Below are 72,089 nucleotides of genomic sequence, written 5' to 3'. Positions count from 1 at the left end.
CAATCTGGCGACCTCAAGGTCATTCGCATGATGCAGTAAGAACCCCACCGTCTCACGTTAGCTACTCAGCTACTGCTTCTTCGTCCTTTTCCTCTTACATCTTTTCCTTTTTTCTATTTCTATTTCTTTTTTCTTTTTATGTCTTTCTTTTTTATTTGGAAAGGTTTTGTTCTGTTTTTAATTCTTTTCTTTTCTTATTTTTTAATTTTTATTTTAAACAATTTTTTTCAATATACATGAACACTTTTCGAAACAGACGAACTCTTTTTAAAATCGATGAACTCGATTTCAAAATTGAAGATTTTTTTCTAAATTGATGAATTTTGTTCAAAATCGATAAACTCTTTTCAAAATCAATGATTTCTTTTTTCAAAACTGATGATTTTTTTTTCAAAATAGATGAACTATTTTTCAAAATCGAGGAACTTCTTTCAAAATCGAGGAACTTCTTTCAAAATCGATGAACTCTTTCCAAAATTGATGAACTCTTTTTCTAAGTTGATGAACGTTTTTTTAAAATTGATGAACTTTGTTTTTCAAAATTAGTGATTTTTTTAAATTCATGAATTTTTTTCTAAATCTTTGAACTTTTCTCAAAATCGATGTTTTTTATAATCCATGAATTTTTGGAAAAAAATTATGAACTTTATATTATTTTTAATAATAAATTAAAAATAGGAAATAATTATGTGTTGTAAAATAAGGAAAAAACATGATACTCATTTTCTCTACTCTTATAAAAACCGAGTTGGTGATGATGGTGTGCCTGCCATCTTGCAACATAGACCGTCCAATCTATATCTGACGGATAGAAAACAAACTATGGTAATTTTGCAAAAAGATAACCGCACCTCTCTCCACATTTGCAGATAAGGCCTTCCCTCGTCCATTCTTATCTCCCACAACCTCATTGTTGAGCAATTAAAAAAGGAAGCCTCTGAAACAATCTGGCATGATGGCCGCTGCCGGCGTCGTCCATCCCCATGCCTCCGTTCAGTCCGACCACCAATCACCACCACTTCTCACTCCTCCCCACCTTTATCTCTTATCTTTCTCGAAATATCATTAGGTTTTACACACGGGATTACTCCCGCATGGGTCAATCACAACAGGTGTTTTGTAAAAAATGCATCTTGATGTTCCGTGCAATACACAGGCATCTTGCTAGTTTTCATTAAAAAAGGAGAACCAACAAGGAAAGAAAAAGAGAAGGATTTGCGTAAGGCGGACGCTGTGATTCCCGTGAAGTCACTCTCAAACCACACATCTCCTCATTTGTTCAAGCCGGAGGATTCTTCTGTCTGTATTCTTACTCCTTTTGTTGATAGATTGATGATTTTGGCAATTGATATGACAAATTTCCCTTTTGGCCTAACGAATATGTATGTTGTTATTAATTCTTTCCTTGGCTGCTAAGACACCACACCAAATATAGAACCTCCATCGGAACTGATTGACGCGCAGTGACTATTTCCTTCGCGTAGCTGCCAAGAGACTTTGGAATTCAGTTCGATCTGGAAAAATCTCTCACGAGTAGGACAGTACGTACGTACGTGTTGTGCTGTCCAAGATTCATTCAACTCCGGATGGCACCAGCCGCACCACGCATGCACCGAACTCTAGCCATCTCTCTCTCTCTCTCTCTCTCTCTCTCTCTCTCTCTCTCTCTCTCTCTCTCAAGTCTGTGTTAAAGAAGAAGGAAGAAATTGCTTGCCGGATGAGGACGTAGGTAGCGGTTGCTGTTGATGGTTACTTGTCGTCGAGTAGTCGGCATAACATGTCTGTTGGGACCGGAAGTTTTTGCGTGGCCCAAAACATTTCCTTCCCCCCTTTTTCGTTTCGAAAAGGAGATTAAACCTGACGTTGGTGCCAATGGAAGCGAGGCGAATCACGGACGTACGTGCCGTCGGGGTCGGGTCGACAATCCACAGTTCACGGCGGAGAAAAACGGGGACGTCTGACGACCTCATCTTTGGCTTGAAAGATGCACGGTGCACGTGTGGTCGAAAAGCACTCTAGAATCTACTGTAGATTGGACTATATTTTGACTGCAGCGGACACACGTACGTCGACCAGTCAAGGGCACAACGCTGTACAACAGCAAGGTCGTTGAAAATCGAGATGTGGTGACGCAGAAGCTTTGAATCTGATACGGCGCAAAGAATTGATGAGAAGCCCTCCCTTTTCCAAATGTAACAAGAACATGGACGACTCACCAGATGTAACAGGAAGCTAGAGGCTAGAATCTCGCGTGGAACCACCAAGGAATACGCAGACCACACCAAGAAGCACAACTGTTGAGCCATCGTTACCTCAACGTCGATGGAGATTACAATTATTAAGGGTGCCGCACGTACTATACATACGTGGCCGGCCTTGCACACGACGCGATCTTTCTCGTCGACGGCGCAACGTGTGAGTGAGTGAGAAAGAGTGTGAACGGATCGCGCATCGAGCCCTTAACTCGACGACGTCGACCGTGCGACATGTTGCCCCACACCCGATTGGTCGCGAAGCCTAGCTAGCATCCCGTAGCGAGGTGACGAGGATGTGCCAACAATCAAATTTGGGCGACGTCGCGATCGGACTGGTCAGGAAAAGTTGTGCCGGGGAGGGACCGTTTGTAACTCAATTTTTTAGCTTCACGTGCGATATATTTTGGCGTAAAATGGTGCTGTAAAGTAGTATTTTTTTTGGATATTTTTCAATGCATTTTTTAGGTGCATCGGGTCTGCTTTCACCGTTGCTCGGATTTCTCATGTGTGCTTTCCTGATCGTCCCATATGAGTCCATGCGCAAACCAACGAAACTGACCGGTTCACTTCACATTACTCCCGCAAGCGCAAGGACAACTCAAGCTACAGAGACAGGTGCGGCTCCGCAGGAAGGCGCAAGGCAGGTAGGTGGCAAGTGTATACTTTCGGGAGTCCATATATAGCCGGCGCCTCGCCATTAGCCAGCTCCAAGCATTCACAAAAGGAAACTATCTAGCTAGCATTTGGTAGTACACAAGCTACATACATATCCCCAAGCTAGCTAAACCGATCGAGAGGATGTCGTTGGTGAGGTTCTTCGACACGCTGGCCCTGGACTCGTGGAACCCCTTCGGCACCATCTTCGGCACCACGGCGTCCAGCGGCACCGACGTCTGGCTGGCCAGCGACACCACGGCCTTCGCCGACACCTACATCGAGAGCCGGGAGACGGCGGAGGCCTACGTGTTCAGCGCCAGGCTCCCCGCGGGCGTCACCAAGGAGGAGGTCAAGGTGGAGGTGGAGGAGGACAGCAAGGTGCTGGTCATCGCCGGCGAGCGGTGCCTGCGGAGGGAGGCCAAGAGCGAGGCGCGCCACCACGTCGAGCGCAGCGTCGCCACCTTCTTCGGCAGGTTCCACCTCCCCGAGGACGCCGCCTTGGGCCAGGTCAGGGCCGCCATGGACGACGGCGGCGCGCAGCTCACCGTCACCGTGCCCAGGGTCGGGGCCGCCGTGGCCGCCGTGACCATGCCCGAGCCGGCCGTGGCCATCGAGGTCGGCGAGGCCAGCCCGTGCTGATTGCGACGTACGCCGGTGCAGACGTGCGTGCGGTAAGTTGCCGCTCGTATCATCTGCTCGATCGGATCCTTGGGTGTGATTCCACAAATTGTGGTGTTCGATCTACGTAACTACAGTACGTACTTGAGTCGGTCTATGGCTTGCTGTGGTGGCTTGTGAGTGAGGTGCTTGCATGTTTGCCTGTACTGTTACTTGTTAGTTCTGGTGTTCACGCTCAAATTAATGAAGTGTTCACAAAGTACTCGCTAATTAACTGTACTCGTTGAAATATGAGACCACCTATACACCAAGCCTGCCTAAAAAAACCTATGCATCAAGCGCATAATTTATTTTATTTCTGTCGATTCGCCCAATCCGTCCGATTTCGATCTATTTGTAATCTATTTATAATCTGTCATGACAGTTAAAAAAGCATTAGAAGTGACACAAATATAACAGTGTTCATGGTTATGGACCACCTAGAAACGACTAACCACTAGAGCGAATCAAAGGCATGCCATCATCATCATCACCCCTCCTTCACCGGAGCCGACCAAACATTATCATAGTAGACAATCGAGAAATTGTCATGTTAAGACTTCACAGGACCAGCGCACTAAAACAGCAACCAACACCGACAAAGAGAAGAACGGATTGAAATGATCAAACTTGTAGACAGACAAACAAAAACAATGGACAGCCGAATCAAGATGGATCCACCGGAGACGAACAAAGACTGGATTCAAACAGATCCATCAAAGACCAGCACCAAACAAATCCCGAGATCTATTAGAGACACGCCTCGGTGGTGCTAGACGCCCCGCCGGGACGGGGCTAGGACGTAAGGACATTAGTGCATCTACAGGGAGGTGTTGCCGCCTCGCCTTCCTAACCAGCACACAAATCCTAACCGAACTCAAAACTCTTAACTAAAAAAAGGAGCATGGTCCCTCCCACCGACAAGGGCTGGAGTCCATCACGCCTTCATGGCCCTAAGGCCACCGAAGATGTGGTGGACCGGCGGTAATGTCGAGAGGAGTCAGGGGAAACCCTAATCGCCTTGTTCGTCCGAGAGCCATGAGACGAAGGGGCAGACAATGCCGTTTGATCATGTTGGTCATCTTCCTCCCCCGATGCATTTTCTTCTCCAACATGATGGCGTATATCCTCCCTCCTCCCTTCCCATATCTTCAGCCCAACTCCCTTTTTTCGCCCCCGCCCCCTCGTCAAGCGAATGTTGCAACTCGCTGCTTTGCCCGAGCCGTTGTTGCCAGCCATCCCTCTAGGCCCCACCTTCTCTAGCGCCGTCGACCATCCCTTGCACTCCACACCAAAACCTGTCGAATCTGGTACCCATTGCTGTTGACATCACCACGACTAGCTGCCTCTCGACGTCCTTGCCTCGGGTTCGGAACTTCGCTCTTCTAATGCAAAATCGATTAATATAACAAATTTTATAATTTCTGGCAACTGAAATTTAGAAAAAAGCGGATGCATTATTGCACACGGAAAAATTGGGATGGAACCGGGACGTGGAGTTTCTACACCCAGGAGCAAATGCTCCTGGTGTGAACAGTAACATCAAATAAATTCAAAAATAATTCAAAAAATTCTCAATTTTTTTGTGGCATACTTCCACAAATGTTTGATGTGCATGCAAAATTTCGTCGCAAAATCACATTGGTGGAAGGTATGATAAAAAAACAAAATCAATGTTTTGAAAATGTTACTTACAAAAGCATTTTGGAGCTCCGATTTTAATTTTTTGGCACGCTTTCCACCAATGTAATTTCGCGATGAAATTTTGCGTGCATAACAAACATTTGTGAAAGTATGTCAGAAAAAGAATTTCAGTTTTTTTAATATTTTTCTTTTTTTTTCAATTTTACTGTTCATATCAGGAGCATTTGCTTCTAGATGTAGAAATGTACTCCCTCCGTCCCATAATGTAAGACATTTTTTAACACTAGTGTAGTGTCAAAAAAGTCTTACATTATGGGACGGAGGGAGTAGTACTTTTGATGAAACCGAAGATATTTTGGGTCTTCCTCGCGCGGTAAAACGAGAGATAGATCGGGTCTGAAAAGTTTTCGATGCATCACGCACCTCCTGGACACTAGCTAGTTAGTTGGTCTGAAAAGTTTCGATGCACCACGCATCTCCTGGGGACTAGCAGCCAGTTGGTCGGCCGGTTCTGTCCTGGATATTTTTGGGGCGCAACGGCGGGTAACCTGTGAAGTTGGGAGTGTGCGATATTTCGCCGCCGGCGACAAGGCAAGAGATAATAATGCACGAGCCGAATCGCACCAGCCGCCACGTACGTACGGCAGGTCGGCAGGTCGACGCCCAATGTATTTGTGTGGCAGCCAGGCATCCCCAAGAAACAGGACGCAAGATGCGCTCCACCTCCACGTTGATTAATTTTTGGACAGTCTCTCCATGTGGCACTGCTTAGTGTGGTCTGAGACAGGATCTCCTCTCAGACGGGACGGCCCCATGTGAAAGCCACGATGCATTTTAGATTTTTTAAGAAGGTAAAATTTTACTGATTTTTGCTCTCAATTTTTTTTTACCGATTTACAGTAAAACATCAAGACGATGTAAACACAATGAGTCAAATGGCCCTCGAAGGAAAAAGAGCCAAATGAAAAGACCGTCTAAAATCAACATGGGTGAGCTCAGACGCAAGAATGCTTAACCTACAAGGAAGTTTGTTTCTTTCGGAAAACAAGGATGTTTGTTTCTTCCAACATTTCTAACCGATCCCTTATAATTAGTCCCTCAAACAGTCGAAAATAAATACGAGCACTCGGGTGCCATACCTCTTATATTTAAAAATAATTTAGTAGTTTTAAAAATGTCAAAAGGAAACTCCGGAACATTTTATGGAATCAAACATGACCAAGTATTGCACTCACATAAAAAGATTAAAAAGGGAATGACTTTTATTATATTAATATTCAAAGATTTGCCAAGCATCGTTGTCATAAATTTGTTTTCTTCCGCCCTGAAGTCAATGGGAATCATTCCTTAAACGGTTCCTTATACCTTAACTTCTTATACATGCTCCCTAGAAACTGGTTGCTAGTTGAACTCCTGAAACTTAACTCCCTACAAAATTTACTTCAGTAATTCTTATAAGCTTCTGCGTATGTACTACGTTTCAACTACATATTTGCACACATACCAATTTAATAATCATAGTTCACATAATTCATGAATATAACAATTTTAAAGCTTACAATTTGAATTATTCAAATTTAAACACACGAAAGTGTGCAAATGAAGAGAAGAGAACGACAGAAGCCCGACGATCAATTGGTGATATGGAGTAGCCACTAATGCTCAGCAAAATCATCTTGGAGGTGGGTATGAAATTCGCAGTTCTCAATGCTTCAATGTTGTGAGAAATCCCTGTATCCTGTTTGCATCGTGTTTCGGCTCAACAAGATCCCAATGATGACGTACCAAAAGTTCTTTGGTATTCCTCTCTCATCTTCAATAATGTAATATGTTATTATTTGCCATAAATATTTACGTTTTAAACATTATGATTATTTAAAAAAACTACCGCAACCGGTTTATTTCGTGAAAACTTGCTAGATAAGCCCTACCTAGGCAAAAAAAGAACCTAAAACCTAAAAAGTGCATACACACTATTTTGATGAACCGAGCGGCCGGCTCCTGGCCACTCGCTTCCGTGCGTACATAGTCCAGGTGTCACCTGGTCTGAATCATATAGAATTGTTTTGGACTGTTGCGCTCTCACATAGTGGACCAAGGAATATAATTAGAAGGAAAGGTAGCCCGTGAAGTCCATTCTCTCTCTTCGCATGTACCTGATTTAGCTACCTTTTACAACAATTCAAAAAGTCATAACTTTTTAACCGCGCGTCGGAATTCAGATTCGTTTTCACCGTTGGAACCCTCGTGACGAGATCTTTGAAACTAGATCCCGCATGGGTATGTTTCGATGAATTTTTTTATGCCAACTTTGATGCTATATGGTGCAACTTTAATATTGCGTTGTGCAATTTTTGTACTACATGGTGCAACTTTTTTCAAAACAAAATTTTGGAGCTGCATGATTCAACTTCCTATGTGGTTGCAACCTAGCAACCATGACAACCTGATTTGCAACTAGTCTACTACTCTGGTCAACTATCTAGTAGTAGATGTGCAACCACGACAACTTTGCTGTTTAGTTGCACACACATTGATGTTTAGTTGGCAGGACACTAGTTGCTTAGTTGGCTTGTAATTTAGTCTAGTTGCACACACATTGATGTTTAGTTGACAGGACACTAGTTGCACACATATGCCCAGTTGACGCGGCAATATAGTCTAGTTGCACACACATTGGTGTTTAGTTGACAGGACTATTTGGCACACACATATGCTTAGTTGGCGTGGAAAATCTAGTCTAGTTGCACACACATTGATGTTTAGTTGGCAGGACACTAGTTGCACACATATGCTCAGTTGGTGCGGCAATGTAGTCTAGTTGCACACACATTGATGTTTAGTTGGCAGGATTATTGGCACACACATATGCTCAGTTGGCGCGGTAATCTAGTGTAGTTGCACACACATTGATGTGTAGTTGGCAGGAAGACTAGTTCGTCGAAACATCCCCATGCGGGATCTACTTTTGAAGAGCACGCCGCGAGGGTTTCAATGGTGAAAACGGATCTGAATTTTGACATGTGGTTTAGAAGATATGCCTTTTATAATTTTGAAAACCAAAAAATAATGCAAAAGGGCGGACATGAGGAACGTTAATATAGCGGCATGCAGGCATTCATCACGTGAGAAGAGACTATATAGGATAAGGACTAAACGTGTTGCCTTTTTCTGAACTATGCGACAGGCACTTACTTTTTTTAGTCGGCCGCTCGCGAGCGCTAACGAGCCACCGGCCATCAGCTAGACGCCCCAAAAAAGAAACTCGATTGACTCAGTACAATACCAACGTCAACATAGGCAGGCCTAGTTGTGCACTTCCTGTGCTATCGGGCGACATAGGAAGGACCACTTTCATCTTAGAAAAAAGGAAGGAACTTTTATCACTCAAAACGAAAAAAATAGGAAGGAGCTCTTGCCTAAAAAACCTAGGAAGGAGTTCTTTTGCTCAAAAGAAAAAAAAACTGCGAAGGAGCTCTACTACGTCGCACCCCTTCTTAACTCAAGCCCTAAATCAACCCACGTGTGCGGCCATATACACCAACCCCAAACCCTGTTTGGCGCGCCGCCGAGATCGATGACGACGAACATAGTCACCGCGCCAAGCATGAGGCTCCTGGTGGAGACGACTGCGCGCCGCGTGCTGTTCGCGAAGGCCAAGAGGCCGAGGGATGTCCCCTCTTTTCGAAAAAAGGACATAGTGTACTTCCTCTTCTCCATCCTCGCCCAGCCATTGGCGCGACAATCGAGCTTCTCGAGAGGGAACAGATGGATGTGGGAAGCATGGGCAACCTCCACGCTGGTGTCATGAAGCTCGACCAAGCTTACCTCGAGTCTGGCGTGGGCAAGGGCGTGGTTGTCGGGAATCTCACCGCCGCGCTGCCGGTGCGCTCCAAGAACACCCTCCCCATCCACCCAAGTTCGTCCGTGCGTGGCGGCGTTACATACACGGTGTTGGACGACCTCACGGTGACTCGCACGCCCGCCATTGTCGGCATCAAGCTGCTTAACACCTTGGCGATCAAGTACCTCGGCGCCCTCCAGGAGAGGCACGTGCAACTCATGCGCAAGGAGGTGAGTTCTGATCGACTAGTTTCTTTCTTACTTTAATCAGGGGCTGACCCATGTTGGGCCAAGTGAGGTCCTAGCCCCCCACTCAATTTCTGTCTTTTCAACTCGAAAGCCCAGTCTTCGCTAGTTGGGCCCCCAGTTGACAAAACAAGTGTGCCCCCACTCTCATTTGGGCCCACATTGAAATTTTTGGTTGGGTCCGCCCTGCCTTTAATTTCACCGGATGCATCCTGTACAAGCTCACTTGTTTCAACTAATCCATGAACGCGAACTACTACTGCAGAAAATAGGAAGTATCAACCAATAATTTAGGTCATGTTCGTTTCATAGCTAACTTTACAACAAATTTAAGAAGAATTTGGTTTGTCGTATGAATGATTCTAACCGAAGTCGGCAACAAGCTAGTGTTGCAAAACATTTATAATTGTTAATCCTATTTTGTAGGCCTCAGAGATTTTGAAAGCTTCTTTGTGTCCAAGACTGTTCTCACCGACATTTATCATGGAGAGAAGCCCTAGACAGTTCTAAAATTCTAAAAAACCTATGTTTTCCTTGGAAAGGAAAACATGCTCCTTCTAGTTTTCAGGAGTTGGTTTTTTATGGTTTGAGTTGTATTTTTCTGCATATCCCAACTAGCGGAATATAATTACGTGCCATGAAAATCTCATGGGCCAAGAAAGTTGGAACCAATGCCTTTACAACTCGTTTGGCACGTGTGATTTCATTTCGTTTGATAGAAATGAAATGAAATCAATGATCAAATTTCATTTGCTGGAATCAAGATTCCAAATCGAAATAGCAACTGAAATGACATTTGTGTCATGTTTGGCTGCCATTTTGACAAGAATTCAAAAACCACACCAAGCTTGGCTTAAAAACTGAGATACCAAGCTTGGTTGCCACATCATATCTTTCTAAATTTAAAATTCACACCAACATGAAATAAATTACAGAATACAACCATTCATGCATGAAGCAGCTTGATACGTCCATTTTGCATCATGCTTTCATATCGATATTTATTGCATTATGGTCTGTTATTACACATTAAGTCACAATATTTATGCATATTCTCTCTTATTTTACAAGGTTCACACGAAGAGGGAGAATGCCGGCAGCTAGAATTCTGGGCTGGAAAAGGAGTAAATATTAGAGACCTATTCTGCACAACTCCAAAAGTCCTGAAACTCCAGGGAAGTTATTTTTGGAATAATAAAAAATACTGAGCGAAGAAAGTACCAGAGGGGGGCCACCCACCATCCACGAGGGTGGGGGCACACCCTACCCCCTGGGCGCGCCCCCCTGCCTCGTGGGTCCCCTATCAGGCCTCCGGTGCCCATCTTTGTCTATATAGTGTCTTTCACCCTGGAAAAAATCATAAGCAAGCTTTCGGGAAGAAACACCGCCGCCATGAGGCGGAACCTTGGCGGAACCAATCTAGGGCTCCGGCGGAGCTGTTCTGCCTGGGAAACATCCCTCCGGGAGGGGGAAATCATCGCCATTGTCATCACCATCGATCCTCTCATCCGGAGGGGGTCAATATCCATCAACATCTTCACCAGCACCATCTCCTCTCAAACCCTAGTTCATCTCTTGTATCCGATCTTTGTCTCAAAGCCTCCGATTGGTACCTGTAGGTTGCTAGTAGTGTTGATTACTCCTTGTAGTTGATGCTAGTTGGTTTATTCGGTGGAAGATTATATGTTCAGATCCTTAATGATATTAATACCCCTCTTATTATGAGCATGAATATGATTTGTGAGTAGTTACATTTGTTCCTGAGGACATGGGAGAAGTCTTTCTATAAGTAGTCATCTGAATTTGGTATTCGTTCGATATTTTGATGATATGTATGTTGTCTTTCCTCTAGTGGTGTTATGTGAACGTCGACTACATGACACTTCACCATTATTTGGGCCTAGTGGAAGGCATTGGGAAGTAATAAGTAGATGATGGGTTGCTTGAGTGACAGAAGTTTAAACCCTAGTTTATGCGTTGCTTCGTAAGGGGCTGATTTGGATCCATATGTTTCATGCTATGGTTAGGTTTACCTTAATACTTGTTTTGTAGTTGCGGATGCTTTCAATAGGGGTTAATCATAAGTGGGATGCTTGTCCAAGGAAGGGCAGTACCTAAGCACCGGTCCACCCACATATCAAATTATCAAAGTAACGAACGCGAATCATATGAGCGTAATGGAAACTAGCTTGACAATAATTCCCATGTATCCTCGGGAGTGTTTTCCTTCATATAAGAATTTGTCCAGGCTTGTCCTTTGCTACAAAAAGGATTGGACCACCTTGCTGCACCTTATTTACTTTCATTACTTGTTACCCGTTACCAATTACCTTATCACAAAACTATCTGTTACCGATAATTTCAGTGCTTGCAGAGAATACCTTACTGAAAACCGCTTGTCATTTCCTTCTGCTCCTCGTTGGGTTCGACACTCTTACTTATCGAAAGGACTACGATAGATCCCCTATACTTATGGGTCATCAAGACTCTTTTCTGGCGCCGTTGCCGGGGAGTGAAGTGTCTTTGGTAAGGAAAAATTTATATAGTGTGCTGAAATTTACTGTCAGTTGTTACTATGGAAAGTAATCCTTTGAGGGGCTTGTTCGGGGTATCTTCACCCCGACCAATAGAGTAAAGAGTTGCTCCTCAACCTACTGAACCTACTGAAAATGTTTACTTTGAAATTCCTTCGGGTATGATAGAGAAACTACTAGCTAATCCCTTTACAGGAGATGGAACATTGCATCCCGATTTGCACCTAATTTATGTGGATGAAGTTTGTGGATTATTTAAGCTTGCAGGTATGCCCGAGGATGTTATCAAGAAGAAGGTCTTCCCTTTATCTTTGAAGGGAGAGGCATTGACATGGTATAGGCTATGCGATGATATGGGATCATGGAACTACAAACGATTGAAATTGGAATTTCATCAGAAGTTTTATCCTATGCATCTTGTTCATCGTGATCGTAATTATATATATAATTTTTGGCCTCGCAAAGGAGAAAGCATCGCTCAAGCTTGGGGGATGCTTAAGTCAATGTTATATTCATGCCCCAATCATGAGCTCGCAAGAGAAATAATTATTCAAAATTTTTATGCTCGGCTTTCTGACAACAATCGCTCCATGCTCGATAATTCTTGTACTGGTTCTTTTATGATGAAGACAATTGAATTCAGATGGGATTTATTGGAAAGAATTAAACACAACTCTGAAGATTGGGATCTCGAGAAAGTTAAGGAGTCAGGTATAACACCTAAGTTTGATTGTGTTAAATCTTTTATGGATACCGATGTTTTCCGTGAATTTAGCACTAAATACGGACTTGACTCTGAGATAGTAGCTTCTTTCTGTGAATCATTTGCTACTCATGTTGGTCTCTCTAAGAAGAAGTGGTTTAAATATCATCCTACCATTGAAGTAAAAGTAGTTGAATCTATCAAAGTTGAAGAAAAAACTATCACTTATAATGATCCTATTGTTCCGACTACTTATATCGAGAAACCACCTTTCCTTGTTAGAATAAAGGATCATGCTAAAGCTTCCACCGTGGTTAACAAAAGTAATATCAAGACACCCAAACCCCCTGAGCAAATTAATGTTGAACCTAGTATTGCTATGGTTAAGGATCTCCTGGCTGATAATATTGATGGGCATGTTATTTACTTCTGTGATGAAGCTGCTAGAATTGCTAGACCCGATACAAAGGGTAAACATAGACCTGTTGTTGGCATGCCTGTTATTTCTGTTAAAATAGGAGATCATTGCTATCATGGCTTATGTGATATGGGTGCTAGTGCAAGTGCAATACCTCATTCCTTATACAAAGAATTTATGCATGATATTGCACCTGCTGAGATAGAAGAAACTGATGTTACTATTAAACTTGCCAATAGAGATACTATTTCACCAATTGGAATTGTTAGAGATGTTGAAGTCGTGTGTGGGAAAGTTAAATATCCTACTGATTTTCTTGTTCTTGGCTCCCCACAAGATGACTTTTGTCCCATTATATTTGGTAGACCCTTCTTGAATACTGTTAATGCTAGGATAGATTGCGAAAAGGATGTTGTTACTATTGGGTTGGGGGATATGTCTCATGAGTTTAATTTTGCTAAATTTCGTAGACAACCCATGACAAAGAATTGCCTAGTAAAGATGAAATTATTGGTCTTGCTTCTATTGCCGTGCCTCCTAATGATCCTTTAGAACAATATTTGCTAGACCATGAAAATGATATGTTTATGAATGAAAGAAGGGAAATAGATGAAGTATTCTTTAAACAAGGTCCTATTTTGAAACACGACTTGTCTGTTGAAATCCTAGGGGATCCTCCTCCACCCAACGGTGACCCCGTGTTTGAGCTTAAACCACTACCTGATACTCTTAAGTATGCTTATCTTGATGAACAGAAGATATATCCTGTTATTATTAGTGCTAACCTTTCAGAGCATGAAGAAAAGAAATTATTGAAAACTCTGAAGAAGCACCGTGCTGCTATTGGATATACTCTTGATGATCTTAAGGGCATTAGTCCCACTCTGTGCCAGCACAAAATAAAATTGGAGAAAGACGCTAAACCGGTTGTTGATCACCAACGACGGTTAAATCCTAAGATGAAAGAAGTGGTAAGAAAAGAAATATTAAAGCTTCTTGAGACAGGTATAATTTATCCAGTTGCTGATAGTCAGTGGGTAAGTCCTGTCCATTGTGTCCCTAAGAAGGGGAGGTATTACTGTAGTTCCTAATGATAAATATGAATTGATTCCACAAAGGATTGTTACAGGTTATAGAATGGTAATTGATTTCCGCAAGTTAAATAAAGATACTAAAAAGGATAATTACCCTCTACCTTTTAAGGTTATCCAAACATACACATTTTTGCTTTCTAGATGGTTACTCGGGTTTTTCCCAAATACCTGTGTCAAAAGAGGATCAAGAAAAGACCACTTTTACTTGCCCTTTCGGTACTTTTGCTTATAGACGTATGCCTTTTGGTTTATGTAATGCACCTGCTACCTTTCAAAGATGCATGATGGCTATATTCTCTGACTTTTGTGAAAAGATTGTTGAGGTTTTCATGGATGATTTCTCCATTTATGGATCTTCTTTTGATGATTGCTTAAGCAACCTTGATCGAGTTTTGCAGAGATGCAAAGAAACTAATCTTGTCTTGAATTGGGAGAAGTGCCACTTTATGGTTAATGAAGGTATTGTCTTGGGGCTGAAAGAGGTATTGAAGTTGATAAAGCTAAAGTTGATGCTATTGAAAAGATGCAGTGTCCTAAGGACATTAAAGGTATAAGAAGTTTCCTTGATCATGCCACTTTTTATAGGAGGTTCATTAAAGACTTCTCAATAAATTCTAGGCCTCTGAATAACCTCTTACAGAAAGATATTCCTTTTGTCTTTGATGATGATTGTGTAGAAGCATTTGAAATACTTAAGAAAGCTTTGATTTCTGCACCTATTGTTCAACCACCTGATTGGAATTTACCCTTTGAAATTATGTGTGATGCTAGTGATTATGCTGTAGGTGCTGTTCTAGGACAAAGTGTTGATAAGAAATTAAATGTTATTCAATATGCTAGTAAAACTCTAGACAGTGCCCAGAGAAATTATGCCACTACTGAAAAAGAATTTTTAGCAGTTGTATTTGCTTGTGATAAGTTCAGACCTTATATTGCTTATTCCAAAGTAACTGTTCACACTGATCATGCTGCTATTAAATATCTTATGGAAAAGAAAGATGCTAAACCTAGACTTATTAGATGGGTTCTCTTGCTACAAGAATTTGATTTGCATATCATTGATAGAAAGGGAGCTGAGAACCCCGTTGCAGAAAACTTGTCTAGGTTAGAGAATGTTCTTGATGGCGCACTCCCTATTGATGATAGCTTTCCTGATGAACAATCAGATGTCATAAATGCTTCTCGTACTGCTCCATGGTATGCTGATTATGCTAATGACATTGTTGCTAAATTTATACCACCTAGTTTTACATACCAGCAAAAGAAAAAGTTTTTCTATGATTTAAGACATTACTTCTGGGATGATCCACACCTTTATAAAGAAGGAGTGTATGGTGTTATTAGACGTTGTGTACCTGAGCATGAACAGGAACAGATCCTACGCAAGTGTCACTCCGAGGCTTATGGAGGACACCACGCTGGAGATAGAACTGCACATAAGGTATTGCAATCCGGTTTCTATTGGCCTACTCTCTTCAAAGATGCCCGTAAGTTTGTCTTGTCTTGTGATGAATGTCAAAGAATGGGTAATATTAGCAGACGTCAGGAAATGCCTATGAATTATTCACTTGTTATTGAACCATTTGATGTTTGGGCTTTGACTATATGGGACCGTTTCCTTCCTCTAATGGGTATACACATATTTTAGTTGCTGTTGATTATGTTACTAAGTGGGTAGAAGTTATTCTAACGAGTAGTGCTGATCATAACACTTCTATTAAGATGCTTAAAGAAGTTATTTTTCCGAGGTTTGGAGTCCCTAGATACTTAATGACTGATGGTGGTTCACATTTTTGTTGGAGATATGCCCTAGAGGCAATCATGTATGATGATATTTCCTATGTGTTTATGAATAAAGATAGTCCTTGGACATTATCAATGATGTGTATCAGCAAGTACGTGACTTGTTTGTCGGATTATGCATTGTATGATGACTGTTCTAAAAGGTCCCTAGTCAAAAGGGTTGTGTGGACGCGCAGCCGACTAGACTAGCATATGACACGGTCGATGGCTCGGTCTCACTAGCCATGGAGCATTGGATGCTAACCGGATAATATGGACTTGGAAAGGTCTGGTCGGATTCGATGTAGTCGAATCCGAGTCGAGATAAGGTCTGAGTCGGACAGACCCAACTATGAGACGCAGCGATATGTCATCTGTGAGTCTCTAGTGCAACATACGTTCTATGTCCTAAGACCTGAGCTGACGCATGTCCTCGGGATGGTGACAGACTTGCTTTGGGCCGACCAAGCGCTACTCCGTGACTGGGTAGTTACAAAGGTAGGTTTCGGGTTTGTCCAGTTCCATGCTGCGAGACATGGTCGAGCAAGATGGGATTTGCCCCTCCGATCAGGAGAGATATACTCTGGGCCCCTCGTGTGATCCGACCAGGATAAGCATGGCCATGCGACAAGGATTATGAGATAATCCGGATAGTGGTCGGCATCACTGGAACGAGAAAGAGGTCGGGCTACCACAAGGATGACAGACTCGCCTTGAGCCCAACAACGTATATCGTGTGGCAAAGGGAACAGAAGTATGTTGTACAGGTTCGCCTAACCAGCTTCATAGTCTGCTTGGTGGTCGGCACGCCTTGCTAGACGCCGCTACCAACCGTGCAGGTCGGAGTTGATCCGAACTGTGACCAAGCCGACTTGAACCTAAGGGGCCGCGCGCTTAAGGGAAGGAACCTACGAGGTCGGATCCGAGGACACTGGTCGGATGTGATCCGAGCCGTATTCGGATTGTGGCCGAGTAGACTTATGGGCTTTAGGGTCCGTGCGAGGCCCAAGTATTGAGCCCGCGACGGACGCCTATATAAAGTGGGGTGCGGCACACTCATGAAGAGGATGGCTTTGGCGCTTTCACTAGGGTTTGCATGTGTTGCGAATAGACACCTCCACTCGCCGCCGGTTGTGTGATCGGACCTAGCAGTCCGCCGCACGACGTTCCTCCTGCACGCGCGGATACCATTAGAGGCGGTGCACTTGCGCCGCTCCGGCGAACTTGTACGTGGGATCTGACGACTGGCTGTTCAAGGGAGATCGGACGAGGAAGAGACGATCAACGCGGACGCGCTGCCCCAACTCTTCTTCCGCTGCACGGCACTGCGCGTCTAGTGGTAACGAACTGTGATCCATCTCCCGTAGCATGTTCCTGGTTGTTCTACGCGTAGGAAAATTTTAATTTGCAGTTGATGCACCCTACCGTAGAACCCAACAGTGGTATCAGAGCCTCTGCTATAGGATTTGGATTCAGATCGTATGCATATTTGATATGTGGAGGTGGCAGATGAGATCTGTTGTCATTGATGAGATCGGCTGTGTGCACGGTTGATGAGATCAACTGCACATGGGGATCGTTGAGGCGATGTTTTCTGTCAATCGGGATCGATGAGGTCGTGACACGATCTACCCCTACCGGTCGGTCATCCGCCATCGGGGCTAACAGTGAAACGTAAATCCGAATCGAATTCGCGATGATCGATGAGATCGATCAGATGGGACCGCCGTGTGCGTAGCGCCTTGTATTTCGTACACGATCACTCAAATCGGTAGAATGCGATTCTATGCATAACTTTGTTTTGCAGGTTTGATGTGAATAGTATGGCTCATGTGTTTGTGATGCATGTGTGTAATTTATACATGGCCTGCACGTCATGTTTGTCAGCCGGCAGGAGCCAAAGTGCTGTCATTATATTGTATAACGACATGCGTGCCGACTTGTGACTCTATGTAAATTCATTACTAGTTGTAGTAGTTGGATAATAGAGATCAGGTTGGTGGCTTGGCGTCCGAGCGTGACAAACAAGATGGAGTTCCTAGATGGTCATCGGAGTCGGAGCCGACCTGGAAGAACGTCCATGAAGGATCCATACTATTTCACAATATATGTTTATTTGTGATTGTTATGCCTCTTGTTTTCTATGCATGTTAGAATGGTAGAAAGATCCCTCATGAATATCAAGCGAATTTCCATCCCCGATGTTGCACCTTCTCACGTCAAGTACGTCTAGTAGTGGGCTCATAAAATTGAGGTGCTGCTAGATGTCCTTGAACTGAAGGGTTCGTGTCGGACACGGATATGCACTGCATCAGGTTAACTTGACAAGGCTATCAAAACGGTTTTGGGCCTTGTGGCAAAGAAGGTTGGGAGCCGGGGTATGAGATACCTTCCCGACCGACAGGAATCGTATAGAGATACGATTAGCAAGGAGTTGCTTACCGGATAGGCATGTTGTCTAGCAGTGATGCTAAAGCTCACTAGTCCCTTGTGCTAGTCGGATCCTGAATCACTGAGAGTTTGCGGAGGGATGCTAACTTCAGTGGGAGTATTTATGTTTAGGCTAGAATTACTCTACATAAACACATTGCTTAGTGATTGCATATTTTCTGTTGCAGATCAATGGCACCACCTGCTCAACCCAACTTTGCATTGAAATCAATTCTGGAAAAGGATAAACTGAATGGAACAAACTTTACCACCTGGTATAGAAATCTGAGAATAGTTCTCAAGCATGATAAAAAGGAACATGTTCTAGAGGATCCACTTCCAGAGGAACCTGCCGATAATGCTAGTGCCACAGCTTAGAATGCCTACCAGAAACTCGTTGATGAATCAACGGAGATCAGCTGTCTGATGCTGGCTTGTATGGAGCCCGATTTGCAACAGCATTCCGAAAATGTTGAGGCTTACAATATGATCGAGAGTCTCAAGAGCATGTTTCAGACACAGGCTAGGACCGAAAGGTTCAACGTCTGGCGATCCTTGATGGATTGCAAGCTGAAGGAAGGTGATCCACTGAGCCCACATGTGATCAAGATGATCGGATATGTGCAAGCTTTGGATCGTTTGGGCTTCCCGCTCTTGGATGGGCTGGCTACAGATGCAGTTCTGGGTTCTCTTCCGCCTAGCTATGGGACGTTCATCTCGAACTATCATATGCACGGCATGGATAAGAAGCTCACTGAATTGCATGGGATGCTCAAGGTGGCAGAGCAGGATATTAAGAAAGGCACGCATCAAGTGTTGATGGTGCAGAAATCGGCTAAGTTCAAGAAGAGTTGGTCCAAGAAAAAGGCTAAGGCAAAGGGCACGGAGACGGTAACCTCCGCCGCTGCGCAGAAGTCTTGACCGGACTCAAAGACCGTTCGCTTTCACTGCAAGGAGACTGGTCACTGGAACAGGAACTGTAGCAAGTGGCTTGCAGAGCATGGCAAGAAGGTCGGGAATGCTGCTTCATGCAAAGGTACACTTGTTGCATATGTTATAGACATTTACCTTGCTGACATACTGAAAGATCGTAGATGTCGCCTAGAGGGGGGGGGGTGAATAGGCGATTTAAAATAATTACGGTTTAGGCTTGAACAAATGCGGAATAAACCTAGCGGTTAATTTGACAAGCACAAAACCTACAACAACTAGGCTTACCTATGTGCACCAACAATTTATGCTAAGCAAGATAAACAACTAAGTGATAGCAAGATATATGACAAGAAACAATATGGCTATCACAAAGTAAAGTGCATAAGTAAAGGGTTCGGGTAAGAGATAACCGAGGCACGCGGAGACGACGATGTATCCCGAAGTTCACACCCTTGCGGATGCTAATCTCCGTTTGGAGCGGTGTGGAGGCACAATGCTCCCCAAGAAGCCACTAGGGCCACCGTAATCTCCTCACGCCCTCGCACAATGCAAGATGCCGTGATTCCACTAAGGGACCCTTGAGGGCGGTCACCGAACCCGTACAAATGGCAACCCTTGGGGGCGGTCACCCAACCCGTACACTTTGGCAACCCTTGGGGGCGGTCACCGGTACCCGTCAAATTGCTCGGGGCGATCTCCACAACCTAATTGGAGACCCCGACGCTTGCCCAGAGCTTTACACCACAATGATTGAGCTCCGAACACCACCAACCGTCTAGGGCGCCCAAGCACCCAAGAGTAATAAGCTTCTCAACTTGTAACTTCCACGTATCACCGTGGAGAACTCAAACCGATGCACCAAATGCAATGGCAAGGGCACACGGAGTGCCCAAGTCCTTCTCTCTCAAATCCCACCGAAACAACTAATGCTAGGGAGGAAAATGAGAGGAAGAACAAGAAGGAGAACACCAAGAACTCCAAGATCTAGATCCAATGGGTTCCCCTCACATAGAGGAGAAAGTGATTGGTGGAAATGTGGATCTAGATCTCCTCTCTCTTTTCCCTCAAAAACTAGCAAGAATCCATGGAGGGATTGAGAGTTAGCAAGCTCGAAGAAGGTCAACAATGGGGGAAGAACACGAGCTTAAGAGATAAAGTTCATTGGGGAAGAAGACCTCCTTATATAGTGGGGGGGGGGGGGGGAACAATCCAACCGTTACCCCCACTTCAGCCCCGCAGAGAGCGGTACTACCGCTTGGCCAGCGGTACTACCGCTTGCCCCTATAAGCGGTACTACCGCTCCCCCTCGCGGTACTGCCGCTGGGCCCAGAGCGGTACTACCGCGGTGGCAGGGCGGTGCTACCGCAAACGAGCGGTACTACGGCCCCCACTGCCGCAGCAAGTACCGTAAAATCCGACACGAAAACAGACCCCTCGAATCGAGGCGGTACTAGCACGAGACCGCAGCGGTACTACGGCTGGGGGCTACCGGCGGTACTACCGCTCTGGAGCGGTACTACCGCTTGTAGCACTCAAGCGGTACTACCGCTCCGTCCCGCGGTACTACCGCTAGGAAACCAAAACTGCCATAACTTCTGCATATGAGCTCCGAATTGAGCAAACTCAAGCTTGTTGGATAGAGGAAGACGAGTAGCATCAAAACAGCGACCAAGTATGGAATCAAACATGACCAAGTATTGCACTCATATAAAAATATTAAAAGGGAATGACTTTTATTATATCAATATTCAAAGATTTGCCAAGCATCGTTGTCATAAATTTGTTTTCTTCTGCCCTGAAGTCAATGGGAATCATTCCTTAAACGGTTCCTTATACCTTAACTTCTTATACATGCTCCCTAGAAACTGGTTGCTAGTTGAACTCCTGAAACTTAACTCCCTACAAAATTTACTTCAGTAATTCTTATAAGCTTCTGCGTATGTACTACGTTTCAACTACATATTTGCACACATACCAATTTAATAATCATAGTTCACATAATTCATGAATATAACAATTTTAAAGCTTACAATTTGAATTATTCAAATTTAAACACATGAAAGTGTGCAAATGAAGAGAAGAGAACGACAGAAGCCCGACGATCAATTGGTGATATGGAGTAGCCACTAATGCTCAACAAAATCATCTAGGGGCTGGGTATGAAATTCGCAGTTCTCAATGCTTCAATGTTGTGAGAAATCCCTTTATCCTGTTTGCATCATGTTTCGGCTCAACAAGATCCCAATGATGACGTACCAAAAGTTCTTTGGTATTCCTCTCTCATCTTCAATAATGTAATATGTTATTATTTGCCATAAATATTTACGTTTTAAACATTATGATTATTTAAAAAAACTACCACAACCGGTTTATTTCGTGAAAACTTGCTAGATAAGCCCTACCTAGGCAAAAAAAGGAACCTAAAACCTAAAAAGTGCATACACACTATGTTGATGAACCGAGCGGCCGGCTCCTAGCCACTCGCTTCCGTGCGTACATAGTCCAGGTGTCACCTGGTCTGAATCATATAGAATTGTTTTGGACTATTGCGCTCTCACATAGTGGACTAAGGAATATAATTAGAAGGAAAGGTAGCCCGTGATGTCCATTCTCTCTCTTCGCATGTGACTGATTTAGCTACCTTTTACAACAATTCAAAAAGTCATAACTTTTTAACCGCGCGTCGAAATTCAGATTCGTTTTCACCGTTGGAACCCTCATGACGAGATCTTTGAAACTAGATCCCGCATGGGTATGTTTTGATGAATTTTTTTTATGCCAACTTTGATGCTATATGGTGCAACTTTAGTATTGCGTTGTGCAATTTTTGTACTACATGGTGCAACTTTTTTCAAAACAAAATTTTGGAGCTGCATGATTCAACTTCCTATGTGGTTGCAACCTAGCAACCATGACAACCTGATTTGCAACTAGTCTACTGCTCTGGTCAACTACCTAGTAGTAGATGTGCAACCACGACAACTTTGCTGTTTAGTTGCACACACATTGATGTTTAGTTGGCAGGACACTAGTTGCTTAGTTGGCTTGTAATTTAGTCTAGTTGCACACACATTGATGTTTAGTTGACAGGACACTAGTTGCACACATATGCTCAGTTGACGCGGCAATATAGTCTAGTTGCACACACATTGGTGTTTAGTTGACAGGACTATTTGGCACACACATATGCTCAGTTGGCGTGGAAAATCTAGTCTAGTTGCACACACATTGATGTTTAGTTGGCAGGACACTAGTTGCACACATATGCTCAGTTGGTGCGGCAATGTAGTCTAGTTGCACACACATTGATGTTTAGTTGGCAGGACTATTGGCACACACATATGCTCAGTTGGCGCGGCAATCTAGTCTAGTTGCACACACATTGATGTTTAGTTGGCAGTAAGACTAGTTCGTCGAAACATCCCCATGCGGGATCTACTTTTGAAGAGCACGCCGCGAGGGTTTCAATGGTGAAAACGGATCTGAATTTTGACATGTGGTTTAGAAGATATGCCTTTTATAATTTTGAAAACCAAAAAATAATGCACAAGGGCGGACATGAGGAACGTTAATATAGCGGCATGCAGGCATTCATCACGTGAGAAGAGACTATATAGGATAAGGACTAAACGTGTTGCCTTTTTCTGAACCAGGCGACAGGCACTTATTTTTTTTAGTCGGCTGCTCGGGAGCGCTAGCGAGCCACCGGCCGCCAGCTAGATGCGCCCAAAAAAGAAACTCGATTGACTCAGTACAATACCAACGTCAACATAGGCAGGCCTAGTTGTGCACTCCCTGTGCTATCGGGCGACATAGGAAGGAGCACTTTCATCTTAGAAAAAAGGAAGGAACTCTTATCACTCAAAACGAAAAAAATAGGAAGGAGCTCTTGCCTAAAAAACCTAGGAAGCAGTTCTTTTGCTCAAAAGAAAAAAAAACTGCGAAGGAGCTCTACTACGTCGCACCCCTTCTTAACTCAACCCCTAAATCAACCCACCTGTGCGGCCACATACACCAACCCCAAACCCTGTTTGGCGCGCGCCGCCGAGATCGATGACGACGAACATAGTCACTGCGCCAAGCATGAGGCTCCTGGTGGAGACGACTGCGCGCCGCGTGCTGTTCGCGAAGGCCAAGAGGCCGAGGGATGTCCCCTCTTTCCGGAAAAAGGACATAGTGGACTTCCTCTTCTCCATCCTCGCCCAGCCATTGGCGCGACAATCGAGCTTCTCGAGAGGGAACAGATGGATGTGGGAAGCATGGGCAACCTCCACACTGGTGTCATGAAGCTCGACCAACCTTACCTCGAGTCTGGCGTGGGCAAGGGCATGGTTGTCGGGAATCTCACCGCCGCGCTGCCGGTGCCCTCCAAGAACACCCTCCCCATCCACCCAAGTTCGTCCGTGCGTGGCGGCGTTACACGGTGTTGGACGACCTCACGGTGACTCCCACGCCCGCCATTGTCGGCAGCAAGCTGCTTAACACCTTGCCGATCAAGTACCTCGGCGCCCTCCAGGAGAGGCACGTGCAACTCATGCGCAAGGAGGTGAGTTCTGATCGACTAGTTTCTTTCTTACTTTAATCAGGGGCTGACCCATGTTGGGCCAAGTGAGGTCCTAGCCCCCCACTCAATTTCTGTCCTTTCAACTCGAAAGCCCAGTCTTCGCTAGTTGGGCCCCCAGTTGACAAAACAAGTGTGCCCCCACTCTCATTTGGGCCCACATTGAAATTTTTGGTTGGGTCCGCCCTGCCTTTAATTTCACCGGATGCATCCTGTACAAGCTCACTTGTTTCAACTAATCCATGAACGCGAACTACTACTGCAGAAAATAGGAAGTATCAACCAATAATTTAGGTCATGTTCGTTTCATAGCTAACTTTACAACAAATTTAAGAAGAATTTGGTTTGTCGTATGAATGATTCTAACCGAAGTCGGCAACAAGCTAGTGTTGCAAAACATTTATAATTGTTAATCCTATTTTGTAGGCCTTAGAGATTTTGAAAGCTTCTTTGTGTCCAAGACTGTTCTCACCGACATTTATCATGGAGAGAAGCCCTAGAAAGTTCTAAAATTCTAAAAAACCTATGTTTTCCTTGGAAAGGAAAACATGCTCCTTCTAGTTTTCAGGAGTGGGTTTTTTATGGTTTGAGTTGTATTTTTCTGCATATCCCAACTAGCGGAATATAATTACGTGCCATGAAAATCTCATGGGCCAAGAAAGTTGGAACCAATGCCTTTACAACTCGTTTGGCACGTGTGATTTCATTTCGTTTGATAGAAATGAAATGAAATCAATGATCAAATTTCATTTGCTGGAATCAAGATTCCAAATCAAAATAGCAACTGAAATGACATTTGTGTCATGTTTGGCTGCCATTTTGACAAGAATTCAAAAACCACACCAAGCTTGGCTTAAAAACTGAGATACCAAGCTTGGTTGCCACATCATATCTTTCTAAATTTAAAATTCACACCAACATGAAATAAATTGCAGAATACAACCATTCATGCATGAAGCAGCTTGATACGTCCATTTTGCATCATGCTTTCATATCGATATTTATTGCATTATGGTCTGTTATTACACATTATGTCACAATATTTACGCATATTCTCTCTTATTTTACAAGGTTCACACGAAGAGGGAGAATGCCGGCAGCTGGAATTCTGGGCTGGAAAAGGAGTAAATATTAGATACCTATTCTGCACAACTCCAAAAGTCCTGAAACTCCAGGGAAGTTATTTTTGGAATAATAAAAAATACTGAGCGAAGAAAGGACCAGAGGGGGGCACACCCTACCCCCCTGGGCGCGCCCCGCTGCCTCGTCCTAAGACCTGAGCTGACGCAGCGATATGTCATCTGTGAGTCTCTAGTGCAGCATACGTTCTATGTCCTAAGACCTGAGCTGACGCATGTACTCGGGATGGTGACGGACTTGCTTTGGGCCGACCAAGCGCTACTCCGTGACTAGGTAGTTACAAAGGTAGGTTTCGGGTTTGTCCAGTTCCATGCTGCGAGACATGGCCGAGCAAGATGGGATTTGCCCCTCCGATCAGGAGAGATATACTCTGGGCCCCTCGTGTGATCCGACCAGGATAAGCATGGCCATGCGACAAGGATTATGAGATAATCCGGATAGTGGTCGGCATCACTGGAACGAGAAAGAGGTCGGGCTACCACAAGGATGACAGACTCGCCTTGAGCCCGACAACATATATCGTGTGGCAAAGGGAACAGAAGTATGTTGTACAGGTTCGCCTAACCAGCTTCATAGTCTGCTTGGTGGTCGGCACACCTTGCTAGAGGCCGCGACCAACCGTGCAGGTCGGAGGTGATCCAAACTGTGACCAAGCCGACTTGAACCTAAGGGGCCGCGCGCTTAAGGGAAGGGACCTACGAGGTCGAATCCGATGACACTGGTAGGATGTGATCCGAGCTGTATTCGGATTGTGGCCTAGAAGACCTATGGGCTTTAGGGTCCGTGCGAGGCCCAAGTGTTGAGCCCGTGATGGACGCCTATATAAAGTGGGGTCTGGTACACTCATGAAGAGGATGGGTTTGGCGCTTTCACTAGGGTTTGCATGTGTTGCGAATAGACACCTCCACTCGCAGCCGGTTGTGTGATCGGACCTAGCAGTCCGCCGCATGACGTTCCTCCTGCACGCGCGGATACCGTTAGAGGCGGTGCACTTGCGCCGCTCCGGTGAACTTGTACGTGGGATCTGACGACTGGCTGTTCGAGGGAGATCGGACAAGGAAGAGACGATCAACGCGGACGCGCTGCCCCAACTCTTCTTCCGCTGCACGGCACTACACGTCTAGTGGTAACGAACTGTGATCCATCTCCCGTAGCATGTTCCTGGTTGTTCTACGCGTAGGAAAATTTTAATTTGCAGTCGACGCACCCTACCGTAGAACCCAACAATTTTATTCATGGTGCTTTTCATAAAATGCTTGCTAAGTATGATGTTAATCATAGAATTGCATCCCCATACCACCCACAGTCTAGTGGTCAAGTAGAGCTGAGTAAAAGAGAGCTTAAATTAATCTTGCAGAAGACTGTTAATAGATCTAGAAAGAATTGGTCCAAGAAACTTGATGATGTATTATGGGCCTATAGAACTGCATATAAAAATCCTATGGGTATGTCTCCATATAAAATGGTTTATGGAAAATCATGTCACTTACCTCTCGAACTAGAATATAAGGCATATTGGGCCATTAAAGAGCTCAATTATGATTTGAAACTTGCCGGTGAGAAGAGACTATTTGACATTAGCTCACTTGATGAACGGAGAACTCAAGCCTATGAGAATGCCAAACTGTTTAAAGAAAAAGTTAAAAGATGGCATGACAAAAGGATACAAAAGCATGAGTTTAATGTAGGTGATTATGTTTTGCTATTCAACTCTCGTTTAAGATTTTTTGCAGGAAAACTTCTCTCTAAAAGGGAAGGCCCTTACGTTATCGAGGAGGTCTACTATTCCGGTGCCATAAAAATCAACAATTTCGAAGGCACAAATCCGAAGGTGGTGAACGGTCAAAGAATCAAACATTATATCTCAGGTAATCCCATAAATGTTGAAACTAATGTTATTGAAACCGTAACCCCGGAGGAGTACATAAGGGACACTTTCCAGAACGTTTCAGACTCCGAAAAGGAATAGGTATGTGGTACGGTAAGTAAAACTGACTCCAAAACAGTTCTAATGGTAATTTTTCTCCGTTTTGGAATATTTAAGAAAATAGTAAAATAAGAAGTAGTCCGGGAAGGACACTGAAAGTGCGTTATATCGACTAGAGGGGGGGTGAATAGGCGATTTTTATGAATTCTTCACCGAGGAATTTCAGGGTGAGGAAATTCCTAAGCGAAGAACTACTTGCAGCGGAATAAGTACTCAGATGTAAACATAACGGAACACAAGCATGGTCATCATGATGAAATGAAGACAAGCACGGAGTACAGAAAGCGTAAACACAGGATAACACAGGATGAAGACAAACAGACTGAAGAAATGGAACTGAGGAAATTGAGAAAGTCTTCAGTCAAAGTCTTCAAACAGATATGAACAAGCACACAACACAGTAATGAGGAAATGAAAGAGTTGAGGAAATAGAACCAGTAGGCTTGGTGAAGACAATGATTTGGTAGACCAGTTCCAACTGCTGTCTCAGTTGTACGTCTGGTTGGAGCGGCTAGGTATTTAAACCTGAGGACACACAGTCCCGGACACACAGTCCTCACCGTGTTCTCCTTGAACTAAGGTCACACAGACCTCGTCCAATCACTCGTGGTAAGTCTTCAGGTGACTTCCAAACCTTCACAAACTCGGTCACTCGGCGATCCACAATTTCCTCTTGGATGCTCTAGACCATGACGCCTAACCGTCTGGAAGAAGCACAGTCTTCAAAGGTAAAAAGCGTCGGATCCACGCATGATCAATCTCTTCAGTGGTGCTCAATCACTTTGGGTTTGAAGGTGTTTGGGTTTGGGTTTTCCTCACTTGATGATTTTTGCTTAAAGTCCTCGGAGGATGGGATGCTCTCAAATGACAAGTGTCAGTTTCTCGCGGAGCAGCCAACCAACTAGTGGTTGTAGGGGGCGGCTATTTATAGCCTAGGGAGCAGCCCGACATGATAAGACATAAATGACCTTCAATGATATGACCATTAGGTGGGTATATATTTTGGGACAGCTGGCGCATAGCACAACAACGGTCGGAAATTTGACTATCAAATTCCTCAGGGCTATCATGTTCCTCACTGTGTAGGCAATCCGCACTGGCGAACTCCTAACTCCTCAGTCAGAACAAATTCCTCAGAGACCAAAAGAACTTCGTCTCTATCATTGAAGAAATTGACTGAACTGTATGAGATTTCCAATGGCTTCACTCGAAGGGATTGGTAGGTGTAGGATTTTGAGTTGAGCATCACATGAAATTTTTTCCTTAGTATTTCCTCGACCCCCTTTAACAGTACGGTGTTTCCTATGACTCAAGAAAGAGAAAATGAAACTACGAAAACAAAAGTCTTCACGCTTCATGTTCCTCGAATGAATACCAAGTCTTCAAGGTCACACCAATTTCTTCACTTTCAAAGTCTTCAGAAAGTCTTCAGAAAGTCTTCAGAAATCCAAAATCTTCAGTCGAAGACATTCATTTTTAGGGGTTGACTTTCTCTGTAAATATCAAACTCCTCATAGACTTATAGACCTATGTACACTCACAAACGCATTAGTCCCTTAACCTATAAGTCTTCAATACACCAAAATAACTAAGGGGCACTAGATGCACTTCCAATCTCCCCCTTTTTGGTGATTGATGACAATATAAGTTAAGTTTTCAACGGGGATAAACATATGAAGTGTAAATACTGATATTGAGGAATTTGATTGCAAGATATAGAAGAACCCCCCCTGAAGATGTGCATAGTGAGGAATTTGCTTTGGAAGCAATGCACACTTGAAGAGTAGAATCATGGAGATCTCCCCCTATATCTTGTAATTCAAACACGCATTTAACATATGATATGAAGAATTTGAAATGCATGATGAAATATGGTGACTGATGTAATTCAGCATGCGTGCATTAACATATATGAGAAAATAGCATGCAGAAGAACATAGCGAAAGTATCAGACCACCATAGGGTTTAAGTTTACAACTCGATCCAACAAAGTCATCAAAAGAACGAGAGTTGTAACTTAGCAAAAAAATGCCCATATATGTAGACCCGCTTGAAGACTAACTCAAATTTCTCCCCTTTTGTCATCGAATGACCAAAAGGATCGAAAAATGAGGACTAACGCCCCTAAAGAATATCATGTTGATGGAGGAGCGCCAGCGTTGTTGGGGTCGGTTGTTGTTGTAGGGCCAGCTGCAGTGTCGTCCAAGTCTTCATGCTCATCCGTCTCGCGTGATGAAGAATATGAGCTGGCTACCATTGAAGGAACTTTGACTTTCTTGAATTTCTTCGCTGGTGGTTGAGACCAGTCAAAGTCCTGTTGGAGGCCCATTTGCTTCAGATCTTCTTTGCCATAAAGGTGAGACAGAACAGCCCAGGTGCGACCGAAGATTTCATGGAGGTAGTAGTGGTTTTTCTTCACTTCATTGTGTGTCGCAGTCATGTTGTGAAGAATAGAGCCAAACTGACGCTAACCCATTTATGGTTGCGATCGACCTTCCGGTGAAGACTGAGGAGAAGCTCACGATCAGTCATAACCCTTGGAGCTGTCGCTTGAGGATTTAGCTTTGAAGCATTAGCGGCAGAGTCATGAGTGGCAGAGTCATCATTGGTGAGTAAGATGCAGCTTTACGGAACTGACCATCCAATGGACGAATGCCTTCATCAATAACAGCAGTGGCCTTGCCCTTTTCATCAGATGAGGAAAAAGTCCGTTTGAAGACTTCAATGGGGGGCAAGTAGCTGAGATGATTTTGAAAGTCAGCCTTGTAGTTGATTGAAGACCTTGATCTGAGGAATCTCATAATCCAGGGAGCGTAAGGCTTCAACTCAAATGGAGATAAGGCGACATTTGCCAGAGTCCTCATGAAGAAATCATGGTAGTTGACAGGAACGCCATGAATGATGTTGAAAATTAGATTCTTCATGATGCCAATGACTTCTTCATCATTTGAGTCGTGGCCTTTGATTGGACTCATTGTCTTCGTAAGAATGCGATAGACAGTTCTAGGCACATAAAGCAATTCCTTCACGAGGAATTTGGTCCTTGGTGCTTGACCGGGCTTCAGCGGCTTCATCAATACTTGCATGTAGTGATCTGTAAGCTCAGGTTCATGGTATATGCATCGAGCACCTTCAAGGGGAGGACTGACAGGCACGTCATGAAGCAATTCAGAGGACGGTGCTTTGAAGTGAGTATTTTCGGTCATCCAGTCCGAAACCCAAGAGTTCACATCTTCAGCATTTCCTGTGATGTGCAGCGTTGCATAAAACTGAAGAATTAGCTCTTCATTCCAATCAACTATGTCAGTGCAAAAGTTGAGCAGCCCTGCATCATGAAGAACACTAAGGACTGGTGTGAAGCAAGGTAGTGATTCCATGCATGTCCACGTGAGGAATATGTTTGTGGTCGAAGACTTTATCTTTGTTGAAGAGCAGTGAAGAATAGAAATTGGCTTGGCTGGCTGATAACCCACAAGTATAGGGGATCGCAATAGTTTTCGAGGGTAGAGTATTCAACCCAAATTTATTGATTCGACACAAGGGGAGCCAAAGAATATTCTCAAGTATTAGCAGTTGAGTTGTCAATTCAACCACACCTGGATAACTTAGTATCTACAGCAAAGTATTTAGTAGCAAAGTAATATGATAGTAGTGGTAACGGTAACAAAGGTAACAGTAGCAAAAGTAATATTTTTGGTGTTTTGTAGTGATTGTAAGAGTAGCAGCAGAAAAGTAAATAAGCGAAGAACAATATGTGAAAAGCTCGTAGGCATTGGACCGGTGATGGAAAATTATGCCGGATGCGGTTCATCATGTAATAGTCATAACATAGGGTGATACAGAACTAGCTCCAATTCATCAATGTAATGTAGGCATGTATTCCGAATATAGTCATACGTGCTTATGGAAAAGAACTTGCATGACATCTTTTGTCCTACCCTCCCGTAGCAGCGGGGTCCTAACGGAAACTAAGGGATATTAAGGCCTCCTTTTAATAGAGTACCGGACCAAAGCATTAACACATAGTGAATACATGAACTCCTCAAACTATGGTCATCACCGGGAGAGGTCCCGAATATTGTCACTTCGGGGTTGCCGGATCATAACACATAGTAGGTGACTATAGACTTGCAAGATAGGATCAAGAACTCACATATATTCATGAAAACATAATAGGTTCAAATCTGAAATCATGGCACTCGGGCCCTAGTGACAAGCATTAAGCAAAGCAAAGTCATAGCAACATCAATCTCAGAACATAGTGGATACTAGGGATCAAACCCTAACAAAACTAACTCGATTACATGATAGATCTCATCCAACCCATCACCGTCTAGCAAGCCTACGATGGAATTACTCATGCACGGCGTTGAGCATCATGAAATTGGTGATGGAGGATGGTTGATGATGACGATGGCGACGGATTCCCCTCTCCGGAGCCCCGAACGGACTCCAGATCAGCCCTCCCGAGAGGTTTTAGGGCTTGGCGGCGGCTCCGTATCATGAAACACGATGAATCCTTCTCCCTGATTTTTTTTCTCCCCGAAAGTGAATATATGGAGTTGGAGTTGAGGTCGGTGGAGCGTCAGGGGGCCCACGAGGCAGGGGCGCGCCCTAGGGGGGCAGGCGCACCCCCCACCCTCGTGGGCAGGGTGTGAGCCCCCTGACGTGGATTTTTCTTCCAGTATTTTTCTTATTTTCCAAATAGATGTTTCGTGGAGTTTCAGGTCATTCCGAGAACTTTTGTTTCTGCACATAAATAACACCATGGAAAGTCTGCTGAAAACAGCGTCAGTCCTGGTTAGTTCCATTCAAATCATGCAAGTTAGAGTCCAAAACAAGGGCAAAAGTGTTTGGAAAAGTAGATACGACGGAGACGTATCACTGGCTGTCCAGAAACGCTTCCTTCTAAGACGAGCAGAGTCATATGGGTTATAGTCGGTGAAGAACACATGCTCGCCGAAGAAGTCATCAGCCTTGAATTTTTGCTTCTTTGAGAAGGGATCCTTTGGCTTGGGCTGACGAGTATCAGTCAATTGCATCACCACCTCAGGAATCGCAATCTCAGGTTCCGCAGGCTGAGGAATTTCAGGTTCTTCAGTGACAGCCTGGGTTTTCACGTCTTCATTAACATTTTCATCAGCACTAGTGGGTGGAATCTCTTCATTGACAGACGGGGTGGCGCGAGGTTCTTCAGATCCCATTAAAACTTCAGTATTCACTAGGGACTGAGGAATTTGTTGCAGAGGTGTGAACAGAGGAGAATTGGGGTGCTGACTTTCCCAAAAGTCATCATTCATCAATGGAGTAGTGCTTCCAATGTCCACATCTTCTTCTTCTTCACTCAATTCTTCAACGCCTACCTCTTCAGCTGTGAACTGAGGCACTGGCGATGAGATAACTGGGGTTGAAGGGATTGTATCCACTTCAATTTCTTCATCCAACTGCTCTGAGGAAGCAGCAGAAGGAATATCTTCATCAGATCCGCTTGGGATATCATATTCTTCACCAAAGGGAATGAGTTCCTTTGATGGCATGGATGAGACGGGAACATCATCAATTGGATTTGCAAATGAGCTTGTCAATGCCTTCATCTTCTTCAGAGCTGAAGAATCTGATGAAGTTGATGCTTTCCTTTTCTTCACAGCTGCCCGCTCTGCGGCCTTGGTCTTCTTCCCATCTGATGCAGAAGGAAGAACTGGAGTTGAGGTAGGTGCAGGAGGAGCAGAGGAAATTGGTTTAATTACTTCAGGCACAACTGATGCAGTTGCCCTGATCTCTTCAGTTTCTTCAGGCACAGCCGTTGTAGCTTCAGCTGTCCTGACAGTTTCTTTAGGCGCAACACTAGTGGTTGCCCTGGCAGTTTCACCAGCGGCTGGAATGCAGTCATCAGCCCTGGTACTCTCATTTTCTTCAGCAGCTTGATTTTCATCAGCAGTGCTGGCATGTTCTTCAGTGGGCTGAGCAGATGCTTCAGCCTGAGGAATTTCTTGTTGCGTTGGGGCTGCAACATTGGAAGTGAATTGATCAACAAGTTTCACAAAGCGGACCTTGGCTCCGAGCCAATCAGCGCGGTATGCGTCAAAATCATCACTGAGTTGCTTGATCTCAGATTGAATAGTGACAAGTTCATTGGTTGTCATGGTGACAACATTCTTCTTCAGGTAGCGCTCGTTCTTGTACTGCGCTTTCTTCAACTGCCTGGCCTTTTCAAATTTCCATTTTTCTTCTTGAATGAAGGCTGTCAACATATGACTTTGGCCAGGTGTCAGCTTGAAGTCAGGTATTGGAGTGTTGGGGTCCTTGTGCAAGAGATCAATGTAATCAAGGATCAACTTTGGATCCAAAAGCATAGGCACATTTGTGCCTTTGACTTAGCGGCCTTGAGCTGCCTGTCTCTGATGATTTCGGCAAGTTCTTCATCATCAGCTTCGTCTTCATAAGACGGTACTTGAAAGGCGACCTGCTTCTTGTGAGGACTTGGTCGAGAGCCTCATCCAGCAGTGGCCTTTGTCTTCAGCAGAGTGGGGCCAGTTGAGGAATTTGGTGGTGCTGAAGAACTACCAGAGGCTCCTGAGGCAATAGAGATGCCAATTGTTCTTTGGCACGAGGCGAGGTGCACAGGTGCTGAGGATTTTGTCGGAGGAACTGAGGACTTTGACGGAGCTGCAGCAGCTTGAGGAATTGGCCGTGAGGGCATAGAGGTAGAAGCACTTGGCTTATGAGCAGGTTTCTTTGCCATGGCCTTCTTTGGTTTGCTTGCAGAGGCCTCAGCAGTAACAACAGCAGCAGAGTCTTCATTAAATTTCCTCACTGCTTCCTTAGCTATCTTGGCTAGCTTGACCTGGCGCTTAGCCCATTCATCAGGATAGTCCTCACCACGCTTGAGGCTGGTGGAATCAGCTTCTTGGCCAGGTGCCAATGGAGGTCTTGGGCATGGAAGGTTAAGAGCGAATTTCTTCATATACTTAGGAGTGACATATATGTATTCCCTCCATTCCCGTGCCCATCTCCTCTCTATCTTTTGAATGCGCACCTTGCGCTGATTTTTATCCTCCTCAGGGGGTGTGCAGTATCCAGCATAGATGTCATCAGGGATCTCAAATGCTGTGTTGACCTCATGCCTTTTTCCTCCCTTCCGTGGCTTCTTACCATCAGCCATTTTCTTCAGCTGAGGAATATGAACAACATAATTTTTTGAAGAGGTATGCAACTTTTCTTCAAGGAATGCTGCAAATGAGTTAAGTTGATGAGAACCTAGTGATTCAGCACCGGACATGAGTACTTGTGAACAGAGTATAGTTGCGAGGAATTTGGAGAGGTCATATGCGTTCTCAGAAGGTTTTGCAGAACGAACAAGTTTGAGGAATTTGACCAGACGAGTCTTGAAGAATTTCACTAAGCGTTCTTTGTCTTAGGTTCCGGAGTTGTACAGATCAAAAATCCACACAATTGAGGAATCTTGAAGAAAAATGTTGCTTAGAGAAACGGATCAAGAACAGATGACATGTGAGGTGTTTAGTGTGTGAAGATTTGAAAAATAAACACCTTTTGAAGATTTTGTAGAAAACATCTGAATCAATGAGGGCAGTAAAAGTAACTTTTAATTACCCTTGAGGAAGAACACGACGAACTGGGAAGTGTAGATGTGAAGCTCCTCGGTTCAGATCTTCCACGCCCTAACTTGGCAGAGGAAGACAGCTACGGCGGCGGCGGAGTGAAGAAATTCGCAGCCGGCGCGAGTACGACGGCGACGAGGTCGAGGCAGTGAAGCTCTTCCTCACCGGCGACGATGGAAGTAGCGGCGGCGCTAGGGTTTGAGAAGCTCGAGCGAGGGAGTGAGATCGAGCGGAGTAAAACGAAGTGAGGAAGGGGAGGGGGGTATTTATAGCCGAAGTGAAAAACTGTTCGCCCGAAGAAATTGGACGAACGTGCCCCTGACCCTTCTCATTCGCGCGACATGTGTCACCCACGTACTGAGAGGTGGCGATCGTGTGAGATCGCGGGTGAATAGATAAGTATTTCGTGGAATGCGGACGGTTTGAGCGGCAAACGCTGAAAATTCAGATAAGATAAGTTTTAAAGTTCCGTTCGCAAATTCTTCAACTGACAAGGACACAGTGAAGATTTTGAACGAGTTTCAAATAGAACGCACATGAAGAATTTGTGAATAGATTGGGTTGAGTTTAGCATAGAGGGGGAAGGGTCCGATCACATTCACTTAGCAGAAAAGGCAACTTGAAGAATTAGCAATAAGTGAATGCTGTAGAGGACATAAACTCATATATATATATAGCCAATGAAGACAAACGACGGAAACGGTGAAGACATAGCAAAGATGAAGGAAATGAACAACTGAGGAATTTCAAAAAATAAAAAAACTCAAATTGAAGATTTTCAACTTTTGTTGGTGGCGAGACCCACCGTATAAGAATGATGATTTCAGACACCGCGTACAATTGTCGTAGGGCTCTGAGAATCAAATTCTTCGTTAATTTCTTCACACTTAGAGGGTTAGTCTTCATTGATTGAAGAAAAACGTTACTTCGTGTGTTGCACATGTAAGTCATCAATTTTGCATTAGTGTTAGGATGTGTGTCCTTTTCAAAGGACATTCGAGCTAGGATATTTAGCTCACACCGCAACTTGCTAAATCTTTTCTCATCCAAGGGCTTTGTGAAGATATCGGCCAGCTGGTCTTCAGTCTTCACATGCTCAATAGAAATGTCGCCCTTGAACACATGATCACGAAGAAAATGATGACGAATCTGAATGTGCTTTGTCTTCGAGTGCTGAACTGGGTTATGAGCAATCTTGATGGCACTCTCATTGTCACAGTAGAGAGACACATTCTTCAGGTTGATGCCGTAGTCCTTGAGGGTTTGCTTCATCCATAGCAATTGTGCACAACACGAACCAGCAGCAATGTACTCAGCTTCAGCAGTAGACAGTGATACGCTGTTCTGTTTCTTCGAGGACCAACAGACCAAGGATCATTCGAGGAAATGGCATGTGCCTGATGTTGACTTGCGGTCCACACGATCACCAGCATAGTCAGAGTCTGAATATCCAATGAGATCAAAAGCCGAGCCCTTGGGGTACCACAATCCAAGTGTTGGTGTGTGAGCTAGATATCGAAGAATATGCTTCACAGCCTTATGGTCTGATTCCTTTGGTGTAGCTTGAAATCGGGCACACATGCAAACACTAAGCATAATATCTGGCCTAGATGTACATAAGTACAATAAAGAACCAATCATGGAGCGGTATACCTTTTGATCGAAGTCAATACCATTTTCATCAGTGCATAGATGGCCATTTGTGGGCATAGGGATTTTGACGCCTTTGCAATCTTGCATGCCGAATTTTCTCAATACATCCTTGAGGTATTTCTCCTGAGATATGAATATGCCATTGCGCTGTTGACGAATTTGAGGACCTAAGAAGAATTTCAATTCTCCCATCATAGACATTTGATATTCTTCACTCATCATATAGGCAAATTCATCACTATAACATTGGTCTGTACAGCCAAAGATAATATCATCAACATATATTTGGCACACAAACAATTCACCATCATAAGATTTAGTGAAAAGAGTAGGGTCGAGTGAACCGGGTTTGAAGCCTTTCTTCATGAGAAATTCCTTCAAAGTATCATACCACGCCCGAGGGGCCTGCTTGAGGCCATAGAGGGCCTTGTTGAGTTTGAAGACTTTGTCAGGATGCTTTGGATCTTCAAAACCTGGGGGTTGAGCAACATATACTTCTTCCTCAAGCTTACCATTGAGGAATGCACTTTTCACATCCATTTGATATAAGATGATGTCATGATGGTTAGCATAAGCAAGTAATATGCGAATAGCCTCAAGTCTAGCAACAGGTGCAAAAGTTTCATCGAAATCAATTCCTTCAACCTGTGTGTAGCCTTGAGCTACAAGCCGTGCCTTATTCCTCACCACAAGGCCATTTTCATCTTGCTTGTTGCGGTAGATCCACTTTGTGCCAATGATATTGTGGTTGCGAGGATCTGGACATTTGACCAGTTCCCAGACGTTGTTGAGCTCGAATTGATGCAATTCGTCTTGCATAGCCTGAATCCACTCATGCTCCAGAAATGCTTCATCTACCTTAGTGCGCTCTGTGATAGAGACAAAAGCAAAGTGCCCACAAAAGTTAGATAAATGAGAAGCTCTTGAGCGTGTGAGAGGACCTGGAATGTTGATGTCGCTGATGATTTTCTCAATCTGCACTTCATTTGCGACGCGAGGATGAGCTGGTTGCCGTTGAGGAACTTGATCAACATTTTCTTCAGCCTCATTTTCCTCAGGTGCATTAGCATGACGTTCTTCACGTTCTGGAATAACTTCTTCAGCACATTCTTCGGTAGGAATGACATCCTCAGTAGCCCTGAGCTTGATGGATTCCTCAGGTGCTCTCTTTGCGAGCCATTATTAGAGACATATTCTCTCTTATTTTATTTTATCGACACCTCTATCTCTAAACATGCGGACATATTTTTCGATATCGGCTTCCGCTTGAGGACAAGCGAGGTCTAAGCTTGGGGGAGTTGATACGTCCATTTTGCATCATGCTTTCATATCGATATTTATTGCATTATGGTATGTTATTACACATTATGTCACAATATTTATGCCTATTCTCTCTTATTTTACAAGGTTCACATGAAGACAGAGAATGCCGGCAGCTGGAATTCTGGGCTGGAAAAGGAGTAAATATTAGAGACCTATTCTGCACAACTCCAAAAGTCCTGAAACTCCACGGAAGTTATTTTTGGAATTAATAAAAAATACTGAGCGAAGAAAGTACCACAGGGGGGCCACCCACCATCCACGAGGGTGGGGGGCACGCCCCCTGCCTCGTGGGTCCCCTGTCAGGCCTCCGGTGCCCATCTTTGGCTATATGGTGTCTTTCACCCTGGAAAAAAAATCATAAGCAAGCTTTCGGGAAGAAACACCGCTGCCACGAGGCGGAACCTTGGCAGAACCAATCTAGGGCTCCGGCAGAGCTGTTCTACCGGGGAAACATCCCTCCGGGAGGGGGAAATCATCACCATCGATCCTCTCATCGGGAGGGGGTCAATACCCATCAACATCTTCACCAGCACCATCTCCTCTCAAACCCTAGTTCATCTCTTGTATCCGATCTTTGTCTCAAAGCCTCAAATTGGTACCTGTAGGTTGCTAGTAGTGTTGATTACTCCTTGTAGTTGATGCTAGTTGGTTTATTCGGTGGAAGATTATATGTTCAGATCCTTAATGCATATTAATACCCCTCTGATTATGAACATGAATATGATTTTTGAGTAGTTACGTTTGTTCCTGAGGACATGGAAGGAGTCTTGCTAGAAGTAGTCATGTGAATTTGTTATTCGTTCGATATTTTGATGAGATGTATGTTGTCTTTCCTCTAGTGGTGTTATGTGAACGTCGACTACATGACACTTCACCATTACTTGGGCCTAGAGGAAGGCATTGGGAAGTAATAAGTAGATGATGGGTTGCTAGAGTGATAGAAGCTTAAACCCTAGTTTATGCGTTGCTTCGTAAGGGGCTGATTTGGATCCATATGTTTCATGCTATGGTTAGGTTTACCTTAATACTTCTTTTGTAGTTGCGGATGCTTGCAATAGGGGTTAATCATAAGTGGGATGATTGTCCAAGGAAGGGCAGTACCCAAGCACCGGTCCACCCACATATCAAATTATCAAAGTAACAAACGCGAATCATATGAGCGTGATGAAAACTAGCTTGACAATAATTCCCATGTGTCCTCGGGAGCATTTTCCTTCATATAAGAATTTGTCTAGGCTTGTCCTTTGCTACAAAAAGGATTGGGCCACCTTGCTATACCTTATTTATTTTCATTACTTGTTACCCGTTACCTGTTACCTTATCACAAAACTATCTGTTATCGATAATTTCAGTGATTGCAGAGAATACCTTACTGAAAACCGCTTGTCATTTCCTTCTGCTCCTCGTTGGGTTCGACACTCTTACTTATCGAAAGGACTATGATAGATCCCCTATACTTGTGGGTCATCACAGCTCCATGAGGACAAATCAACATAATCAAATTATAACTGTCACGTTCAGATAAACAAAGCGCAAACGCACATCAGACACAAGCAAAACAAAAGTTTGAAGCTTCAAAGCTTGTATTTAGCAAAGTATAGAAGACAACAAACCACTTGTCATCACAAAGGCATTAGGAGCATAAAAATGAAATATTTGTATCCAAGTAACATCATATGGCTTGACTTGAATCATGACCTTTTTTCAATTCCATCTGGTAAGATATGATGAGAGTTGAACTTGTGGCATCTTCGTTGTCCTACAAATATGATGAGAAGCATGTAAGCAAGTGACTAAGGAAGTGAATAAACGTGGGACATGTAGTATCTAATCTCGAGCACAAATGCACCTATGAGAACAGTGAATTCCAAAAAAAAACAAATTCTGACAAATCTGTTTTTGTTTTTGTATATGAACATCAACAAAAGTTCTAACACCCTCCAAATTTTCACTTTGAAAAGACATTTGTGGATGCTTGTACCAAAAAAATTGGGAGTAAAAGAAGACGCATTTGTAGCACTCAATTTTGTTTTTCCTGCACACACATCTACGGATGCCTTTTCGGTGTGGAATTTTGAAGTTCATCCACACACAAAAAAGGGTTCTTTAAACTATTATTTTGGAATTTACTGTTCATGCGAGTGCATTTATGCTCGAGATTAGAATACTACTTTCGAGAAACGTGGGTTTCCATCTGTGCACATCTAAGAGAAGTGACATTGACATGCATCATTCACATGCCAGGCCAGTATTGAAAGAGATGCAATTATTCATCGACTTCTTCGGCATGACACAACATCGATAATTCCTCACCCTGAGGGATGCCTCCAAGCGACGCATCATTGTCAACACGCTGCTGCAATGCCAACGCCAACACTTCATCACCAAGGTCTTCATCAATTTCTTTGTTAACACACCGTCATCGCCCCGTCCACAAGATGAACATCTCCAACGTCCTTTGACAGTATAACTACGAGATGCAACCTCGAAGACGACAATGAATGTGTCACGACTACATCGACAGGGCATCACTTTAGTGACGACCCCTTTCATGACCACACGGTCCTGGCAAAATCGATGTAGGCTCGATGGGTTTCCTCTGGTCCTAGAAAAACTGGTGGACTCATCACCAACGACACCTTATGACATCTGCAATGTGCATCGTCCACGACTACATCACCGTCATCTACAACATAACACATTTTTTTGTGCCTCCGGATTTGTACGGCTTCATCATCCACGACGATTATCGACCATGACTACACCATGATTGGCTTCCTTGACAATGACATTAATGGCTACGTCTATAGCTACTCATCGTAAACAACTCCAGTCAACAGCGTCCACGTCGTCACTAGTGTCCACGCCACCCCCGTTGTGACTGTGGGAGGAAATAGTGGACATAAAATAAAGGCACTAGAAGGGTATGCAGTCACCACCCTAGGTGCCGACCCATCAGAGATGCAGTTAATGATAGCGCAACAGAGAAGAGGACGGAAGCACAAGACTTCAAATTCAGTCGCAGTCCTTCGCTTTAGTCCCGTTATGACTTAGGGGTAATGTTAGAAGTTATAATTGTGTTTGAATATAAGGAGATAGACATTGAATAGGTTTACACATGTATTACTTGTATTGTATTCTAAGTCTCTACCTCCACCATGTACTTCTATATATAACTCATATAAGGGTCAGGTCAATACAAGAACACAGTAGTACCTGCAGACCAAACAGGGTAGTGTAGCACTTTCGGAAGTATCCCAATGAGTAATCGTCCCAACAAAGAGTGGATGAGAGTATTTATGGAGGCGTTTCTGTCACACACAAGGTGTCACAACTCTTGTGTGAAGTACTGCTTGAGCTTCTGCAAATACTATTACTGTCCAGGGTAAACGATAAACTCAAAAGGCTAGTAAAAAGAGGATTTGAAGATATCTACTGAATAATTAAATAAACTAAATAACAAGAACTTGAAAATGTAAATGGTATTTCCTGCAATGAAGTGATTAGGTGCGAAGAGATTTCAGTTCATGGTAAGAATACATGAATTGTGCTAGTGCGACGGTAGTATAGTTACCTTGTATTGTACTCATAGTATTTGATATAAACTTTATGTAGGCGGTTCTCCCTAGAGTCATGAAACTCCTCCACTAGGGTTACATTTTATTCTGTGGTCCCGCTTCTCCGTTGCCACAGAGTGGTCGTTTGCATAATTAAGGTCATAAGACCGGAACCAAGCATTAAGTTCATTGGATCACCGTTATCTCATAGAGTCTTCGGTGCTCATAGATATATCCACCTGTCACGTCACAGGTCACTAGAGTTCCTAATTAAACAATATGTGTTACCTGTATAGGTCTTAATATCATGTTGCTTGGGCCATTAAATTGGAAAAAATGCAAATGGTTCACCATAATATAGCAACATGCTAAATAATTCATAGTACTACGAATTCAAATGACGACATATAGGATAGGCACATGCCAATCTTACCACTCACCTACATATCCCACACCTAGGGGAATTACTCACACATCGTAAGAGGGGAATCATCACAACAGACAGAAAAACCATGAAAACCATATCGATAATATTGAGGGGATCCATAATGAGATGAAATGGTACACAAATAGTCTTAACTCAGATGAGATGGAGTAGAGATTACAAGTTCCAATCCCTCTTACAATAGTGAAAGAGATGATGACGATGATGGAGATGAAAGGACGAAAAACTACGACGATCTTCTCCTCTCCTGTTCTGGATGGTGTGGCGGCGGCTAGGGTTCTCTTCTTCTTGTGGTCCCTTCACAAAAGTTGCTTATATAGATGAGTAGGGGCTATGGGCACTCCAAACGACCGCAAACGAGCACGTGCGGTCATTTGAAATGCCGTCTTTCACTCTGGTGCGCCTGTTGACAGTGCTCTCTTCAGGAAAGTTGCTCCAATTGGCTTGATTTGCAGTGATCTCCTTTGGTTTCCTTCCAAATGTGATATTTTCTGCCATCCATAGGACAAAGTAGGTTTTTATTTCTTCCATTGGATTAGCATTAGAAATATCCGAAGAATAACAAAAATCCAGTGAAACCAAATGGAAATCACTATGAAAAACATCGCAAATTCTCGAGCCATCACACAACAACACAAATATTAGCTACCCTAAAAACTCTACATGGATGGGGGAGGCGTGGAGTAGGGAAAGGTCGCCGGCGGCTAGCTGACAAGGTTCCTCACACATCTTGTCTCTTTCTCCACATTGGACAACATGCGGGAGCGGACCAGCACCCACCTCATCACCATGGAGCCCGCACATGTGCCCCACCACGCGCCTCCTCTCAGTGTACCGCCCCCGATCCCTGGGATCCTGAGCTCCAGCATGGCCGATAGCACCTAGCCATGCCCAGACTTCACTAACCACTCGGAGGAACCCCTTTGAATTCTTCCGCCTCCCCAACTTCCCTCCTTGTTTCTCGCACGACCTCACCATCGGCCCCATGCATCTTCCCCATCCTTCCTCCACCCGGCAGCTCCATCCACCTACCTCATGTCATCCATCGATGCAAGCTCCTCGCTCAACTCTCCCAAACCAAACAAGGCTCTTATCCCGGCAACCCCTCCCTTCCCCGTCAATTCAGGAAATGGCCGCTTGAGCTCCCTCCATGAGGACCGTGGCCGGAGCTGCACGAATCAGGCAAGTGTCCTCACACACCCTCCATCTCCCCCTGCTACCAACGACAGCAAGCACCAGCAGCAGCGGTGGTAGGTGGAAGTGAGAAGCCGAGCGCTTTCGGAGGAAGGGAGTGTGGGGGCATTGGGGAGGAGGCATGTGGTGGCAAGCCCGAGTGCGGGCAGGTTGCGCCATTGCTGAGTAGACCACTCAAATACCTCCATGTGGCATTTTTTGTCCAAGTGAGCTTCTGATGAGTGGGACTCATATGTCATAATCATCATCAAAATGACCTAAGCCGCTGATCAGTGCTTTTTGCAAAACATTAGAGTGAGAATTGGTGGTTTTGTACCAAAATTCTAAATTTGTGTTTCTATAAAGCTAGCACATAAGTTGGTGATTTTCTTCAATTAACTCAAACTTTTCATACCAACTAACACAGCTAGTGTTCACGAGATGTGTGATGCATCAAACCTTTTCATACCTAATCTATCTCTCAGTTTTACTGCGTGAGGACTGATGACCCACAAGTATAGGGGATCAATTGTAGCTCTTTTCGATAAGTAAGAGTGTCGAACCCAACGAGGAGCAGAAGGAAATGACAAGTAGTTTTCAGTAAGTTAATGTCAGCAAGTGCTGAAATTCCAAGTAGCGTAGTAGTTTGATAGCAAGATAATTTGTAACGAGCAAGTAACGATAGTAGTAACAAAAGTGCAGCAAGGTAGCCCAATCCTTTTGAGGCAAAGAACAGGCCAAAACGGTCTCTTAGGATAAGCAAAGTGTTCTTGAGGGTACACGGGAATTTCGTCTAGTCACTTTCATCATGTTGGTTTGATTTGTGTTCGCTACTTTGATAATTTGATATGTGGGGTGGACCGGTGCTTAGGTGTTGTTCTTACTTGAACAAACCTCCTACTTATGATTAACCCTCCCGCAAGCATCCGCAACTACGAGAAAAGTATTAAGAATAAATTCTAACCATAGCATTAAACTCTAGGATCCAATCGGTCCCTTACGGAACAACGCATAAACTTGAGTTTAAGTTTCTATCACTCTCGCAACCCACGATCTAATTGCTAATCCACAATGCATTCCCTTAGGCCCAAAATATGGTGAAGTGTCATGTAGTCGACGTTCACATGACACCACTAAGGGAATCACAACATACATACTATCAAAATGTCGAACACATATCAAATTCACATGATTACTTGCAACATGATTTCTCCCGTGACCTCACGAACAAAAGTAACTACTCACAAATGATAAACATGCTCATGATCAGAGGAGTATTAAATAGCATAATGGATCTGAACGTATAATCTTCCACCAAATAAACCATATAGTAATCAACTACAAGATGTAATCAACACTAATAGTCACCCACAAGCACCAATCTATAGTTTCGGTAACAAGATTGAATACACGAGATGAACTAGGGTTTGAGATGAGATGGTGCTATTGAAGATGTTGATGGAGATTGCCCTCCCCACGATGGCAGAGTTGTTGGTGATGACGATGACGACGATTTCCCCCTCCGGGAGGGAAGTTCCCCCGGCGGAATCGCTCCGCCGGAGGGTAAAAGTGCTCCAGCCCAAGTTCCGCCTCGAGACGGCGGCGTTCCATCCCGAAAGCCTTCTTCTTATTTTTCTAGGTAAAAATGACTTATATACCAGAAGATGGGCACCAGAGGTGGGCCGAGGAGAGCACAACCCACCAGGGCGCGCCTGGGCTCCCTGGCGCGCCCAGGTGGGTTGTGCCCACCTGGTGGGCCCCCTCTGGTAGTTATTTGCTCCAATATTTCTTAAATAGTCCATAAAGATTCTCCATGAAGTTTCAGCTTATTTGGAGTTGTGCAGAATAGGTGTCCTGACGTAGCTTTTTCAAGTCCAGATTTCCAGCTGCCAGAATTCTTCCTCTTGGTGTGTACCTTGCAAATTATGAGAGAAAAGGCATTAGAATTACTCCAAAAAGCATTATTATGGATAAAAACATCATAAATAACAGCAAGAAAACATGATGCAAAATGGATGTATCAACTCCCCCAAGCTTAGACCTCGCTTGTCCTCAAGCGAAAACCAAAATCGAAAAACATGTCCACATGCTTTGAGAGAGAGGTGTTAATAAAAACAAAATACGGACATAGAAGCATCATGTTGATTATTGTAACAGCAACAAAATTAAACATCGGACTTTTATCATAAAACTTTTATCATACACTTCTCATGAATAAGTAACAGTTCATCACATAATCGAAGTATAAAGCAAAAACTCTATTAAAAACCGGCAAACTATGTTCTCAGTCAACTTTGCAACTACAATTCATCATCTTTTCAGGAAGAGTTACGTGTCGGAGCCTGTAGGCAAGTCCACATACTCAACCATCCTATAGTCTTCTATGATTGCTAACACTCACCTTGTACACATGATCAAAACATTTCAACTGGACACATAGAAAGATAGGGGCTTATAGTATCGCCTCCCAACATACTCACCTCAAGTGTGATGTCAACAATAATAACTCATGCTATCTATATTCAATTGGACATATGTGCCTAGATCTTTCCTCACCACATGATGCTTGCCAAAGGAGAATAATAAAAAGGAGTAGAAGGAAAACTTTGACTCTTTGCATAAAAGTAAATACATGAAAGTAAAAGATAGGCCCTTCGTAGAGGGAAGTAGAGGTTGCCATGCGCTTATTTGTTTGCATGCTCAATCCCTTAGTGCAAGATAACGTCACGTTGTATTGCCCCTTAAGATGACAACCTTTATAATGCAGTCTGTCGCTTTAATTCTTTGTCATCCAAGTTCGTACAACGCTCAATTTTCTCTTACACTAAATGATCTCACATATTTAGAAGCAATTTTTATTGCCTTTTTGCACCGATGACAACTTACTTGAGGGATTTTGCTCAATCCCTAGGTAGGTATGGTGGACACTTGAAAAAGATTTGGGTTTAAGGGTTTTTGGATGCACAAGTAGTATCTCTACTTAGTGCGGAATTTTTGGCTAGCAAAGATAGGGGCAAGCACCACATGTTAAAGGATCTATGACAATATGACTTCTATGTGAATATAAACAAACATAAACCATTAAGTTGTCTTCCTTGTCCAACATCAAGAATTTTGGCATATAATATTTTGATGAGGGATCACAATCACAAAAGATTTCTTGGATAGTATATTTATATGTGAATCTTCTCTTTCCTTATTAATTCTTTCATGAGTTGCATCATTGACTAATGCTATGTTTGTCAATCTCTAATAAAATTTTCTACTTATAGTTTTCCTTATGTGGTGCCATCACCTACCATAGGATTAGTATATGATCTATTGATTCATTTCCTTTCTTTTATTCATTCACTTCTTCTTTCTTATTTCTTTTCTTTACTTGCAACAAGAAGGTAAAGAAAGCAAAAACTCAAATTAAACTTTATTATATAACTTGCACATGGTTACAATGATAGATCACTAAGCAAACTCTCGGAAAGAAAGGATCGAACTAAACTTTATTTCATCTAAAGCAAAATGATCAAACTAAGATAAGTAAACGCAAAAAGATAGTGGGATGATACGATACCGGGGCACCTCCCCCAAGCTTGGCGAAAGCCAAGGGGAGTGCCCATACCTGATACTCAATTCTCCTTTGGTGGTGAAGAAGATGGTGGTGGTGATGAAGTATTCTCCAATATAACCATGAGTAGATCCTTCAAACCTTGAATCTCCCGCATGGCTTGATGAATTAATTCACTGTTTTTCTTCAACTCAGCCATTATGTGTTTATTCTCAGGGCCCCACAGTTTGGTTCCTGCACTGTTTTCTCTTGGCCGAGATATGTCCCAGTTGGACGGTATGTGCCTACGAGGAGTGTTCTCACACCCATAATTGTGAATCAAATTATGAAAATTATTACGATGTAACCTGTGTAAGGGCCTCCTTGGTGGGAGATCTTCTTGCACTTCCAGGCTTGCTTGATTTTTTGATGATCCCATGGCTTGATGAGGATTAGGGTGAGTGCAGATGCCAGCTAATGTGCCCCTCTTGGAGGCCGGAGAGTGAACCCCAATAGGATTTTCCTCTTCTTCCTCCATAGCAACCTCTTCAGCTTCATCCCTCCTTAGATCTTCCTGAACCAACCTTGTGTCTCCTTCTCCATTGTTAAAGGGTGAGGAAGACATCATGTTGGTCTAGCTAAATCTGTCAGAAAACAGCAAGAAAAGAGAACAGAGGATTTCTCCTCGATACGGTGATTAACAGGTTCGGGAAGTATATATATATATATATATATATATATATATATATATATATATATATATATATATATATATATATATAATATCTTGGAGGACAAGCATGCGAAAGAAAAACGGAGTGCGGGAGGTGTCCCAGGTGAGCACAACCCACCTGGGTGCGCCAGACTAGCGCGCCCTGGTGTCTTGTGCCCACCAGGGAACGCTTCCTGGTACTTTCTTTATTTCCAAAATTTTAAAATATTCCAAAACTGACAAAAAATATTTTTGCGGATTTTTCGGAGTCCGTTTACTTACTGCATCACGTACCTCCTTATTTCCACGATTCTGGAGTGTTCCGGACGGACTCTTTTATGTGTTCTTCCGGTGTCAAAGTTTGGATAATATTACTTTCAGCATTAATGGGCGTACCTGAGATATAATGCTTTATTCGTTGCCCATTGACAACCCTCGCGTTAGTACCTTCTAAATTATTTATTTTGATGGCTCCAGACCGGTAAACCTCCTCGATGACATATGGGCCTTCCCATTATGAGAGGAGCTTTCCTGCAAAGAATCTGAAACGAGAGTTGTACAAAAGAACATATTCTCCGACTTTAAACTCACGCTTTTGAATTCTTTTGTCATGCCATCTTTTAACTTTTTCTTTGAATAATTTTGCATTTTCATAAGCTTGGGTTCTCCATTCATCTAATGAGCTAATATCAAATAACCTATTTTCCCCAGCAAGTTTGGAATCATAATTGAGTTCTTTGACTTCCCAATAAGCTTTATGTTCTAACTCAAGAGGCAAATGACAAGCTTTTCCATAAACCATTTTATAAGGAGACATACCCATAGGATTTTTATAAGCTGTTCTATAAGCCCAAAGTGCATCATCTAATTTCTTAGACCAATTCTTCCTGGACCTATTGACGGTCTTTGGCAAAATTAATTTTATTTCTCTATTGCTAAGTTCAACTTGACCACTAGACCGAGGATGTAGGGTGATGCAATTCTATGGTTAACATCAAACTTGGCAAGCATTTTACGAAAAGCACCATGAATAAAGTGTGAACCACCATTAGTCATCAAATATCTAGGGACTCCAAACCTTGGGAAAATATCTTCCTTAAGCATTTTAATAGAGGTGTTGTGATCAGCACTACTGGTTGGAATAGCTTCTACCCATTTAGTAACATAATCAACAGCGACCAAAATATGTGTATACCCATTAGAGGAAGGAAAAGGTCCCATGTAATCAAATCCCCAAACATCAAATGGTTCAACAACAAGTGAATAATTCATAGGCATTTCCTGACGCTTACCGATATTACCTATTCTTTGGCATTCATCACAAGATGAGACGTACTTACGAGCATCCTTGAAGAGAGTAGGCCAATAAAATCCAGACTGCAGTACCTTGTGAGCAGTTCTATCTCCAGCATGATGCCCTCCATAAGCCTCGGAGTGACATTTCCGTAGGATTTGTCCCTGTTCATGCTCAGGTACACAACGTCTAATAATACCATCTACTCCTTCTTTATAAATATGTGGGTCATCCCAAAAGTAATGTCTTAAATCATAGAAGAATTTTTTTCTTCTGTTGGTATGTAAAGCTAGGCGGTAAATATTTAGCAACAATGTAATTAGCATAATCAGCATACCAAGGAGTACTACTAGCAACATTTACTGCAGCTAGCTGCTCATCAGGAAAACTATCATCAATAGGTAGTGGGTCATCAAACACATTTTCAAGCCTAGACAAGTTATCAGCTACGGGGTTCTCAGCTCCTTTTCTATCAATGATATGTAAATCAAATTCTTGTAACAAGAGAACCCAACGAATAAGTCTAGGTTTAGCATCTTTCATTTCCATAAGATATTTAATAGCAGCATGGTATGTGTGAACAATTACTTTGGAATCAACAATATAAGATCTAAATTTATCACAAGCAAACACCACCGCTAAGAATTCTTTTTTAGTAGTAGCATAATTTCTTTGAGCACTGTCTAGAGTTTACTAGCATAATGAATACCATTCAGTTTCTTATCAACTCTTTGTCCTAGAACAGCACCAACAGCATAATCACTAGCATCACACATAATTTCAAAAGGCAAGTTCCAGTCAGGTGGTTGAACAATAGGTGCAGAGACTAAGGCTTTCTTGAGTGTTTCAAAGGCTTCAAGACAATCATCATCAAAAACAAAAGGAATATCCTTTTGCAAAAGATTAGTAAGAGGCCTAGAAATTTTAGAAAAGTCTTTAATAAATCTCCTATGGAAACCAGCATGACCTAGGAAACTACGAATACCTTTGATGTCCTTAGGACATGGCATTTTCTCAATTGCCTCAACCTTAGCTTGGTCCCTACAATACCCTTCTCAGAAATCTTATGACCCAAGACAATGCCTTCATTAACCATAAAGTGGCACTTCTCCCAATTCAAGACAAGATTTGTTTGTTCACATCTCTGCAAAACTCGATCAAGATTGCTTAAACAATCATCAAAAGACTTCCCATAAACAGAAAAGTCATTCATGAAAACTTCAACAATCTTTTCACAAAAGTCAGAGAATATAGCAGTCATACATCTTGGAAAGGTAGGAGGTGCATTACATAAACCAAAAGGCATACCTCTATAAGCATAGGTTCCAAAAGAACAAGTAAAAGTGGTCTTTTCTTGATCACGTTGAGAAACAGGTATTTGTGAAAAGCCAGATTATCCATCAAGGAAGCAAACGTGTGTGTGCTTAGATAATCTTTCAAGCATTTGATCAATAAAAGGCAAAGGGTAATGATCTTTTCTAGTTGCTTTATTTAATTTTCTAAAATCAATTACCATTCTATAGCCTGTAACAATTCTTTGTGGAATAAGCTCATTCTTATCATTAGGAACAACAGTAATACCTCCTTTCTTAGGGACACAATGAACCGGACTTACCCATCTACTATCAGCTATAGGATAAATTATACCTGCTTCCAGAAGTTTTAATATTTCCGTTCTTACCACCTCTTTCATCTTCGGATTTAATCGACGTTGATAATCAACAATGGGTTTAGCATCAGGTTCCATATTAATTTTGTGCTGACATAGAGTGGGACTAATGCCTTTTAAATCATCAAGAGTGTATCCAATAGCAGCTCGGTGCTTCCTTAGAACTTTCAATAATCTTTCTTCTTCATGTTCTGAAAGGTTAGCACTAATAATAACAGGATATATCCTCTTTTCATCAAGATAAGCATATTTCAAAGTGTCTGGCAATTGTTTTAAATCAAAAACAGGATCACCTTTAGGTGGAGGAGGACCTCCTAGGCTTTCAACAGGAAAATTGTGTTTAAGTAGAGGACGTTGTTCAAAGAAAATCTTATCTATTTCATTTCTTTCATGCATATGTAACTCATTTTCATGGTCTAGCAAATATTGTTCTAAAGGATTAGTAGGTGGCACAGCAATAGAAGCAAGACCAATTAATTCATCCTTACTAGGCAATTCTTTTTCATGAAGATTTCTACTAAACTTTGAAAAATTAAACTCATAAGACACACCACCAAAGCTAACACCGACAGTTTGTTTCTTACAATCTATCTTAGCATTAACTGTGTTCAAGAAAGGTCTACCAAAAATAATGGGACAGAAGTCATCTTGTGGGGAACCAAGAACAAGAAAATCAATAGGATATTTTATTACTTTCCCACACAAGACTTCAAAATCTCTAACAATCCCAATTGGTGATATGGTGTCTCTATTAGCAAGTTTAATAGTAACATACATTTCTTCTATCTCAGCAGGTGCTATGTCTTTCATAATTTCTTGATATAAAGTGTAAGGAATAGCACTCACACTAGCACCCATGTCACATAAACCATGATAACAATGATCTCCTATTTTAACTGAGATGACAGGTATGCCAACAACAGGTCTATGATTATCTTTTCTATCAGGTTTAGCAATTTCTAGCAGCTTCATTACAGAAGTAAATAACATGCCCATCCATATCTTCCTCTAGGAGATCTTTAACCATAGCAATGCTAGGTTCTACTTTAATTTGTTCATCAGGTTTAGGTGTTCTAACAAAGCTTTTGTTAACCACAGTTGAAACGTTAGCATGTTCCTTTATCCTAACAGGGAAAGGTGGTTTCTCAATATAAGCAGAAGGAACAACTGGATCAACATTATAAAGTATAGTTTCTTCCTTAACTGGTACTGGTTTTTTAAATTCTTCTTTAATAGGTGGGTGATATTTAAACCACTTCTCTTTAGAGAGTTCAACATGAGTAGCAAATGATTCACAAAAGGAGGCTACTATCTCAGAGTCAAGTCCATATTTAGTGCTAAACTTTTGAAAAGCATCAGTATCCATAAAAGATTTAACACAATCATACTTAATTTTAATACCTGACTCTTTACCTTCGTCGACTTCCCAATCTTCAGAGTTGCGTTTAATTCTTTCCAAAAGGTCCCACCGGAATTCAATAGTCTTCTTCATAAAAGAACCAGCACACGAACTATCAAGCATGGTTTGATCATTACGAGAAAGCCGAGCATAAAAATTCTGGATAATAATTTCTCTTGAGAGCTCATGATTGGGGCATGAATATAACATTGACTTAAGCCTCCCCCAAGCTAGAGTGATACTTTATCCTTCATGAGGCCAAAAATTATATATATAATTCCGATCACGATGAACTAGATGCATAGGATAATTTTTTTGGTGAAATTCCAATTTCAAACGATTCCAATTCCAAATGATCCAATATCATCGCATAGCCTATACCATGCCAATGCTTTTCCCTTCAAAAATAAAGGGAAAACCTTTTTCATCACCTCATCTCGGGGTAGACCTACAAGCTTAAACAATCCACAAATTTGTTCCACATATATCAAGTGCATATCAAGATGTTCTGTTCCATCTCCTGCATAAGGATTAGCTAGCAGTTGTTCTATCATACCCGAAGGAACTTCGTATTCAATATTTTCAGTAGGTGCAGTAGGTTGAGGGGTAACTAATTATGGTTCCGGACGAGGTGAAGATACCCCGAACAAACCCCTCAAATGATTGTTTTCCATAGTAACAAGTGACAACAAATTTCAGCACACTATATAAATGTTTCCTTACCGAATTGCACTTACCAAAGACGCTTCACTCTCCGGCAATGGCGCCAGAAAATAGCCTTGATGACCCACAAGTATAGGGGATCAATTGTAGCTCTTTTCGATAAGTAAGAGTGTCGAACCCAACGAGGAGCGGAAGGAAATGACAAGTAGTTTTCAGTAAGGTAATGTCTGCAAATGCTGAAATTGTAAGTAGCGTAGTAGTTTGATAGCAAGATAATTTGTAACGAGCAAGTAACGATAGTAGTAACAAAAGTGCAGCAAGGTAGCCCAATCCTTTTGAGGCAAAGGACATGCCAAAACGGTTTCTTATGATAAGCAAAGCGTTCTTGAGGGTACACGGGAATTTTATCTAGTCACTTTCATCATGTTGGTTTGATTTGTGTTCGCTACTTTGATAATTTGATATGTGGGTCGCTTAGGTGTTGTTCTTACTTGAACAAACCTCCTACTTATGATTAACCCTCCCGCAAGCATCCGCAACTACGAGAAAAGTATTAAGAATAAATTCTAACCATAGCATTAAACTCTAGGATCCAATCGGTCCCTTACGGAACAACGCATAAACTGGGGTTTAAGTTTCTGTCACTCTCGCAACCCACCATCTAATTGCTACTCCACAATGCATTCCCTTAGGCCCAAAATATGGTGAAGTGTCATGTAGTCGACGTTCACATGACACCACTAAGGGAATAACAACATACATATTATCAAAATATCGAACACATATCAAATTCACATGATTACTTGCAACATGATTTCTCTCGTGACCTCAAGAACAAAAGTAACTACTCACAAATGATAAACATGCTCATGATCAGAGGAGTATTAAATAGTATAATGGATCTGAACATATAATCTTCCACCAAATAAACCATATAGTAATCAATTACAAGATGTAATCAACACTACTAGTCACCCACAAGCACCAATCTATAGTTCCGGTAACAAGATTGAATACACGAGATGAACTAGGGTTTGAGATGAGATGATGTTGTTGAAGATGTTGATGGAGATTGCCCTCCCCAAGATGGGAGAGTTGTTGGTGATGACGATGACGATGATTTCCCCCTTCGGGAGGGAGTTCCCCGGGCGGAATCGCTCCGCTGGAGGGCAAAAGTGCTCCTGCCCAAGTTCCTCCTTGAGACGGCGGTGTTTCGTCCCGAAAGCCCTCTTCTTATTTTTTCTAGGTCAAAATGACTTATATACCAGAAGATGGGCACCGGAGGTGGGCCGAGGAGGGCACAACCCACCAGGGCGCGCCTGGGCTCCCTGGCGCGCCCAGGTGGGTTGTGCCCACCTGGTGGGCCCCTCTGGTAGTAATTTGCTCCAATATTTCTTAAATAGTCCATAAAAATTCTCCGTGAACGCGGCCTCGCCGGATGCGATCACCATCTGCCAGCGGCGCAACCCTAGGGTGACGGCGCAATCTGAGCGGTGGCACCTCGTCCCCGCTGTGTTGGGGTATGAGTCGGAAGTCAACGTCAGCTTGCGTCAAGCGCCAACCATTGTGGAGGATGAAGGTGCGGCAAGCCCCGGAAGCCCTTGAAGTCGAGGCCGCGGAGGCGGGGTCGCACACCACCTTGGACCAGAGCGATGAGTCCTTGCTCAATGCCTGCATCCTGGGGAAGCGGCAAAGCAGGAGGCCACACACCCTCGTAAGGGAGCAAAGCCAGGTGGTTCTTGGGTCATGGCTGGACTGGCCCCCAAAGAGGAGAAGGAGGCTTCCGATAGATTAGACAACTCCGACGGTGAGTAGATCCGCCTCAATTCGTTTTGCATCTTCGAGCACTATTTCCACAATGAAGACAAGTGCAAGGGCAAGGACAAGGGTGCTGGTGGATGAACTTCCTCTATTGCCATATCATGCCTAGTTAGTATGACATGTCAATTTTTGATAGTCCAATGACATATGTGTGTTTAACTACTTGTGTTAATTTATGTTGCATATGGATTTGAGGATTTGCTTTGAGGAACACGTCTACGGACGCAGACTTTCGAGGGTTGACCGGCCATTGGACGTGTCTGCTGGTGCATAGGAGTGTTGAGTGCCCAGTCTGATTGTTGCTCTTAGCGAATACTACCTCCGTCCTGATTTACTAGTTCTCACTGTAATTTGCGTCAAAATTTAACCACATATTTGACTAAAAGAATATTACTCCCTTTATTCCCTTATACAAGGCCACTATGAAAATTACAATTTGCATCTATACAAAGCCACTACCAATAATCGAGGCAAAAATTAATGACGTTTTCTTGTACTAGTAACCTGTTTAATACTTGCATGCATGTAGCCATAATGACACTGTGCTACTTCCTTCACATTCCTTCCTTGCATGCATGCATATTAATGATCCCGATTAACGAAAAGAGAAGTTGCCTTTCAAAGTAGTCATTAACTTTTACCTTAGTACCTATAATACGAGTTTGTGGCCTTGTATAAAGGAATGAAGGAAGTAATACATGTCACCAAAAATTATATTGAATTTGTATTTGAATGTAATGGATATGTATAATATATATTTTGTTAGTTAGAATCATGGTCGAACTAGACGCGGAATATGAGGGGAACTAGTAAATCAGAAGAGAGGCAGTAGTAGTGGAATGAGACTGCCCATAATGGAAGTATAGTAGATAGTATCATGTATGCCAATTAAGCAATTTTGATGAGGTAACATAGAATTAAATAAAGAAAGAAATGCTTGAGTATCATATCATGATACCGTATCATATTAAATGATGTGCTACTTTGTGTCATGGATAACAATAACTGTAATTCTCTATGAAACCAATATATGATACTATGCATAATGAATGTGGATTATACACTAATATCATATGCAACCAGACTGATTCAGGCTCGTTCTTCATTAACTTGACTGTGAACACTTCATTAATTTGACCGTGAACACCACAACTGACAAGTAATAGTACAGGCAAATATGCATGCATATTACAGGCATGCAGCTCACTCACAACAGCAAGCCACAGACATGCGGAAGTACGTACTTACGTACACCAAGCGCCACAATTTATGGCATCACAACAAAACCACAGAGCATACCCTGCGGACCGATCGAACAGATCATACATACTACGTGTACGTCTGCCGTATTAATTAGTCTGCGATCAGCACGGGCTGGCCTCGACGACCTCGACGGCCACGGCCGGCTCTGGCATGGCCACGGCGACGGCGGCGCCGACCCTGGGCACGGTGACGGTGAGCTGCGCGCCGCCGTCGTCCATGGCGGCCCTGACCTGGCCCAAGGCGGCGTCGTCGGGGAGGTGGAACCTGCCGAAGAAGGTGGCGCTGCTGCGCTCGACGTGGTGGCGCGTCTCGCTCTTGGCCTCCCTCCGCAGGCACCGCTCGCCGGCGATGACCAGCACCTTGCCGTCCTCCTCCACCTCCACCTTGACCTCCTCCTTGGTGACCCCGGCGGGGAGCCTGGCGCTGAACACGTAGGCCTCCGCCGTCTCCCGGCTCTCGATGTAGGTGTCGGCGAACGCCGTGGTGTCGCTGGCCAGCCACGCGTCGGTGCCGCTGGATGCCGTCGTGCCGAAGATGCTGCCGAAGGGGTTCCACGAGTCCAGGGCCAGCGTGTCGAAGAACCTCACCAACGACATCCTCTCGTTTAGCTTGGAAATATATGTACCTATGTGTGTACCAAATGCTAGCTTGGAAAATATGTATCTCTGAGTGCTTGCTTGGAGCTGGCTAATGGCGAGGCCCCGGCTATTTATGGACGACGAAAGCATAGACACCAGCTACCTACCTGCCTTGCGCCTTCCTTCGGAGCTGCACCTGTCTCTGTAGCTTGCGTTGTCCTTGCTTCGTTGCTTTGCGCATGGACTCATATGGTACGATCACGAAAGCACACACAAGAAATCCGAGCAACGGTGAAAGCAGACCCGATGCACCTAAAAAACACATTAAAAATTATCCAAAAACACTTTACAGCGCCATTTTACGCCAAAAAATATCGCACGTGAAGCAACAAAAAATGGTTTACAAACGGTCCCTCCCGTGCACAACTTTTTCTGGACCGTTCCGACGGCGACGTCGTCCGAATTTGTTGGCATATCCTCGTCACCTCGCTAGGGATGCTAAACTAGCTAGGCTTGGCGACTCACCGGGAGCTAGCCGCCGTACGCATGACTCGTCACGGGTGTGGGGCAACGTGTCGCACGGTCGACGTCGTCGAGTTAAGGGCTCGATGCGCAATCCGTTCACACTCTTTCTCACTCACACGTACGTTGCTGTTGTGTCATCGACAAGCAGATCGCGTCGTCTCCAAGGATGGCCACGTATGTATAGTACCCTTAATTGATCAGCCTATGTTGTAATCTCGATCGACGTTGAGGTAACGATGGCTCAACAGTTGTACTTCTTGGTGTGGTCTGCGTATTCCTTAGTGGTTCTACGCAAGATTCTAGCCTCTAGCTAGGGACAATGTTACATGGACAGGTCGTCACAGGGGCTTAATCATTTTTTCTTACTGTGGAGGTGTAGGTGACTCGTCGATGTTCTTGTTAATTAATTTGTGATTTGGAAAAGGGTGCTTTTCATTAACTCGCTGCGCCGTACCAAAGCCTCTGCGTCACCAGATTTCCATTTTTCAACCTTGTTGTCACATGAGTTCACTTGCTCAGCAGCTGTGTGATTAGACGTTGAGTTTGACCGGGGACGTGTCTGCTGAGGGCATGTACAATGATTGATAAGATAGTCTTATCTAAAGTCTTGTATGTAATTTAGAGATGACAAAAAACAGGTCTACAATGAGTAATCTCTTAGTTATCTCCAATAACTAGCTATTCCTAAAAATATGGTGAGACATATTGTGCTAAGAGATCATCTCTTATCTTCTCTGAAATAAGAGAAGACAAACCTTTTCTTATGATTTCTCTCTCCTCTACGTCATCATTTATCCTACATAACATTCCTAAGATAGAACCATTGTACATGCCCTGAAGTACTAGAGCTGCAGTCAAAATATAGTCCAATCCATGGACTCTCGAGCACTTTCCTGATCTACAGCCGGACTAATCCGACCTCTCAGGCGCCCGCGGACGGGCGCGTTCGCGGTTATGGCATTGTCCGGGTACCCCTTAAATAATATAATCTATATTCAGACACATTAACTATCATATCTCAAATTCATACAAACTCATGCAACTATATCGATGCACACACATCGTCCGGCTACTTAATCAATATTAACTAAACATACCATCGGACTACCAAAATTTGGCATGTTTGGCTATGATGGAGTTCATCCACGCCTGCCCTGGCCCTTCCCGACGCCCTTGTCGTCCTTCTCGCGGAAGTACCGGTCAAAGACGCGATACGGATCGAGTCGAATTTGCTCCTTACCGGAGCTGTCTTCGCCATCACTGTCCTCCTTCGGTGGCAGTCCGGCCACGGCACGGACAACCCGATTTTGCTCTCGGACGAGGGCGCGCGTGTTCCTCCGCCGTCGTTTCTTCACAATGCGGGCGCGGATGGCTTCCTCCTCTGCGACCGTCCGAGCCGCCGCATCAGCTGGCTCCGCCTCCGCCATTTCCGCCGCGATACGGGCCTCGGCGGCCCTTATCCTCTCCTTTCCATGGCGGGGCGCCCGTTCCCGGTGGGACTCATACTCTACCCGACCGGTGATGGGGAAGAAGAGGTGTTCCGGCTGCCGGGACCGCGAGGATCCAGCACCAGTGGACCCGAGCGTTCGATTAGCCGACACTATGGAGTCGCGGCGGACAGATCCGTCCGTCGGCCGGGCGCTGTCCTCCCGGGAGTGGCGGACTGCCATTGCCTCCTCCAACCCGCACAAGATGACACCCCAGTCGACGGATCCGGAGTGGTCGGAGTCCGGTCTGCTGCCTGTCATGTCGGAGAAGACCGGGAACCGTCATAGGTGAGTTCGGGTAGCAGAGAAGAGTGAGGTGAAGTGGCTAGGATTTGCTGCGACGAGCGGAACGGGACGAATATATTGCACGTAAACCTAAAAAATTGAGTTACAAACGGTCCCTCCCCGGCAGCCGGCACAACTTTTCTGGGCCAGTCCGATCGCGACGTCGCCCAAATTTGTTGGCATATCCTCGTCCCCTCGCCAGGGATGCTAGCTAGGCTTGGCGACTCACCGAGAGCTAGCCGCCGTGCGCATGACTCGTCACCGGTGTGGGGCAACATGTCGCACGGTCGACGTCATCGAGTTAAGGGCTCGACGACGATCCGTTCGCACTCTTTCCCACTCACACGTTGTTGTTGTGTCATCGACAAGATCGCGCGTCAGCCGCAAGGCCAGCCACGTATGTACGTGCGGCACCCTTAATTAATTGATTGATCAGCATCTGTTGTAAATCTCGATCGACGTTGAGGTAACGATGGCGCAACAGTTGTACTTCTTGGTGTGCTCTGCGTATTCTTTAGTGGTTCCACGCAAGATTCTTGACTCTAGCTAGGGATGATGTTACATTTCTCGCAAAAAAAAGGGATGATGTTACATGCACAGGTTGTCACAGGGGCTTAATCATTTTTTTCTTACTGTAGAGATGTACTAGGTGACTCGTCGATGTTCTTGTTAATTAATTTGTGATTTTGGAAAGTGAGCCTCTAATTAACTCTCTGCGCCGTACCAAAGCCTCTGCGTCACGTCACCAGATTTAATTTTTTCAACCTTGTCGCAGTAGTTCGCTTGCTCCCCTCAGCAGCTGCGTGCTGTACAAGCTTAGACGTTGAGTTTGACTGGGCGACGTGTCTACTGAAGTACTAGAGCTGCAGTCAAAATATAGTCCAATCCATGGACTCTAGAGCACTTTCCTAACCACACGTGCATCTTCAGCCAAAGATGTGGTCTTCGGACGCCCACCGCCAACTGTGGATTGGTTGATCCTCCGATCCCGACGGCACGTGCGCCCGTGATTCGCCTGGCTTCGATTGGCACCAAAGTCAATACTGTACAATACAATCCAAAGAAAAATATGGCAGCGTGTGTGCTATAACCTCAATCTCATTTTTCGGAAAATAAGCAAAAGCAAAACGGTAACGATCGAAGTTTTGGGCCACGCATAAACTTGCGATCCCAACAGACATGTTGCGGACTACTCGACGAGAGGTAACGATCGATCAACAGCAACCGCTACGTGTACTCATTCGGCAATTTCTTCCTTCTTAATTAACACGCAGTTCAGACAGTGCTGTGGTGAAGTCAGTACTTAGATAGGAGACTTCAATCGCTTGGTTGGCTCGAGTTTGGTGTGGGAAATGCAGTGCCCGGTGGCCATTAACGAGAAAGACGTCGAGGCGCCATCGTGAGTTGAAACCTGGACAGCACAGCACGTACTAATCGTCAGAGATTTTTGCAGATCGAACTAATATAAATTCCGAAGTCTCTTGTCAGCTACGCGAAGAAAACAGTCACCGCGTCAATCAAGCTCCAAGAGGTTCTATGCACTTGGTGTCTTAGCAGCGAAGGAAAGAATTAACTACATATTTATTCGTTAGGCGGAAAGAAGATCCGAGAATTTTTTTCAGGGAGGTGATATTCTTGATTTCGTCCCGTTTCATTTGGTCGGGTCTTTTTGCCAGTATAGATAAAATCCATCGGCTTGCACTTGCACAAATAAGGAATTTATGGTTTGACAGCCACTTCACGGGAATCATAATGTAGTCACTCGCAAAATAGTGATAAACTATAAATATGCAAGGGCTTACGAAAACGATTCCCGAGCTATTCGCGATGCTGAAATCGGTGAAGGTAGAAATCAAGAAAGAGCATCAAGTGTTGATGGTTAACAAGATCACTAGCTTCAAGAAAAAGGCAAAGGGAAAGAAAGGGAACTTCAAGAAGAATGGCAAGCAAGTTGCCACTCGCGTGAGGAAGCCCAAAGCTGGACCTAAGTCTGAAACTGAGTGCTTCTACTGCAAAGTGAATGGTCACAAGAAGCGGAACTACCCCAAATACTTGGCGGATAAAAAGGATGACAAAGTGAACAAAGGTATATGTGATATACATGTTATTGATGTGTACCTTACTAGTGTTCATAGTAACCCCTGGGTATTTGATACCGGTTCAGTTGTTAAGATTAGTAACTCGAAACAGGAACTGCAGAATAAACAGAGACTAGTTAAGGGCGAGGTGACGATGTGTGTTGAAAGTGATTCCAAGGTTGATACGATCACCATCGCACACTCCCCTACCTTCGGGATTAGTGTTGAACGTAAATAAATGGGACGTGGCTAGTGGGCGCCCGAGCGCCCGCTGGTGGAATCGAGCGCTATTCCAAATATGGAAGGAGCAGCCGACGCGCCTGATGTGATCCACCAAAAAAGGAATCTTGTCCGCACGTTCATTTATTTGGGAGTTCAAAAAGTTTAAAAAACTGTAACTTTTGATTGAAACGTCGAAATTCAGTTTCGTTTTCACATCCGGGTTTCTCACGACGAGTTCTTCAAAACTGGATCTCATATCGATAGGTTTCGTCGAATTTTTTTCGAGGCAACTTTAGTGTTATAGGAAGGCAACTTCATTTTTTTCCTAGTAGGACTACCTATTAGGTTGTTTAGTGTAAAAAATGAGAAAATCACACAAAATATGAGGCACCTTTAGTGCTACATATAAGCAACTTCATTGCACTACGTGTATCAATGAATTTTGCTAATATTATCGCAACTTGGCTACCATAGCTGCTCAATTGCCTACCCTGGATGTTTAGTTGGCTATCATTGATGTCCAGTTGCCTACAATACTATGAAACTGGCCTACCATTGATGTCCAGTTACCTGTTATTGATAATTAGTTACCTACCATTGCTGCTCAGTTGTCTAACTTTGTAATTAGTTCACTACAATATTATGAAGTTGCTTATCATTGTTTTTTCCCTAAGTTGCTTAAAAACACTATGAAGTTGCCTATCAGGGATGCTCAGTTGACTGCCATTACTATTTCAGTTGCCTAAAATATTAAAAAGTTGTCTGTCAACGTTGCTAAGTTGCCTATATATGAAACTAAGTTGTTTATTATATCGAACATGTATTCTATGCAACATAGGATAAGGTTAGACTACTCACTAATCATGGCAGGCAACTTAGGATAGGCTACCTCAGAAAGTAAGTTTCCTATAGCACTATCAATTTGGAGATGAAGCTAGTTATGGTAGAATACTTACTGATTGTGGTAGAAAACTTTGAGATTGTTAGGCACTCGAGCGGTACACAAAAAAAGTTAGCAACTTTTGGGGTGTATTTATACAATTACAGTGCACTCACCAGAAAACTCATGTGTACTCTGAGTTGGTATCTAGAAAAAAGCAACCACATGTGGCCCAGTCTAAGTTCATCATTGATGGCGCTATTGGAGGCAAAACAAGAACAATAACTTTAAGATCGTTATGCACTCGAGTATCACAAAAAAAAGTTAGCAACTTTTAGGGTGTTTTTGTGCAACTCCAGTGTATTCAACAAGCAACTCATGTGTGTTTTCCATCATTATATCTAGAGATTCAAATTGTTTTTACTGGCAACCCGTGCCAAAATTGTGAACAACTTGTGTAATTTTGCGGGCAACTGTCTGATCCGCCCCCTATGAAATTCTCATCACCCCTATGCAACTTCTCATCTATCCCCACTTTCTCAACTAGCCAACACCCGCGAACTGACTAGCCAACACACACACGCTGAAGGTTGAACACAAAATATGGGTATGCGATAATAGGACAATGTATGCATAATATATGTTGAACGCAAATTGCTTCTTTACTGCTGAAGGTTGCCTCCATGTAATTTTAAAGTTGCCTACGAATGATGCTCAGTTGCCTACATACGATGAAAATTTGTCCCACATGGTTTTTATGTTGTCTACGATATACTTGATAGGTAAATTCACTAGTACACATGATGTAAGGAAGTTGCTTCTGTTTAGTACTAAAATTGCCTCGACGAGAACCAAAGTTGCTTTAAAAAAAATTCATTGAAACATATACATACGGGATCTAGTTTTGAAGATCTCGTCGCGATAAACCTAATGGTGAAGACGGATTTTCATTTTGACACTCGGTTCAAAAGTTATAACTTTTAAAAAATTGAGACGAAATAAAGTGGGATGACATCAGCACATGCATGCAGGTAATCCTTAGTGACCATACACCACCTGACTATGCCGGGTACATAGCAAGGAGGAAGGAGGCCGTTTTCTTAGCAGTTTTGTCGCGTAGCAGGTGGGCAAGCATCGGACAGCTCGCGTGTGCGCTCGCATGTGCGCTCGCGACGTCCATCCGGCGGAGCTGCGCGATTAAGAATTCAGGAAATAAATGTTATTTGGTGTTTGCGTTGAGCATGAATATGATTAGATCATGTTTATTGCAATACGGTTATTCATTTAAGCCAGATAATAATTGTTGTTCTGTTTACATGAATAATACATTCTATGGTCATATATCCAATGTGAATGGTTTATTGAATCTCGATCGTAGTGATACACATATTCATAATATTGATGCGAAAAGATGCAAAGTTGATAATGATAGTGCAACATACTTGTGGCACTGCCGTTTAGGTCATATTGGTATAAAGCACATGAAGAAACTCCATGTAGATGAAATTTTGGAATCACTTGAGTATGAATCATTTGATACTTGCGAACCATGCCTCATGGGCAAGATGACTAAGACTCCGTTCTCCGGAACAATGGAGCGAGCTAATGACTTACTGAAAATAATAATTACCGATGTATGCGGTCTGATGAGTGTTAAAGCATGCGGCGGATATCGTTATTTTCTGACCTTCACAGATGATTTGAGTAGGTATATCCACTTGATGAAACACAAGTCTGAAACATTTGAAAGTTCAAAGAATTTCAGAATGAAGTGGAGAATCATTGTAACAAGAAAATAAAGTTTCTACGATCTGATCGTGGAGGTGAATATTTGAGTTACGAGTTTGGCCTTCATTTAAAACAATGTGGAATTGTTTCACAACTACGCCACCTGAAACACCACAGCGTAATGGTGTGTCCAAACGTCGTAACCGTACTTTATTAGATATGGTGCATTTTATGATGTCTCTTACCGATTTATCAGTATCGTGTTGGGGTTATGCATTAGAGACAACTGCATTCATATTAAATAGGGCACCATCTAAATCCGTTGAGACGACACCGTATGAACTGTGGTTTGGTAAGAAACCTAAGTTGTTATTTCTTAAAGTTTGGGGATGTGATGCTTATGTCAAAATGCTTCAGCCAGATAAGCTGGAACCCAAATCGGATAAGTGCGTCTTCATAGGATACCCTAAAGAAACTACTGGGTACACCTTCTACCACAGATCCGAAGGCAAGACATTTCTTGTTAAGAATGGGTCCTTTCTAGAGAAGGAGTTTCTCTCGAAAGAAGTGAGTGGGAGGAAAGTAGAACTTGATAAGGTAATTGTACTGATGACCCACAAGTGTAGGGGATCTATCGTAGTCCTTTCGATAAGTAAGAGTGTCGAACCCAACGAGGAGCAGAAGGAAATGACAAGCGGTTTTCAGTAAGGTATTCTCTGCAAGCATTGAAATTATCGGTAACAGATAGTTTTGTGATAAGGTAATTTGTAACGGGTAACAAGGAACAAGAGTAAATAAAGTGCAGCAAGATGGCCCAATCCTTTTTGTAGCAAAGGACAAGCCTGGACAAACTCTTATATGAAGGAAAACGCTCCCGAGGACACATGGGAATTATCGTCAAGCTAGTTTTCATCACGCTCATACGATTCGCGTTCGGTACTTTGATAATTTGATATGTGGGTGGACCGGTGCTTGGGGGCTTCCCTTACTTGGACAAGCATCCCACTTATGATTAACTCCTATTGCAAGCATCCGCAAGTACAAAAGAAGTACTAAGGTAAACCTAACCATAGCATGAAACATATGGATCCAAATCAGCCCCTTACGAAGCAACCCATAAACTAGGGTTTAAGCTTCTGTCACTCTAGCAACCCGTCATCTACTTATTACTTCCCAATGCCTTCCCCTAGGCCCAAACAATGGTGAAGTGTCATGTAGTCGACGTTCACATGACACCACTAGAGGAAAGACAACATACATCTCATCAAAATATCGAACGAATACCAAATTCACATGACTACTTATAGCAAGACTTCTCCCATGTCCTCAGGAACAAACGTAACTACTCACAAAGCATATTCATGTTCATAATCAGAGGAGTATTAATATGCATATGGATCTGAACATATGATCTTCCACCAAGTAAACCAACTAGCATCAACTACAAGGAGTAATCAACACTACTAGCAACCTACAGGTACCAATCTGAGGTTTGGATACAAAGATTGGATACAAGAGATAAACTAGGGTTTGAGAGAAGATGGTGCTGGTGAAGATGTTGATGAAGATTGACCCCCTCCCGATGAGAGGATCGTTGGTGATGACGATGGTGATGATTTCCCCCTCGCGGAGGGAAGTTTCCCCGGCAGAACAGCTCTGCCGGAGCCCTAGATTGGTTCTGCCAAGGTTCCACCTCGTGGCGGCGGTGTTTCGTCCCGCAAGGTTGCTTATGATTTTTTCCAGGGTAGAAGACACCATATAGCCAAAGATGGGCACCGGAGGCCTGCTAGGGGGCCCACGAGGCAGGGGGGCGCGCCCAGGGGGTAGGGCGCGCCCCCACCCTCGTGGCTAGGGTGTGGGCCCCCTCTGGTATTTTCTTCGCTCAGTATTTTTTATTAATTACAAAAATGACTTCCGTGGAGTTTCAGGACTTTTGGAGTTGTGCAGAATAGGTCTCTAATATTTGCTTCTTTTTCAGCCCAGAATTCCAGCTGCCGGCATTCTCCCTCTTCATGTAAACCTTGCAAAATAAGAGAGAATAGGCATAAGTATTGTGACATAATGTGAAATAACAGCCCATAATGCAATAAATATAGATATAGAAGCATGATGCAAAATGGATGTATCATGTACCTTCTCTCGAATTGGAAAGTAGTACATCAGAGAAAACCGTTCCCGTGATGCCTACACCAACTAGAGAGGAAGCTAATGACGATGATCATGAAACTTCAGATCAAGTTACTACTGAACTTCATAGGTCAACCAAAGCACGATCCGCACCAGAGTGGTACGGTAATCCTGTCCTAAAAGTCATGTTATTAGACCTAGGCGAATCTCCGAACTATGAAGAAGCTATGATGAGCCCAGATTCCGACAGATGGCTTGAGGCCATAAAATCTGAGATAGGATCCATGTATGAGAACATAGTGTGGAGTTTGGTGGACTTGCCCGATGATCGGCAAGCCATTGAGAATGAATGGATCTTCAAGAAGTAGACAGACGCTGATGGTAATGTCACTATCTACAAAGCTCGACTTGTCGCGAAAGGTTTTCGACAAGTTCAAGGGGTTGACTACGATGAGATTTTCTCACCCGTAGCGATGTTTGATACGTCTCCAACGTATCTATAATTTATGAAGTATTCATCTTGTTATATTATCATTCTTGAATGTTTTACAATCATTTTATAGCAACTTTATATCAGTTTTTGGGACTAACCTATTGACCCAGTGCCTAGTGCCAGTTGCTGTTTTTTGCTTGTTTTTTACATCGCAGGAAATCAATATCAAACAGAGTCCAAACACCGCGAAACTTTTTGTGGATATTTTATGGACCAGAAGACATCCAGTGGGCCAGAGAAGCACCTGGGGGGTGCCCCGAGGGGGGCACAACCCACCAGGGCGCGCCTAGGTGCCCAGGCGCGCCTAGGTGCCCAGGCGCGCCTGGGTCGGTTGTGCCCACCTCGGTGGCCTCCCGCACCCCCTCTTTGCCCTATAAATTGCCAAATATTCCAAAACCCTCAAGGGTAACCCTAGATGATAAGTTCCACCGCTGCAAGCCTCTGTAGCCACCGAAAACCAATCTAGACCCCGTTCCGGCACCCTGTCGGAGGGGGAGATCATCACCGGTGGCCATCTTCATCATCCCTGCGGCCGCCATGATGAGGAGGGAGTAGTCCACCCTTGGGGATGAGGGTTTGTACCAGTAGCTATGTGTTTAATCTCTCTCTCTCTCTCTCTCTCTCTCTCTCTTTCTCTCTCTCTCTCTCTCATGTTCTTGAGATGTCACGATCTTGATGTATCGCGGACTTTGTTAATATAGTTGGATCATATGGTGTTTTCCTCTCTCTATCTTGTTGTGATGAATTGAGTTTTCCATTTGAGATTTCGTTTTATCAGATTGAATACTTTTATGGATTTGAGAGCACTTGATATATGTCTTGCGTATGAATACTCGTGGTGACAATGGGGTATCATATTGATTCACTTGATGTATGTTTTGGCACACAACTCACGGATTCCCGAGGTGACAATGGGGTAATCTAAGCATAGGGGTTGATGCACGTTCTTGTCTTTGTTTCTCCGGTAGAAATCTTGGGGCATTCTTTGAGGTTCTTTGTGTTGGATTGAGTATTATGAATCTGAATTTGCTTTGGTGTTATTTTAGTACGAACTCTAGGATTGATCGAACGGAAAGAATATCTTTGTGTTATTTTAGTATGAACTCTTGAATAGATCGAATGGAAATAATAGGTTTGAGGTGGTTTCGTACCCTACAAACAATTTCGTCTTATGTTCTCCACTAGATAGAAACTTTGGAGTGATTCTTCATTGCACGTTTAGGGACGGTTATATGATCCAATTATATTAGCATTGTTGAGAGATTGCACTAGCAAAAGCACGGACCCTAGGCCTCATTTTCAAGCATTGCAATACCATTTGTGCTCAGTTTTGTTCCTTGCTACCTTGCTGTTTTCTATTATTCCTATTACAAAAATCAATATCTACTATCATTACTACACTTGTATCACCATCTCTTCACCGAACTAGTGCACCAATACAAATTACCATTATATTTGGTGTGTTGGGGACACAAGAGACTTTTTATAATTTTGTTGCAGGGTTGTTATAGAGACCATCTTCATCCTACACCTCCCACGGATTGATAACCTTAGGTCATCCACTTGAGGGAAAATTGCTACTGTCCTACAAAACTCTGCGCTTGGAGGCCCAACACAAGTCTACAAGAACAAGTTGCGTAGTAGACATCATGCTCTTTTCTGGGCCGTTGCCGGGGAGGTTAGGTAAGCAACACTCACACCCCGTCAACAAAGCTCTTTTCTGGCACCGTTGCCAGGGAGGTGAGTGCTTGAAGGTATATCTTTAGATCTTGCAATCGAATCTTTTACTTTCCTGTTTAATCACTAGTTTGGTTTATAAAAGAGAACTATAAAAATGGAATTGAGGTTGCATCATATTATTCATCTTTATAATGTCTTTCGTGAAAATGATGGAAAGGAAAATTTTGCTCAATTGATAGAAGAAGAATTCTAAAAAATGTTTGACAAAAAAATCTTTGCATGATGAGCATGATTGCAATGTTATTGGTATGAACTCTTTGAATATCCATGATGCTAACGATATGCAAAGCCATAAGCTTGGGGATGCTATATTTGATGAAGATGATATTTTTAGTCCCCCAAGATTTGATGTGCAAATTTGTTATAATGATTGCATGCCTCCTATTTATGATGATTATATTGATGAAAGTGGGTTTGGAAGAGTGTTAACTCTAGGTAATGATCCCACTATTTTGGAGGGTGTTGAATCTTGTTACAATATTGAAAAAAGTGGTTTTGGAGAGGTCATGACTTTATTTAGTGATGAATCCACTATTTTGGAAGAGGTTTCAATTGATTATGACAACAAAGTTGCCATCCATGATGATTATGGTGATGACATGTATGCTATAAAGAATAATGATAACCATGAAACTTGTCATCATGATTTTAATTTTCAATCCCATGATAGTTATTTTGTTGAGTTTGCTCCCACTACTATTTATGAGAATAAATTTGCTTATGTGGAGAGTAACAAAATTTCTATGCCTATGTATCATGAAAAAAATGCTTTATGTGATAGTTATATTGTCGAATTCATTCATGATGCTACTGGAAATTACTATGAGAGAGGAATATATGCTTTTACATATTGCAATAGTATCAAGTTCCCTGTCTTTGTGTTGAAGGTTTTGAAGTTGCACTTGTTTTTCCTTCCTATGCTAGTTGATTATTGCTCCCATAAATTATTTGCTCATAAAATCCCTATGCATAGGGGTTAGACTTAAATGTGCTAGTCATATGCTTCATGATGCTCTCTTTATGTTTCAATTCTTACCTTTTATGCGAGCATCATTGAAATCATCATGTCTAGCTAAAAAGGCATTAAAGAAAAGCGTTTGTTGGGACACAACCCAACACTTACCCCTACTGTTTTTGTGTGTTCACATGATTAAGCTACTGTATTAATCATGTTTTATTGCTTTTGTTTTAATAAAGTGCCAAATAAAGCCTTTGGGATAGCATGGATGATAGTTGACTTGATTCTGTCCAAAAACAGAAACTTTTACGCTCAGTCCAAATTTTTTGAAAATTCACTGGAACGTGCTTTTGATCTGAATTTTTTACAGGTGATAGATATACAAATCTATCTATCTATCTATCTATCTATCTATCTATCTATCTATATCTATATCTATCTATCTATACCTATACTAATTAGAGACTCCCTAATAATTCCCACGTTAATTAGAATTTACGGACCGTTTATCTGGTGGGACCGAATTATTACGGTGTAGATCTTTAGATGGATTAAAAAAAAGGTAGATCAACCTGCCCATGCATACGTTAACTTAGAAAAAAAATCCCATGTACGTCAACCTGCACACGTCAACATAAAAAAAAGAGCATCTACACACGTAATCTGTGATGGAGATATCTCACGGCTTGCAGCAGTCAAAAAGCACACGTATCATGCTAGGAATCTCAAGCCAAGAAAAAAAAACTGATCCAAGATAACATGCCTACGGCGCTATCCATCGCCGCCCTATCACATCTGGTGGCCGCCGCGCGTCGCCGGCGAGCTGATCAACCGCGCCACCGTGCTGATCTCCCCAGCCTCGCGAAGTCCATCCCTGCCCAATCGCATCAGGTGGCCACGCGCTCTCTTCATCAGAGACTTGGAAGAGCCATGATGCTGCTGTGCGTCGGCGCCGAGCTGATGAACCCCGTCGCCATGCTGATCTGCCCCAGCCTCCCAAAGTCCATCCCTGCCCTATCGCATCTGGTGGCCGTGTGCTCCCTTCATGGCATATTTGGAAAAGTCATCATACCGCTGTGCGTCGCTGACGACCTAATCAACCCCACCACGATGCTGATCCGCCTAGCCTCCCGAAGTCCACATCTACTCAACCGATCTGAGGCGAGCCAATACTTTTCAACCTGTCCTGCTAATGCGCGTGTACATGATCCTTATTACCTCCTGTAGCTTACTTTTCTTTTGAGAATACTCATGTAGCTTACTAATGTGTGTGTACATGATCGTTTTAATGCATCTATACATGATCCTTAATTAAATCCGGAAAAAATATGTGTGAGGTAGTAAAAATAAGCGTACATGTTCCTTTTAATGCATGTGTACATGATCCTTAATTAACTCATGTAGCTTACTAATGTGTTCGTCAAAATTGGTCTTGGATCCCTAACAAAAGTAATCCTAAATTTAAGATTTCTATTTAGGAGTAACCATGATATTGAATTCAATGTCCTAACACTATTGTTTAGTAATAAAACTTTCAAATAATTCTATGCAGATCCTTTTGCGGTAATACAAAGATACGATGTGTCAGTAATTTCGCACAAAAGAGATAGACCGGTGATGCCTTTGAAAGGAGACTAGAAAAAGTCCTCCACATGCAAGTTAACAGGTACATGGCAGTTTATTCGTCCGTCCCTTAGTATGATCCGGAGCTTCTTAATTAGTCCTCAGTTTTGTTAAACAAGACTAGCGGCAGAAGCAAGCTACATTAGTATGTTCGAATAACAGACTGGACCTGCGTGTCACTTTTGCTCATCGATATAACCATCTCCAGCTGCTTTGTGTCATCGGTTCACTGATAGTAGCGTTTCTCAAGTTCTGGCTGTGCAGGCATCCACAACAATAGCTAAGCCTTAAATTCTTATAGATGTACTGTGTTAGTTCCTACTTCTTTATAACTGGTCAGAAAATTCCATACCTTAATAGCTTATTTGCCTATTTTTACTATCTACTTTAATAGCTATCACAATGATCATACGCTGTTGTTTTGCACTTTTCGTCTGTTATAGTCGGTTTACCAAATTTACTAAACTTTTCCCACTATTTGATATGACGCCCTCATAATATGATATGTAGCCTCAATAATCATAATAGACACACATTCTGACACAAGTTATTTTGCTTTAAGAATACTTCTATATCTTTTCCTTTTCACAAGAAACAGTTAACTGAGGTTTCTTCTATTTATAGAGGTTACGTTGATGCGATAGTCATCAGCATAGGCGAAAACTAAGGTTCAAAACCTGTTGTTATGTACAAACCTACCCATTCAGGTATTGCTAATGTCCTCTACAATTTAATGCTGTTCAATTCATACCATTGACGTATGCTATGGGGTGCCATTCACCTTGACAAAAATGAACTTATTAGCGCCTTGCCATGATACTAGATTAAGAGGTCAATTTGTTGTCCAAAGTAAATGATTCGCCACCAGAAACATGATACTATGAGTTATAGTAATCATTATAAGTATAGAGGTATCTTCTCTCTGCATTATATGAAACTATCTGTTGTTTTAGTTGCATGTGTATCTCTACGATGTTATTACTCTACGCAAGGTGGCCACCGTCGTGTTGGTGGGTTCATCACACCGCCACTTCTTCGATTGAATGCGGCCAGTCGACATGGAGCACTAACGCAAAGGTGTGTGTACGCGCTACCTTATTCTCTGGTGCTTCCGGTTGCAGGTGCAGTCTACCCGTGAAGTTTTGGATCTAGACGTACATGTGATAGCTGTCTAAGGCATCATGTACGTATGGTTTCCAGGTCAGAGTATATTATTTTGAATGTTCGGTTTTTCTTTTGATCTTTTCCCATTGACTGATTTTGAGTTTATTCGTTACGATGTAATTATTTGGTTAATATAGGTGAACATAATTTTTTGTTTGGTTTTTAAGTAAGTCAATGAAATTCGTTTTGAGTAAGTCTTCAACTTAGACTGTTTGTAACGTGCTACTTATATGTGGATTGTAATTCCCATGTTCTTTATTATACCCGAATCTTTGTAATTTTGTGGTTTTTTAAAGATTTCAACAGATTGATTATTATTTTCACATTCTAACCATCAATAAGCGGTTGATTTTTCTCAGCCCAGGGTTTATAATTTTAATTATGTATGTTTTCAATATTTCCAGTTATTTATTTCAAAGGCGATTAGTCGATTTGTGAGGCCATCAATGTCTGTCTATTGTTTGTCTCCAGGTAAAAAGAATATTTCCCCGGGCTAGCATCATTGTTGGACATGGGTTATTGTCTCCAACTACTCATGTTTCAGGCAATAGACTTTGCATGCTAATATAAATTGTTCTAATGTTATGGACATACTTATAAAGCACATGACTAAGGACATATCCACGCAAGGATTCTAACTAACCCTTTTTATAGTTGGACACCGAGTTGGAGCAGAACTTCTGGATGTGATTAAGTTTAATTGACCTGAGTCCGTGGATGTATGAAGCCCAAGTAGAATATCGTGTAATATCTGAGTCAAATTCATTTTTTTTAGATTCTGTACATGTGTACAAGTGTATTTTGGTATTAGAAGTTTCAAAAAATATTATGCTAATATGCATGTTAATTTGTAGTAACTACATATATAGGGTGGCAGATAGTGGATATGAGGCATGTGTATGCTCGGAAATTACGGTTTTTTTTCTAAACAATTTATTAGTATTTGGTAAATAACGCGCTGAGGTCTCGGTATATAAAGTTATTTCTATTTGGTTTCAGTATGTGCCATATTAACCAATATTGACCAAAATTCAAGAAAGAGACGACCAAAATTTACTTTTGTCCATATGTTAAAAAACTTAGTAATTTTATTTTAAGAAATTACTAATATAACCATAGTGGACATGTTGAGAGCAATACAGTACCAAAGGGATGTACAAAAGGGTAGAAGCCCGACGACTTGGT

The 72,089-nt window shown here is 43.0% G+C and overlaps 2 protein-coding genes across 2 annotated transcripts; one reads left to right on the top strand and one right to left on the bottom strand.

Annotated features, from left to right (window-relative positions):
- Positions 1-2,933: 2,933 nt before the first annotated feature.
- Positions 2,934-3,800, top strand: LOC109773839 (17.9 kDa heat shock protein 2). The gene has a single exon (XM_020332563.3). It carries the CDS (start codon positions 3,054-3,056, stop codon positions 3,549-3,551), a length of 498 nt encoding a protein of 165 aa, XP_020188152.1. The 5' UTR covers positions 2,934-3,053; the 3' UTR covers positions 3,552-3,800.
- Positions 3,801-54,851: 51,051 nt separating this feature from the next.
- LOC109771194 (17.9 kDa heat shock protein 2) lies at positions 54,852-55,714 on the bottom strand. The gene has a single exon (XM_020329898.4). It carries the CDS (start codon positions 55,610-55,612, stop codon positions 55,118-55,120), a length of 495 nt encoding a protein of 164 aa, XP_020185487.1. The 5' UTR covers positions 55,613-55,714; the 3' UTR covers positions 54,852-55,117.
- Between the last annotated feature and the right edge of the window lie 16,375 nt (positions 55,715-72,089).

The sequence above is a fragment of the Aegilops tauschii genome, chromosome 3, assembly GCF_002575655.3.
Source record: "Aegilops tauschii subsp. strangulata cultivar AL8/78 chromosome 3, Aet v6.0, whole genome shotgun sequence".
In the NCBI taxonomy this organism is placed as follows: Eukaryota; Viridiplantae; Streptophyta; class Magnoliopsida; order Poales; family Poaceae; genus Aegilops; species Aegilops tauschii.
Note: the sequence above shows the minus strand (reverse complement) of the source record. Positions and strands in the feature narration are given on the sequence as shown.

Coding starts and splice junctions, on each gene's coding strand:
- LOC109773839 (XM_020332563.3), top strand. CDS start 3,054: ATGTCGTTGGTGAGGTTCTTCGACACGCTGGCCCTGGACTCGTGGAAC.
- LOC109771194 (XM_020329898.4), bottom strand. CDS start 55,612: ATGTCGTTGGTGAGGTTCTTCGACACGCTGGCCCTGGACTCGTGGAAC.